General features: G+C 44.2%; 1 protein-coding gene and 1 long non-coding RNA gene across 2 annotated transcripts; both read left to right on the forward strand.

Annotated features, from left to right (window-relative positions):
- The first annotated feature begins 10,242 nt into the window (after nucleotides 1-10,242).
- Nucleotides 10,243-16,840, forward strand: LOC115131779 (uncharacterized). The gene is made up of 3 exons (XR_003864002.2): nucleotides 10,243-10,704; nucleotides 15,324-15,533; nucleotides 16,134-16,840. It is a non-coding gene; the product is annotated as an uncharacterized LOC115131779 (long non-coding RNA).
- Nucleotides 16,841-17,070: 230 nt separating this feature from the next.
- LOC115131781 (tripartite motif-containing protein 46-like) lies at nucleotides 17,071-39,557 on the forward strand. The gene is made up of 12 exons (XM_065020547.1): nucleotides 17,071-17,511; nucleotides 23,116-23,380; nucleotides 23,547-23,700; nucleotides 24,934-25,132; nucleotides 25,223-25,369; nucleotides 25,761-25,856; nucleotides 26,382-26,635; nucleotides 31,191-31,312; nucleotides 33,127-33,465; nucleotides 34,533-34,762; nucleotides 37,225-37,292; nucleotides 37,580-39,557. The coding sequence occupies exons 1-12, from the start codon at nucleotides 17,485-17,487 to the stop codon at nucleotides 38,043-38,045; spliced, it is 2,367 nt and encodes a 788-aa protein (XP_064876619.1). The 5' UTR covers nucleotides 17,071-17,484; the 3' UTR covers nucleotides 38,046-39,557.
- The last annotated feature ends 21,391 nt before the right edge of the window (nucleotides 39,558-60,948 follow it).

Consider the following 60,948-nt stretch of genomic DNA (forward strand, 5'->3'; position numbering starts at 1 on the left):
TGTTGACCATACCACTATGTGAAGTGCTTATGCAAGGAGAATTAGGGCTCCTGAAGTGCAGACACAGATAGCAATAGAGACATAGGCACATTTCAAAGCCAAGGGGTAATATATGTTTGATGTAACAGAGAGTTTGCAGTGGGTCTTTGAGATTGTAATCTATAGTCTATACTACCTAGCCCAAAACAAGTGACAGATGGGCATCTGCACTATATCCAGGTGATGAGGATGATAGACATTCTCTGTATAAAGATTTCCCAATATGTTTAAATAATCATCTTATTTCTATATTGATTGATACCAGGGTTGGGATGTCGTGGAAATTTCCTCTATTTACCAAATCATGGGAGCAAACCACACACACACACGTCAGAGTTAGTTATAAAAGTCCATCTTTAATTATATGAGCTCTTATCACAATCCTGTGACTCTCAGATAAATTCAGTGTCTCCCCAGTGAATTTTCTGAGAGTCCCCTTACAATGCAACTGAGTTCCTTTAATAGCAAAAACACACATAGTCAGACAGCATAGACATAATTCATCGTTCAGCTTTGTCTCCTTCCCCAAACCCCAGAACCATAAACCAAATCCTCCATATCAACAGGCATATATCAAATTGTCATTTATATACAACCCACTCTAAATACAAACTCCTGGACAAACTCACGGATAGGAGGTGAGGCTATAGGTTAAGATAGAAACAACAATAAGAGGGAGCATAGAATGATTCCAGACACTGCAACCCCTCCTTTCCCCACTGGGAAAGGTAGGGAGTATAAGATATGTTTACACATGATGACACTTTGACCTCTCCCCTCTCATGTGGCCCATGCAACTTAGTCCTGACATAGAACAGATAACTGCCAATGGCCACCACTATAGTACAACCAAATACATTCTTATGAGAAGTAACTTACACACATTTGATGAATATTAAACATCTTACAAATGTTACCAACAAATTCTGATAATTCCACGACAGGGGTCAATTCCATTTCAGCTCAGTCAATTCAGGAAGATTGTAAGGAGTAGGTCTGTTGGTGATGTAGTAGTAGTACTATTGTAGCAATTGAGTTATGAACTTTATTAGACCAACTATTGTTGACTATTATTTTTATGTCATTTCACAATTTAGATACTTATGTTTCACCTAAATGGCCTAAGAGTCACTTCGAGATTAGGGACATTTGGCTCCTTGTCGACAAATAGTTTTTCTAATTACACAGTTAGAGTACAGAAGGGGGAAAAATAACAAGTAAAGAAGGAAAACGATATTTGCCTTTTTGTCTCGTCATATTGGATGACATCCACTGATGCAAATGCACCACACATTCTCAAGCCTTCTCTCCATAGGCTAGACGTGTCTTCATAGTCTTCACAAAATCCCTTCTTCTTTAAAAGTTCAAAGTTTGTCTAAGAATTACATACATATTTTTCTAAACAAAAACAACACAAGATATGACTGATAAATTACAAACGCGTGCATTACAAACAAAATATCTCCTCTTGAGATGTTGCCTGTTGGCAAGGTTTTCGGTTCTTGGGACAGGAACGCGGTTGCATGCACTCTCATTCATGAGCATGCTGTTCTAAAGACACATGCAAAGAATCAGTTTTGTCCAGGTCTCGAAACAAAGAGGCGACCCAGCTAGCACATTTGGTTCCTTGAATGTTGTGGTTATGTTACAGTGCCTTGCAAAAGTATTCATGCCCCTTGGATTTCTTCACATTGTGTTACAAAGTGGGATGAAAATGGATTTAATTGTAATTTCATTGTAAATATTATTTAAAGATTGATAGAAATTAAATAACTAAAATATAGTCAATACATGTAATAAAAGCCTTTGGCAGTGATTACAGCTGACCTGTGCGTCTTCTTGGGTAAGTCCCTAAGAGCTTTACACACCTGGATTGAAAAATATTATCTACATTATTATCTTCATCATTCTTCAACCTGTTGGGGATCATCACTAGACAGCAATTTTCAAGTCTTGCCATAGATTTTCAAGCAGATTTAGGTCAAAACTGTGACCTGGCCACTCAGGAACATTCACTGTGGTAAGCAACTCCAGTGTAGATTTGGCCTTGTATAGTAGGTTATTGTCCTGCTGAAAGGTGAATTTCTCTCCCAGTGTCTGGTGTGAAGCAGACTGAAGCAGGTTTTCCTCTAGGATTTTGCCTACACTTTGCTACATCCAGTTTCTTTTTATCCATGAAAACTCCCCAGTATTAGCCGATGTCAATCATACCCGTGATGCAGCCACCCCCATGCTTGAAAATAAGGAGGCATTTACTCAGTGACGTGTTGTGTTGGATTTGCCCCAAACATAATGCTTTGAATTTAGGCCCAAAAGTGTATTCCTTTGCCATGGTTTTTAATGCATTTATTTTAGTGCCTTGTTGCATAGGCCTCTGCTCCCGAGTGGCGCAGCGGTCTAAAGCACTGCATTTCAGTGCTAGAGGTGTCACTACAGATTCTGATTCTATTCCAGGCTGTATCACAACCGGCCATGATTGGGAGTCCCCTAGGGCGGCGCACAATTGGCCCAGCGTTGTCAAGGTTGGGGTTTGGCCAGGGTAGGCTGTCATTGTAAATAAGAATTTGTTCTTAACTGACTTGCCTACTTAAATAAATAAAAAATTACTCTGTCATTTAAGTCATTATTGTCGAGTCACTACAATGTTGTTGATCCCATCCTCAGTTTTATCCCATCATAGCCATTGAACTCTGTAACTGTTTTAAAATCACCAATGGCTTCATGGTAACAGCCCTGAGCAGTTTCATTCCTGTCCTGCAGCTCAGTATATAAGGATGACTGTATCTTTTGTGTGTCTGGGTGGTTTAATACATAATCTACAGCATAATTGTTAACTAGACCATGCTTAAAGAGATATTTAACGTCTTATTTGTTATTGTTACCCATCTACCAATCACTACCTTTCTTTATGATGTCAACCCCTATTATTTCACACAGTGTGAGTCCATGTAACTTGTTATGTGATTTATTAATTAAGCCAAATTTTACTCCTGAACTAATTTAGGCTGAATAATTATGCAACAACTATATTTTAGTGATCTAGTTTGTATTATTATTTTTTTTAAATGTTTCTTGCAGAGTATTTTGAGTAGATTGTTGACAACAAAAAAGACAATTAAATACATTTTGCAGCACAATAAAATGTGAAGAAATCCAAGGGCTATGAATAGTTTCCAAGGCACTGTATATTTTTGGTTTAACATTGATTTTGGGAACGAAGCCATAGGTTTCCTGATCAGTAAACCCAAACATTTTTTAAACCTTCTGAGAAAAGAAGTGAAAATGTTGCCTGTTCTGGGAATGTTTCATTTTAGATTGCAGGGAGGTTCTGAGAATGTTATACTCTGCTTCCTTTAAAGTTTCCTGGGAGTATGATGATGCTGAGAATGGAACGTATATGTTTTTAGATAACTTTGGTAATGTTCAGAGAACGTTCTAAGAATGTTTTCTTGTGATTTTTTTATGTAGTTTTCTTAACTTTCTTGGAAAATTTGAGAGCATGAATTTAAATAGAACCATGTGGAAACCTGTAGGAAACGTTATGCTGAAGTACTGACATTTCCACAGTAGAATGTTGTTTCTTAACGTTCTTTGAACTATACTGAACAATAAAGTGTTGGTGCCATGTTTCATGAGCTGTAATAAAAGATCCAAGAAATGTTCCATACACATAAAATGCTTACTTCTCTCATTTTCTCTCCCAATTTTGTGCACACATTTTGTTTACATCCCTGTTTGTGAGCATTCTCCTTTGCCAAGATAATCCATCCACCTGACAGGGGTGGCATATCAATTAAACAGCATGATCATTACACAGGTGCACCTTGTGCTGGAGATAATAACAGGCCACTCTAAAATGTGCAGTTTTGTCACAAAACACAATGCCACGGATGTCTCAAGTTTTGAAGGAGTGTGCACTTGGCTTGCTGACTGCAGGAATGTACACCAGAGCTGTTGACAGACAGAGAATGTAATGTTCATTTCTGTACCATAAGCCACTTCCAATGTCGTTTTAGAGAATTTGGCAGTACGTCCAACCAGCCTCACAACCACAGACCACGTGTAACCATGCCAGCCCAGACCACGTGTAAACATGCCAGCCTGTAATAAGCCCTTTTATTCCAGAAAAACATGACCATGACCATGACCAGGAGAGTGGAGGCAGCAGGAAAAGGGAGCCAGCGATTTGAGGGAACACGGCTGGCAAGGAAGCCCGAGAGGCAGCCCCAAAACTTTCTTGGGAGGGGGCACACAGGCAGATTGGCGGAGTCAGGTAGGAGACCTGAGCCAACTCCCTGTGCTTACTGGGTGGGGTGTCGTAATGGTCAGGCACCGTGTTATGCGGTGGAGCGCACGGTGTCTCCAGTGCACGTTCACAGCCCGGTATGTTACATCGCAACACCTCGAATCGGCCGGGCTAGAGTGGGCATCGAGCCAGGAGGGATGAAGCCGGCTCAGCGCATCTGGTCTCCAGTACATCTCCTCGGCCCGCTGCAAGGGTCCCCAGGTCGAGGTCGGCGGCAAGGGTCGCCGCTCCAAAGGCGCCACTTAAGTGGGACAAGACTATATGTGGAGTGGGGTCCACATCCCGCCACCGCGGACAGATACCCACCCAGACCCTCCCCTATGGGTTTAGGTTTTGCGGCCGGAGTCCGCACCTTTACTGTCACGCCCTGACCGTAGATTGCTTTGTAGGTTTCTATTTTTAGTTTGGTCAGGGTATGATGTAGGTGGGTATTCGATGTTGTAGGTCTTGGTTTTCTTTTTCTATGTGTTTGGCCTGGTATGGTTCTCAATCAGAGGCTGTCTATCGTTGTCTCTGATTGAGAGCCATACTTAGGTAGCCTGTTTTTCCATTTTGAGTTGTGGGTGATTATTTTCTGGCCCCTGTCAGAACTGTTCGGTTATCGTTTTGTTGTTTTTATTGTGTATTCATTCTTGATTAAAAGTATTATGGATACGTACCACGCTGCACTTTGGTCCTCCTCTCCTTCCACCAACGAAAATCGTTACACCCTGCTTTAGCCCACTGCTGTAAAAGGCTAACCAGCCAAGTTTGAACCTCCGACTGTGCCCTTGGGCATATGGTTTCACAATGAAAATGAAGGATACTCACGAGTGCTGTCCTGTTTGCCTGGAGTGGAAACATGCTCAGGAGGCATTTGGCTCTGACCAATTTGTATGACCATTGTCTTTGGCTGGGATCAACTTTCATTGGGTGTCAGGCTGACTTTGTGATTGGGCCTGCTGGCAAAGGGTCTTCCGGTGAAGCGACCTCTGGAATGGGGTTGTCTGAGGCCGGGAGAGAGCAGCAGCCGTGGTTGAAGTTGATAGCGGTGTCGTCCCAGCCGATGATGTACTATCCCTGGTTGGCTCTGGAAGGTTTTCAGAGTATGAATCGGATGACAGTCTGGGGCAGCTTAAAGCCCTGGCTTTGGATTCGCTGGGGAGAGTGAGCCATTGGTGGTTAATGCGCTTTTGATGGAAATGTGTCGTATGGTGGCAGATCATCTGAGGGTTGGAATGGCCGTCTTCTCCCTCTCATTGGAGTTCCTTCAGGTTGGGGAAGGTATTTACCTCCTGTTTCTGCAGTGGTGAAGTGTTGCTTATGTAACAGTATAACTTTAGACCGTCCCCTCGCCCATACCCGGGCGCGAACCAGGGACCCTCTGCACACATCAACAACAGTCACCCACGAAGGATCGTTACCCATCGCTCCACAAAAGCCACGGCCCTTGCAGAGCAAGGGAACCACTACTTCACGGTCTCAGCGCAAGTGATGTCACCGATTGAAACGCTATTTAGTGCACACCACCACTAAGCTAGTCGTTTCACATCCTTTACACTCACCCCCCTTTTGACCTTTTGACACTGCCTGCCTTCCAGGACAGCACCTGATGTCACAGGGAGGCCAAAAAGATCATCAACCACCCGAACCACAGCATGGTCACCATCATCCAGAAGGCGAGGTCAGTATAGGTGCATCAAAGCTGGGACCGAGAGACTGAAAAACAGCTTCTATCTCAAGGCCATCAGACTGTTAAATAGCCGTCACTAGCCGGCTACCACCCGGTTACTCCACCCTGCACCTTAGAGGCTGCTGCCCTAATATACATAGACATGGAATCACTGGCCACTTTAATAATGGAACACTAGTCACTTTAATAATGTGTACATATTGCTTTACTCATCTCATATGTAAATACTCTATTCTACTTGTATTTTAGTCAATGCCATTGCTCGTCCTAATATTTATATATTTTTAAAATCCATTCTTTTACTTTTAGATTTGTGTATTGTTGTGAATTGTTAGATACTACTGCACTTTTGAAGCTAGGAACACAAGCATTACGCTACACCCGCAATAACATCTGCTAATAATGTGTATGTGACCAATACAATTTGATTTGATTTGACATAGCGCACAATTGTGCAACATTTTTGGGGACCATTTTGTCTAGTGAGCACTATTTTCAAAACTACTGGCTGAAATTATACAAAAGCTCTGTAGCATCAATGTAGCCCTTTCCCGCAGTCAAATGGCTAGTGGCTTCATGGGTGCAATGTTATTAATATTTTGCATAATTTCCTAATTAATAAACTTTACTTTTTTTAAACAGACAAGAATAGTGTTTCTATGGCAAATGGTTTTGGTATATAAAGTGTAATATTGGGATGCAAACTCAAAATAATACATTTCAACTCTATATCAGACATGCTACAGGTGAGTTATTTTTTTTAAGCCCATAACCATGTGTGTGAGGTGTATACTTTGGTAGATTTGTTTAAGACTACCAAGAAAGACTCTGTATGACCCTGCTTTAGCCCACTGCAGTAAAAGCTTTTAAGTGTCATGATTTTAATCAAAAATACACTCGAAAAAAGTTTTATTGAACTTTGACTGACTTGCTATATTGCATGGTGTCTCAGCCATTCAGTGCGAATAACAATTAAATACAGAAATCCTAATGTATTGTGTCTTCCTTGTGATCTTATATCCAATGCCTGTCACGCCCTGACCTTAAGTTATCTCTGTTTTCGTTATTATTTTGGTTAGGTCAGGGTATGACGAGGGTGGGTATGCTTGTTTGGCTTGTCTAGGGTTTTTGTATATCTATTTTTTTTGTATTTCTAGTTTTTTTTGTAAGTCTAGGTAATTGTATGTCTATGGTGGCCTGAATTGGTTCCCAATCAGAGGCAGCTATTTATCGTTGTCTCTTATTGGGGATCCTATTTAGGTTACCATTTTCCCTTTTGGTTTCGTGGGTTCTTGTCTATGTGTAGTTGCCTTTCAGCACTCGTTTTATATAGCGGCACGTTTGTGTTGTTAGTTTGTTCAGTGTTCTTTCTTCATTAAAAGAAGAATGTATGCATATCATGCTGCGCCTTGGTCTCCTCATTACAACGATCGTGACAATGCCCACATTCTCTTGACATGAGCAGAAGGGTGTTTGACTGTTTTGGTTGTATGTTGTGTGGAGTGTCAGTCATTAAGTGTGAATGACAACTAAATACAGAAATCCTAATGTTTTGTCTTCCTATATTATATTGATATAAGCAGAATGATGACAATGCTGGACCAGAACACTGACGGTTCTGTGGACTTCAAGGAGTACATCACCCTGATTGGATCCCTTGCATGTGCAACTGTGTTCTATAGTGGAAAATGCCTGCTTCCATATTCTTTGTACAGTGTATTACATTACACTAGTGCACCCTGCCCTTCTGAGCGGTAAATCATTTGAAATTAATAATTTGATTCAATGCAATTCTCCCCTCCTGTAAATCAAATATGAATCTGTTCAGATTTTTGGTATCTGGATAGGCTACCAATGTTATCATCTCTGGAGGAATGTAAAAAAAATGGCACTGGCTTTCATGACCGTTACTTAAGTCAGCAAGATGTGCGAAATGGCAGCTTGCTGCCTCGTGTGTCACTGACTTGGTGGAATGTGTTTTGATAGGCCTACCATGAACCCATGTTATCCATATCTATTAAAAAACGTATTCTACAATAGAAATAGAGTTAGGCCTACTATTGTGATGCATGATTGCAATGCAATTCCCCCATTTTGCGATTCAAAATGTGTCTGGATATACTGGTAGTATTTTCAACTCCAGTGCATTAAAAAAAACTCCCATTGGCCTATTTCCTGTCGGATCATGGAGCATGCTTTCTCTTTAAAATTCTATGTTTTGATAGGCCCATTATGAACCCATGTTATCTATATCTATTGTAGAAACAGTAGGCCTGTAGGTTAGGGCTGGCCCAGCATGTCTGATGCGCAGGACGCACATCCAAACTAGGAGTGGGATGTACATTGATTCTACAGAATCAATATTGGGCTACAAGTGCTTACATAATTTATATTGTGACAGCATGATATCCCAGGGATACCGGATATTCCAAAACACAAAAACCAGGAAAATAAATTAAAAATACAAAACACAAGAGGACGGGCTTCCTTTCAGCCTAAAATGAACAAAATCAATTACCAAATAAACCGCAGTTGAGAGGCTTACAGTATTATAATATACTGTAGATTCTACATTAATAAATGGCTGTTTCATTTTCATTTCTTTGTTTTCTTTGTGAATAGGTTTTGTGGATTAAGGAATTTATAAGGAATGAAATGTTTTATGAATAAAATAAAAACTAACTAGTAGGCTAATCCTGTACTCCCTGTTCACCCACAACTGCATGGCCAAACACGACTCCAACACAACAGTGGTATGCCTGATCACCGACAACGATTAGACAGCCCATAGGGAGGGGGTCAGAGAACTGGCAGTGTGGTGCCAGGACAACGACCTCTCCCTCAATGTGAGTAAGACAAAGGAGCTGATCGTGGACTACAGGAAAAGGCGGGCCGAACAGGCCTCCATTAACATCAACGAGGCTATAGTGGAGCGGGTCGAGAGTTTCAAGTTCCTTGGAGTCCACATCACCAACGAACTATCATGGTCCAAACACACCAAGACAGTTGTGCCCTCTTTTCAGTCTCGCCCTCAGGAGACAAAAGATTTGGCATGGGTCCCCAGATCCTCAAAATATTATACAGCTGCACCATCGAGAGCATCCTGACTGGTTGCATCACCACCTGGTATGGCAACTGCTCGGCATCTGACCATAAGGCGCTGCAGAGGGTAGTGAGTACGGGCCAGTACATCACTGGGGCAAAGCTTCCTGCAATCCAGGACCTATATAATAGGTGGTGTCAGAGGAAAGCCCATAAAATTGTCAGAGACTCCAGTCCCCCAAGTCATAGACTGTTTTCTCTGCTACCGCATGGCAAGTGGTACCAGAGCGCCAAGTCTAGGACCAAAAGGCTCCTTAACAGCTTCGACCCCCAAGCCATAAGACTGCTGTGCAATTAATCAAATAATTACATTTTTGTACCCTGCAGTGAGTACACTGTTTATTATCTATGCATAATCGGTTCACCCATACCTACATGTACCTATTACCTCGCTATTGTTATGTTATTGTGTTACTTTTTATTATTTTGTATTTTTTACTTTAATTTATTTGGTAAATATTTTCTTAACTCTTCTTGAACTGCACTGTTGGTTAAGGGATTGTATAAGTAAGCATTTCATGGTAAGGTCTACACTTGTTGTATTCGGCGCATGTGACAAATAAAGTTTGATTTGATGCTAAAATTGACTTTTGGGCATTAGAGTCCTCTATACATCTCTATGGGTTAACCCACTTGATGGGATTGTAAAGTGGCTCATATAGCAAGAATCGCGACACTGCCCCCTCTGAATGCACCTTCCAGTTTTTTACTTCTCTGCCTCTTCACACGTCGGTGGGGCAGGGAAGAGAACCTGGGTCGCTGGATTGAAAGGCAAACACCATCGCGCTAATAGGGTTAACTCACCCGGTGGGAATTGTGAAAATGACTCATATAGTGATGATCACTACAAAATATGTTATCTTTGCTGTTAATAAATGGGCCAAAGACCCAAGTACGTTTTGTAAAGCATTTACGAACATTTGCAATCCCACCTGACAGTGGTAAACAGGCATGTCCTGTAAATACCATTTTTTTACAGCAGTAATTTATTATGTAAAATATACATTTAATGGAGGCCACTTTAACATGGTTTATTAGGCTACACATTCTCTGACTACTGTAGCCCTTACCCCCGCCCCATTATATTGCAGTGTACCAGCAAGAGACCGAAATCCCTGAAGCGTGACACGGTGTCCAAGGTTGATGCGATTCCGTAAAGGAGGGCGGGAGAAATCTATCAAGAGGGCAGGAGTAGCCTATCAAGCGCATAATCTGGCAAACACTCTGAAAGGGGTGTGTGCATTTTCATGATCTGATTATCGTTTAGACCTAAATTTAATTTCGTTACAAATTGAATTTCTCTCTTCCATTTGGATTGATTGTTCTATTGCGTTGAATAATGTAGGCTATAGCCTTACGCGCGTGCGTCCATTTCCAATTTTATTGCGCAAAACATATGCCATATTAAAGCAAGGCCTTCTCCATCTAAATAACGTGATCATCCAGGAGTTATGAATATCTATTTTGCAATATTTGCCTTCATGGCACCTGTTGTTATTGTTATGATAACGGTAGGGGTATCATGTGTAATTCATCGAAGGAGGCACAGTCGGATTGAACGCTCACTTCAATGATGGACGCTCTGGTTCGTGAGTAGCCTGTGTCTGTGATCGTGTCAGTGTGTGATTTGTCTGTGTTTACACGTGTTGTTGTTGTTTTCCCATTGTAGTTATAGCCTATGACATTTTATAGGCTAATGATGATGCATGCAGACAAATCTTCCTTTCACCCCTCCTTGTGGCGGGCAGAAATACCCCCCCCCCCCTTCTATCCACTCCGGGAGCATCGCTCCGATTACCATGGAAGAAACCTTCCTATCATGGCGGCTAGATTCCAGGTGAAGGTAAGAAATGCGCTGTTCTGGTAACCAAGCCGGTAACAGACAGACATCGCATTGCACAGCAATTTGCGCTGTAATAGGCTATTTGGACAAATTGCTTGTGAGGACCAGTGGTATGTGGAGGATCCTGCCTGCACTCTAAAAAAAAATGTTGTTTTTATGGTGATTAACTGTCTGCCAGTAAATTAGGGAGACCAGGGTTGTTTGTAACATAGGATAGTTGTAACACTCTCAATATCTCCAAACAACATAGGATAGTTGTAACACTCTCAATATCTCCAATCAGGAACAAGCTAGAATTATGTGACTGGCTGTGCACATGCTCAGTTTAGTCCTCAACCCTCATGTGAAGAAACATGGACCTGTGATAGACAGCAGATTTCATTGACAAGAATCTGATTTGGAGGTAAGAAATACTTTTTTTTACCAAAATTGTTTTTGTGATGGCATTACCTGCATTCTAGTTAGATTCACCAAACTTGTATCAGGTTCATAACCAGTGTGTGTAGATTGATGTAAGATAACAATGCAAGGATCAGGGTTAGTTGAAACAAGCCTTCATGGGTATGGGTTCAGTGCTGGGAATGCAAATTATGGGCCTGTCATGCCAAATAGTGTCCGCCCCCCGCATCGCAATACGATTTGATGTGATTGTCTAACAAGTTGGCAGACAAGGGTTGTTGAAATACTAGTCTAAGTAAATTTGCTCTGTTTTCTTTCTCTCTGTTTCTCCCTCTCTCTCCCTTCTCACTTTCATCCTTTCTCACTTTCTTCCTCTCTGTCTGTCTGTCTGTCTGTCTGTCTGTCTGTCTGTCTGTCCCTCTCTCTCTCTCTCTCTCTCTCTCTCTCTCTCTCTCTGTCTAGCGAAGAAACCTAGCTAAGGGCAGTTGGAGCTACCATAATTGCGCACACCTATCCATTTGATTGATCAAGGTTAACTTGTAGCTAGATCCCTCAATATGACAGACAGATAACTAAATGTATAGCTAGCAACACGTAGATGACCAACCAGATGGCTAAGTGTTGAAAAACGGTTGTTCAATAAATCCTTCCAGTGATCTAATTGAAGTTAATTATTAAACTTTACCCTGTGAATTTCTCTGCCCTACGAATGTTGCGACTCTTGTTCGAGATCAGCGATGCCTTCATAGTATTCCACCTGATTGGAAAGATAAAACAAAATCTCTTCGAGGGATGCCATTAAAGTGCAAGCTACATACATTCAGAAAGCTACAAAAACAGTTAGCTAGCTATCGTTAGCTAAATAAAACTGTCTGGCTAGCTAGCTGACAAATCAGGCTGAAGTACAGTGCATTCGTAAAGTATTAAGACCCCCCACCCTTTTTCCACATTTTGTTATGTTACAGCCTTATTCTAAAATTGATTAAATAAAAAAAAAATCCACATCACTCTACACACAATACCCCATGATGACAAAGTGGAAACAGGTTTTTAGGCATTTTTTGCTAATTTATTGCAAATAAAAAACAGAAATACCTTATTTACATAAGTGTTCATAAGTGTTATTTTCTATGAGACTCTAATTGAGCTCAGTGCATCCTGTTTCCATTGACCATCCTTGAGATGTTTCTACATCTTGATTGGAGTCCACCTGTGGTAAATTAAATTGTTTGGACATGATTTGGAAATGCACACATGTATAAGGTCCCACAGTTGAAAGAGAATGTCAGAGCAAAAACCAAACCATGAAGTCGAAGGAATTGTCCGTAGAGCTCAGAGACAGGATTGTGTCATTGAAGGTCCCCAAGAACACAGTAGCCTCCATCATTTTTAAATGGAAAAAGTTTGGAACCATCAAGATTCTTCCTAGAGCTGGGCGCCCGGCCAATCAGGGTAATTGGGGGAGAAGGGCCTTGGTCAGGGAGGTGACCAAAAACCTGAAGGTCACTCTGGCAGAGCTCCAAAGTTCCTCTGTGGTGATGAGAGAACCTTCTAGAAGGACAACCATCTCTGCGGTACTCCACCAACCAGGCCTTTATGGTAGAGTGGCCAGATGGAAGCCACTTCTCAGTAAAAGGCACATGGCAGCCTGCTTGGTGTTTGCCAAAAGGCACCTAATGGACTCTTAGACCATAAGAAAGAATATTCTCTGGTCTGATAAAACCAAGATTGAACTTTTTGGGCATGAATTCCAAGAGACACTTCTGGAGGAATCCTTGCACTATCCCTATGGTGAAGCATGGTGGTGGCAGCATAATGTTGTGGGGATGTTTTTCAGCGGCAGGGACTGGGAGACTAGTCAGGATTGAGGGAAAGATGAACAGAGCAAAGTACAGAGAAATCCTTGATGAAAACCTGCTCCAGAGTGCACCCGACCTAAGACTGGGGCGAAGGTTCATCTTCCAACTGGACAATGCAGGAGTGGTTTCGGGACAAGTCTCTGAATGTCTTTGAGTGGCCCAGCCAGAGCTCGGACTTGAACCCGATCAAACATCTCTGGAGAGACCTGAAAATCGCTGTGCAGTAACGCTCCCCATCCACCTTGACAGAGTTTGAGAGGATCTGAAGAGAAGAATGGGAGAAACTCCCAAAATATAGGTGTGCCAAGCATGTAGCATCATCATACCCAAGTACTCAGTAAAGGGTCTGAATACTTAAATGTAATATTTCTTTTTATTTTATTTCTTTTTGCAAAAAATTCTAAAAACACACTTTGGAATTGTCCTTATGGGGTATTGTGTGTAGATTGATGATTCAATATTTTTTTTAATCCATTTTAGAATAAGGCTGTAACGTAACAAAATGTGGAAAAAGTCAAGAGGTCTGAATACTTTCCGAATGCACTGTAAATACATATCTAGCGATGTCCATCTAAAATCAATCTAAAAACAGCTTCAATTATTTCTTCCTGTTTGACAATATTTTCTTATATAAAGACAAATATCAAAGAAAGAGTTTTTTTCCTTTTCAGTATTTTCGGTCTTCTGAAGCAGTAGGTAGTCAGCAGGTATTCACCGTAAAAACAACGTCCTTGTAGAGCGATTCTGAAGTAATATATTTGCGCGGACCGAGGTGAAATATATCTAGAACGTCGTCCCTCTTCCGCGACGCTACAAGGTCAAATAGAGCCAAGCAACCAGCATAGCAAAGGACTCTTTGTTTCATTACGTAGACCAGTCAGAATTTTGAAGTTCAAGCAACAGCCCTATCAATGGAACCTAGAGGTCATTGAATCCCATTGCGACGCAGGCGGAAGGGACACTTTTTGGCATGACAGGTCCCACCAAGCCTGTACCCCAGGAATACCCTACCACTGTCACAACTGTGACTCTGATTCAGTGCAGTGAGCATGTCCAAGATTCAGTCACACACACACACACACACACACACACACACACACAGCACCCCTCTGTCTCTCTCAAACTCACTCACACACACACGCAAACACACATGTGCACACACACCACAAACATTCAGCTGTTTTGTTCAGTTGTTGTTTAGTTGTCAGCTGTTTTTGTTTAGTTGAGAAGGGACAGTTAATGGAGTGTAAAAATAATAAACATTTTATGATTTGTATTATTTTATTATTTCTGCCACACAAAAATAAATGTTAAACATGGCAATGTTGTTCTCATGGTCTGAATAAAGGATTTCAATATTTTGTTGCTTGTCATGATTTATGCAATTTTGCAAAATGTTACGTTTCACCCCAAGCCCTGTTACATGGTGGTGGTGTAAAATTGTAATTTCACTCCTTGTATTTAAGGAAAAAGTCACACTTTGTCAGTTTGATTAAGATAAATAACACCTATACCAATTTGTAGCAGATGTAAGTTGTTCGTATCAAATTTTGAATTTAGTACCTCAAACAATCTCTGAGAAATTGACAAAAATGCAAAAAGTGTTACAGCCATCCCTGGTCTTCCCTACATACCATTTTTTGGGGGGGATTTTTTTTAATCGGCTGATTAGACTGAAGAACAAAATAGTACATTGATCATTAGGATAGAATGCAGGAAGTAAATACTTTTAAACATTTTTGAGAAATTATTCTTCTGTTAATGATTTTTTCCCTTAAAGTGTACTATTCATATCTGTTTAGTTCTTTACCTACACACGCTACTTTGTCATAAAAATACTTAGAATGTCTCAAACATGAACATTCATTTACTGCTCATGCATTCACAAGAGTTCAAATGTCAGTTACTTGTGTGATATCATGGTCTGAGTACATGTATCAATTTAACATGTATATTCTGCATGTGGTAAACTCCTACTTACATTACTGTATGTAGTTTCACTTACTTACTGACTTAGTCCTCTTTATTCCGATGCAAAACATAAGGCATTCCACAAGTAAGCTGCTTGCCTAGTAGCCTACTTATAATAGTTTCCACCCCCAGGATCTCCATGACCCTCAGACACCATGGCACAGCCCACACCCCCAGGATCACCATCACCCCCAGACACCATGGCACAGCCCACACTCCTGGAAGCCTCCCTGGGAGCCATCATCATGACATTTCACAAGCATGCTGGCAGTGGAGATGCCAAGACCCTCAGCAAGAAAGCTAACCAACCTCATCAAGGCAGAGCTGTCCATCATCGCTGTGGTGAGTCATTGCAAGACCTCAGGCCAGTTTCCCGGACACAGATTAAGCCTATAGCCCTGAACTAAAAAGCACTTTCAATTAAGATTATCAGTTGAGCATGCCTTTTTTTGTGAAGATGGGATCCGCAGTGAGGACACGGCCGGACCAACCGCTGTTATTTGTTTTGCTTTGTTGCCAATGCATTGGTGAGGAGCGTCGTGCAATGTGATAAAAGGAAATGCAGTACGTATTGTGCTGTTCTATAGCGCGTGCAAGGATATCCGAGTGAAAAGTATAAATTGTTTGCAGTAACGTTTTTTGTTGTAATATCGCAAACGGTCGTGCCAGTTTTAAAGTCCAGTACTAGGCTTAATCTGTGTCTGGGAAACTAGTCCTTCACAAACTAGCAAATGCTATGTTTTATTGTTATGTGTTGTGATTTTAATAAAACATTTACATGAAATAAAGTTGAATTGAGATTGACTGATTATAATGCATGGAGTCTCATTCATTTAGTAGCCTACTAATGACAGCAAAGTATAGATATCCTAATGTATTGTATTGTCTTCCTTGTGATCCAATCCCCCCCCCCCCCCTCACGTTTTCTTGACATGTGCGAAGTGTCAGCCATTCAGTGCGATTGACAACAAAATACTGAAATCCTAATGTATTGTCATGAGCAGAAGGGTGGTCCTGAAGGGGATGACCTGATGACGATGCTGGACGGCGACGGCGCCCTGAACTTCATGGAGTACCTTACCCTGATTGGATCCCTTGCCTGCATGTGCAACTGCGTCCTGGAAGAGAAAATGTGTTTGCATTTCATGAAAAAACCTGCCTGCTTCCATCTGCTTTCTACAGTGTATTGCATTAGGCCTACATGTCACACTAATGTCTCATATCTCATTGAGTACATTGGGTAAATGCCATCCTCCCTGTGTCCACACGCATGCACGCACGCCCGCACAGACACAAAGGCTTGCATAACTCGGCAATAATTATGAGACTGATCCTCAAATACATTTACCCCCATGGATGCGTTGTCAGAAAGTAGCTCAGTTGGTAGTGCATGGCGCTTTCGATAACAGGATAGTGGGTTTGATTCCTGGGCACACCCGTTGTAAAATGTAGGCGCGCATGACTAAATCGCTTTGGATAAAAGCCTCTGCTATAAATGGCGTATGTTGTTAGATTATATTATTATATTAAGATCTCAAGAATGCTGCTAAACAGAGCATAGCATGTGAGGTAGTAAACAGTGTGTGTAGGCCTAAGTATTTACCGTGATATGTTTTATCTTTGCTGCTAATAAATGGGCAAAATCCCCAACCAAAGATCCACGTTTGGAAAGTGGTTTGTTTTGCACACGTTTATGAACATTTGCAATCCCGCATGTGCTATAGACTCTAGTGTACTTTTTAAAATTCTGTTTATAAAGCTGTAGCAATTTTGTAAGTAAAACAAATAAATAAATTGAGGTCACTCTTTTTAGTAACAGGCCGTGTTTATTACGCATGCTCCGACTACTGTAGTCCTCACCCCGACAGAGACAGAAAAACTGAATCGTGGCAGAATTTCCGAGGCTGATGTGATTCGGTAAATGAAGGTTGAGAGACGACTAGGTGGGGAGTAGCCTACCAAGCGCATAATCTGGCAGGATTTGGAATGGTGTGTGTATTTTCATGTTCGCTTTCATTTCATTTGGTTACAAATTCCATTTCTCTCTTCCATTTGGCTTCATTTTTTATTTTAAGGTTTTTTTGGAGGTTGTAGGCTCATGCGCATGCGTCCATTTCTAATAATGCGCAAATGTCTATTATGGCTAAATACGCTATATTGATCCAGGAGTTATGAATATCTATTTTGCCGTTTTTGCCTTCATGGCACCTGTTGTTATTGTTATGATAACGGCAGGCCTATCATGTCTAATTCATCGAAGGAGGCACAATCGGATTGAACGCTCACTTCTTCAATGATGGACGCTCTGGTTCGTATTAGTGTGAGTAACATGTATCTGGTCATGTCAGTGTTTTGTATATGTTTACATGGTTTGTTGTTTCCCCGTTGTAGTCTACTAATAGCCTATTACATTTTATAGGCTAATGATGCAGGCAATAGCCTAAAGCCTTGGCTACCAGAAACAGATCACCATTTATTTTCAGGTGTATGATTCGCCCCCATATGCATCTGTCGGACCCCTCTTATTAGTCTACGACATAATTTCCAACATTTAACACGACTCAATGTAACACATTGGTATCTTTAAAAAAAAAGTGATATAGGCCTGTCTATACACTGTTTTCTAGAAAATCTATTCCCCTTCCACCCCATTCCTCTACCTTGAATGTGGTCATGAATTCGTTATGATGGCCTAAATATTCTTCAACCTAGACCAAAAGGAAACATATATTTATGTTTTAAATAACACTATCATTTACCATACTATTCCCATTAGGCAATATTCCAATTTCCATTGAATTCACCTGCAAATATGTGGATGCCTACCAAATGTATTGAACCACTTATAGGCCTTTTATAGGCGTTACCCTTCTTGGGCAACATTTTTGAGAACTAGGCTATAAGGTGCTCTATCATGTATATATATTTTTTGAGTGGACAACAAAAATGCTAAAGAAATGTAGACCATATGCCTACTCAAATGCAACATTAGACACACTGGAAACAAATAAAGAAGCCGTGCACCTAAAATGCTAGGCGTTCTGTGCATGCTCCGGGGATGCGCAGGGACCACGGATGCTCGTTACCATGGAGACGGGATGCAGGAAAGCGGCGCCGTCTTGCGCAGCAGAGGGGGAGATAAAAAAAAAACTAGGGTACCGAATATTGCACAGCGCAATAAGCTAACCTAGTTTTGAAAAATAAGAACAACGAGAGACTGAAAATAACTATTTTCTTACGCACTATATTAACAGGAATGAAAAGGTAGTCCTTAAATATTTGCATCTCACAACTCTCCCATGCCACACCTTGTGGCGGGGCAGAAATACCCCCGGCTTTCAGTTTCTACTATCCCCTCTGGGTGCGTCGCTCAGATTACTATGGAAGAAACCTTCATATCATGGCGCCTCGATTCCAGTTGAAGGTAAGAAATACACTGTATCACAACGCGTGTTCTGGAAATCAAACCGGTGACAGACAGACATCGCATTGCAAATCAATTTTCGCTGTAATATGGAATATAGGTCCTATTTGGAAAACTAATTTGTGGGCGTCAATAGATTGTAGCCAGTGTAGCATAGCCTGTCTAGCCTATTGCTAATTTAGTCGCCGGCTGTTTTGAACAGAACAAGAAAGGACAGGACGGATTTGACATTGGTGAATGACAGCGAGACATGATCTCTAACCATGTCCTGCTGGTAAATTATAAATGATCTTTCTTTAACCTCCAGGTCTGCATGTTTTTTATGATGTGACATGTGTGTGGATTGTTTGGTATTGCTTCATATAATACAAAAAAAATCGCTTTGGTGCAATTTCAACAAGTGGGCTGGCTATGTGGTACATTTTCACAACTGTAAGCACAAAAATCCAAACGAAAATGGCTCATGTTTCAAAACTCTAAGCACATTTTAAATTGACTGAGTACAACAAATTCATTCACAGTCACTTGTTAATTGCATCAAATCTCTCTTTCAAGTTGGATACATATTCAATCGATGTATCTGCTTTTCAAAATGCAATAAGCCTACTTTTGATATGATGTTCTTGTCATTTGTTAACAATACAATTAACTATCATTTAATCAAACTGCTTAAAACTGTTAACTGCTGGACCAAACGTAGTGTATAGTTAACGTGTATACTGTACACTGAACAAAAAAATTAACAACATGCAACAATAAAAAATATTTAACTTACATACAAGGAAATCAGTCAATTGAAATACATTCATTAGGCGCTAATCTATGGATTTCACATGACTGAGAATACAGATATGCATATGTTGTCATGGATACCTTTTAAAAAAAAGTAAGGGTGTGGATCAGAAAACCAGACAGTATCTGGTGTGACCACCATTTGCCTCATGCAGCGCGACACATCTACTTCGCATAGAGTTGGTCAGGCTGTTGATTGTGAGCTGTGGTATATTGTCCCACTACTCTTCAATGGCTGTGTGAAGTTGCTGGGTATTGGCAGGAGCTGGAACACGCTGTCGTACACATCGATCCAGAGCATCCCAAACATGCTCAATGGGTGGCATGTCTGGTGAATATGCAGGCCATGGAAGAACTGGAACATTTTCAGCTTCCAGGAATTGTGCACAGATCCTTGAGACACTGACTGGGCCGTGCATTATCATGCTGTAACATGAGGTGATGAATGACAAGACAATGGGCCTCAGGATTTCTTCAAGGTATCTCTGTGCATAAAAATTGCCAATCGATAAAATGCAATTGTGTTTGTTGTCCGTAGCTTATGCCTGCCCATACCATAACCCCACTACCACCATGGGCCACTCTGTTCACAACGTTGAAGCCACTCACCCACACTGCGCCATACTGCCCGGCAATCTGCCCGGCATAGTTTAAACCGGGATTCATCTGTGAAGTGCACACTTCTCCAGCTTGCCAGTGGTCATCGAAGGCGAGCATCTGCCCACAAGTAGGTTATGACACCGAACTGCAGTCTGGTCAAGACCCTTGTGAGGACGATGAGCACGCAAATGAGCTTCCCTGGGACGGTTTCTGACAGTTTGTGCAGAAATTCTTCGGTCGTGCAAACCGAAGAACCAAAAAGGGTTCTTCAAAGGGTTATCCTATGGGGACAGCCGAAGAACCCTTTAAGGTTCTGGATAGCACCTTTTTTTCTAAGAGTTTTTTTCTAAGAGATCATTGACAAGATCCTCCCGTGTAGTTCTGGGCTGATTCCTCACCGTTCTCATGATCATTGCAACTCCACGAGGTGAGATCTTGCATGGAGCCCCAGGCCGAGGGAGATTGACAGTTCTTTTGTGTTTCTTCCATTTGCGAATAATCGCACCAACTGTTGTCACCTTCTCACCAAGCTGCTTGGCGATGGTCTTGAAGCCCATTCCAGCCTTGTGTAGGTCTACAATCTCTACAATCTCCCTTTAAGAGTGTGCTCCTAATCTCAGCTCGTTACCTGTATGAAAGACACCTGGGAGCCAGAAATCTTTCTGATTGAGAGGGTCTCAAATAGTTATTTCCCTCATTAAAATGCAAATCAATTTATAACATTTTTAACATGCGTTTTTTAAATATATTTTTCATTCTGTCTCTCACTGTTCAAATAAACACCATTAAAATTATAGATGGATCATTTCTTTGTCAGTGGGCAAACGTACAAAATCAGCAGGGGATCAAATACTTTTTTCCCTCACTGTAAGTGCTGTTCTTAAGCACGACACAACGCAGAGTGCCTGGATACAGCCCTTAGCTGTGGTATATACCACACAACCCTGAGGTGCCTTATTACTATTATAAACTGGTTATCAATGTAATTAGAGCAGTAAAAATAAATGTTTTGTCATACCAGTGGTATATGGTCTGATATACCACAGCTGTCAGCCAATCAGCATTCAGGGCTTGAACCACCCAGTTTATATGGTTGCTTAAATTAGATTAGTTTAGAAAATTCAAAGGGAGGTTGTTATCCTCTTCCTCTCCCCTCTCCCCTCTGCAATCAATATAATGGATATGTTAGGTTAAGTGGGTATCAATGTAATCTGTCTGATTAAATTGTGGCAGTGTGTGTGTGTGTGTGTGTGTGTGTGTGTGTGTGTGTGTGTGTGTGTGTGTTTGTGTGTGCGCTATCAGTGTTAATGCATTCCTGCAGCAGTTACACTCTCATAAAAAAAAGGGTTCCAAAAGGGTTCTTTGGCTGTCCCCATAGGAGAAAAGGGTTCTACCTGCAACCAAAAATGGTTCTCCTATGGGGACAGCCGAAGAACCCTTTTAGGTTCTGGATAGCACCTTCACTGCTACAGTTTACAGGGGGATTTCCTTCATTCATTCACTCACTCATTCACTCATTAATTAATTCATTTCCTTCACTCAGAGTAGGAATGCTGATATAGGATCAGGTCCTCCCTGTCCATGTAATCTTACTCATTATGATCTAAAAAGTTAACAGTTAACAGAATCTAGCCGCTAGCTGTTTTAGCCAAAGATTTATGTCTCAGACCTCTGTCAAGGGCAACCACAGAAGCAACACACCTAGTCTTGGACCTATCAGTGCCCACTGTCTAGCCCACTGTCTAGCTCTAAGGGACACGCTATCTTCAGCATTACAAATGCATTTCCTCCATTCATCCTTCCGATCTAGGTCTGTATTCATAAAACGTCTCAGAGTAGGAGTGCTGATCTTGGATCAGATCCCACTGTCTATATAGATCTTATTATTATGCTCAAAAAGGCTCAACTGATTCTAGATCAGCACTTCTGCAGGAAACTTTATGAATACACTCAGGTATGGTGTGTGTGACAGCAGGGAGTACCCGTCTATAAAGCAGAGGTGTGTGGAATGAACTCATCGGGACCAGGGGTCACACACACACACACACACACACACACACACACACACACACACACACACACAAACTCACATACACACACACACTCCGGATCAGGCGTGTGCAGGAATTACAAAACGTCTGGTCCTCCTTCCTTATTGATATTTAACGCGTCTCACACTGTTTTGACAGCCCATTGAGGACAGCTATTTATAAAGCCCACCGTCATAATGTCACATGTTAACACTTAGCTAGAGAAATCTCTGCCCTCTCTCACGCTACGGCTGCATCCCAAATGGCACTCTATTATCTATATCAGGGGTATTCAACTCTTACCCTACGAAGTCCGGAACCTCCTGGTTTTCTGTTTTACCTGATAATTAATTACACTCACCTGGTGTCCCGGTCTAAATCAGTCCCTGATTATAGGGGAACAATGAAAAAATGCAGTGGAATTGGCTTCGAGGCCCATAGTTCAGTTCGATGGCCCTATATAGTGCAATCTTTTTTTACCAAGGCCATAAGGCTCTGGTCAAAGTTAGTGCACTATATAAGGACTAGGGTGTAATTTGGGATGCCAGCCTATCTCTCCTCCTTCAACCTCTCAGCCTCTCTGTATCTCACTCAGTTTCCGAGACCGCTCATCTCCGGTGCTCTGTGTTCTCGTGACTTGCATGTTTATGGATCTTGAGTGCTGCGGTTAATTGTAGTTGGTGGTGCAGCTATTTGTTTTATTTCTATAACTCTCTTAAATTTTCTTCATGTCATTCCTCTGTTTCTGTCCCGTACATACTTCGGTCTCTTTAAAAAAAAAAGTATTATAAATTCATCCCTGGACCCCCTCCTTTTTTGTTGTTGTCTTGGTGGGTTCATTTTAGTTCAATTAATTACAGTAATTCCCTTGAATATCAATGTAGTAGAGACTCCCCATTTACATTACATTTAGGTCATTTAGCAAACACTCTAACCAGAGCGACGTACAGTAGTGGCCCACAACCCTGACCTTGCAAGTGCCATGCTCTACCAACTGAGTGACATGGGACAGCCTTAGCTCTGTCTATCTGCTGTACCTGTGTGATTCATTGACTCTCTCCATCTCCCTCCTCCCCAGTCTAACATGAAGAGCATGGAGCGCGAGCTGCATTGCCCGGTGTGTAAGGAGATCGTCAAGCAGCCCGTGGTCCTGCCGTGTCAGCACAGCGTCTGTCTGATGTGTGCCTCCGAGGTTCTGGTTCAAAATGGCTACCCTCCTCCGGAGTTGCCGCCCGAGCCCAACTCTCCTGCCTCCACCCCCAACACCCGCTCTCCCCACCAGGCACGCAGGCCCATGCCCAGCAAGGCCGACCATCGACCCATTGACCGCGTGCTACGTTCAGGTAATGTTTGTGTGTGTGAGTGTGTGCACATGAGAGAGAGTGTGTGTGTCTTTAGATTCAATGTCGAATGTGACGATCAATAGGACTAGTCTGGGGATGCGATGGGAATACACACATCCTCCTCTGATTCTTGTTTTTACTCTATTCTCCTCCACCCTTTACCCAGGATTTGGGACCTATCTGTCGCCGGGGCGACGGCGTAAGGAACCACCCCATGCAATGTTATTTCCATGCCCGCCCTGTGGGAGGGAGGTAGAGCTGGGAGAGAAGGGTCTGACTGACTGCCTGCGTAACCTCACCTTGGAGCGCATTGTAGAGAGGTAACACACACTTATACACACTTACACTTGTACATGCACGCACACACACATGCGCGTATGCACAATCATATGGAGTGGAGGTGTCAGTTCATGGTCTTGTGAGCCCTTGCGTGACAAATTGAGAATTTCACGTGATCCCATGTGATCTTATGTGAAGTTAATGTGATAACATGCAAAACACATGATCACATTTGGTGTTCCGAAATGCCGTTTTCACGTGATTTTCTGAATTTTCCGTGAAATCGTGGTTCTTCTGTAAGGGAGGATGTAGTCCTCCCTGCACCTTGACAGTTTTTTTCACCTAGTCGGGGATATGAACCAGCGACCTTTCGGTTATTGGCCTAACCTCTTAACCGCTAGGCTACCTGCTGCCCCTGACACACACACACGCGCACACACACACATGCACGTGCACAAACACACTCAGACAAAGATACATATAAAAACAGCATTCACACTGCGTGGTGGTTGGTTGTTACATGCCTCTATGCTGCAGGGTAGGCTATAGTGTAACATTTCAATTAGTAGCAGCTTTAGCCCCTTAAATAGTGAGTGAGAGAGCGTGTCCAAGGTCTGCGTCCCAAATGGCACCCTGCTAAAAAGTAGTGCGGACCCTGGTCAAAAGTAGTACACTACATAGTGGGAATAGGGTGCCAAGTGCTGACTCTTGTTAATCAGCGTGAAGCTGCGCTAGAGAGGAAGCTAGCAGAGCTCCTGCAACCTACTGCAGCAGGACATACACTGCACTTCCACTGGACTACTGCAGCAGGACATGCACTGCACTTCCACTGGACTACTGCAGCAGGACATACACTGCACTTCCACTGGACTACTGCAGCAGGACATACACTGCACTTCCACTGGACTACTGCAGCAGGACATACACTGCACTTCCACTGGACTACTGCAGCAGGACATACACTGCACTTCCACTGGACTACTGCAGTGTAGCTGCAAGCAACTTATTTCCCCCTGTACAGTAATCTCTTTATGATATGTAGTATCACCATGTCTTACCCATCCACTCTCTCTCTGTCTTGGCACCATTTTCTCCTTCCACCGTATTCTTTTTTGTCTCTCTTTTTTTCCACTTCTTTTCGCCCTCACTCACCCCCTTTCCACTACGATCCAGCCCTAATTCGCCCAATGCTCTCTCTTTCTCTCCCCTATCCTCCTCCCTTTAATCGTTCCCCTCTCCTCCCCCCCACTCCCTCTCTCCCCTCCTCCTATCAGGTACAGACACACAGTGAGCCTAGGCAGTGTGGCTGTGATGTGTCAGTTCTGCAAGCCTCCCCAGTCCCTGGAGGCCACTAAGGGCTGCGCCGACTGCCGAGCCAGCTTCTGTAACGAGTGTTTCAAGCTCTACCACCCCTGGGGGACACCGCGCGCCCAGCACGAACACGTCCAGCCCACCCTCAACTTCAGGCCCAAGGTGAGGCCTGCCTCTCTCTCATCCCTCTCTGTCCTCTCTCATCCCTCTCTTCTCTCCTCTCTCTCATCCCTCTTGCCTCTACTCCTCCAGGTTCTGTCGTGTCCTGAGCATGACCAGGAGCGTCTGCACTTCTACTGTAGGACGTGCCAGCGGTTGCTGTGCCCGCTCTGCAAGCTGCGCCGCGTACATGCCGGGCACAAAGTGGCGCCAGTCGCCCAGGCCTACCAGACTCTCAAGGTGGGCATCTGGGTGCAATAGCTTAATTGGTTATAGCATGGTTCCTGCATTGGCCTTATACTGTACAATATACTGAATAATGTATGTAATACCTTTTAGCTGCTTTGCATAAAAGTATCTGCTAAATGGCAATAGTTGTTATACTCAGTGGCATTAGTGGATATCACATGCAATGGAGATTGGCCCTCAACGGTTGGTGGTTAGTCTAGTAGTACAGTGCATGACAGGAAAGGGGTAAGAGTAGCCATTGAACTGTGGGTTTAGATCGTCCAGTGTGTAAGAGATGAGTACAGTTAAAATGTAGTGTAATACAGAGCTACTGTTGTGCATTAGGATTTAAGTCTGGTCTGGGTGTTAAACTCTTTGTTTGTTGTCACTGTTTATTTGTCAGGACAAGATTACCAAGGAGATGAACTACGTTCTGGCCAACCAAGAGACGGTGCTGGGCCAGATCACACAGCTGGAGAGTGCCATCACTCAGACAGAGGTGACTAAATAATACTGCAGTCTGCAGAGCTCCAGAAATACCCCACCAGAGGAGTATACTACAAAGCAGGATCAATGAGTTAGCCAGCTAACTTTGATAAAGAACCAGCAATAACTATAGATTTTCTGGTTTGTGAAGAAAGTTCAACTTAGACATGTGTTTTTGGTTGTTCAGTCAATTAGACCATGGCCATTTCAAGTTATTTCAAAATATTTAGGCAAATTAGGATCATTGATCCTACTGACCACACCACGATGGACAACATTGTTTACCACAGTAAACATCATATGCTACTGTATACTGTATATACAATATCTTGCTCTATGGTCCTAACCTGTGTGTTGCTGTGTAATACATAATCTCTGTGGTCCACCTAACCTCTCTGTGTGTTGCTGTCTGACTGTTGAACTGCGTAGCCAGTGTTAATCACAGAATGAAATAGAACACAACTCTAGAATAATATAGATTCATATACAGTATATCTCTATGGTCCTAACCTCCCTGTGCGTTGCTGTCTGTCCCCAGGCCAACAGTGTAGCGGCACGGGAGCAGCTGTCTCAGAGCGTGAAGGACCTGACTGCCCTCCTCGCTGAGCGCCACGCCTCATTGACCGAGGCCCTGGAGAGGGCGAGGCAGAAGCGGGGCGAGGCGTTGGCGGGCCAGGTGGCGGAGAGGCGGAGCCTGCTGGAGCATGCAGGCCTCATGGCGTTGTCCCAGGAGCTGCTGAAGGAGACAGACCCGCCCTGCTTCGTCCAGGCAGCACGCCAGACACACAGCAGGTACACACAATAGGTCTGACTGGCTGGACAGCAGACAGCGTGGCAACTTAAACAAATAGCACCCTATTGTTATACAAATAACACCCTATTCCACATAGGGTTCTGGTCAAAAGCACTGTAGGGAATAGTGTGCTATTAGGGACGCATACCCAGGACTCTTTAACTCCCTAGTTTTGTTGTTTGTTCATTTCTCTGTTCCTTTGTTTGTTTGTTTCTCTGTTATTGTTCCGTTTCTACTCCCACTCCTTCTATCAATGTCTATTGTCTATGCTTCTTTCCTTTTTCTGTGTGTTTTCGTTGCTCATTACACATCACCAGGAAAATAACAAATGGACACAAGAGGGAACCATTATACCTGTTAGATCAAAATAACAAGGCGTTGTTTTAGTGATGTTGTTCTTTGTTAAACTCAGCAAAAAAAAAGAAACGTCCTCTCACTGTCAACTGCGTATATATTTTCAGCAAACTTAACATGTGTAAATATTTGTATGAACATAACAAGGTTCAACACCTGAGACATACACTTAACAAGTTCCACAGACATGTGACTAACAGAAATGGAATAATGTGTACCTGAACAAAAGGGGGGTCAATATCAAAAGTAACAGTCAATATCTGGTGTGGCCACCAGCTGCATTAAGTACTGCAGTGCATCTCCTCCTCATGGACTGTACCAAATTTGCCAGTTCTTGCTGTGAGATGTTACCCCACTCTTCCACCAAGGTACTTGCAAGTTCACAGACATTTCTGGTGGGAATGGCCCTAGTCCTCACCCTCCAATCCAACAGGTCCGAGACGTGCTCAATCGGATTGAGATCTGGGCTCTTCGCTGGCCATGGCAGAACACTGACATTCCTGTCTTGCAGGAAATCACTCATAGAACAAGCAGCATTGTCATGCTGGAGGGTCATGTCAGGATGAGCCTGCAAGAAGGGTACCACATGAGGGAGGAGGATGTCTTCCCTGTAACGCACAACGTTGATATTGCCTGCGATGACAACAAGCTCAGTCCGATGATGCTGTGACACACCGCCCCAGACCATAATGGTCCCTCCACCTCCAAATCGATCCCCCTCCAGAGTACAGGCCTCAGTGTAACACTCATTCCTTCGACGATAAACGCGAATCCGATCATCACCGCTAGTGAAACAAAACCGTGACTCGTCAGTGAAGAGCACTTTTTGCCAGTCCTGTCTGGCCCAGCGACGTTGTTGCCGGTGATGTCTGGTGAAGACCTGCCTTATAACAGGCCTACAAGCCCTCAGTCCAGTCTCTCTCAGCCTATTGCGGACAGTCTGAGCACTGATGGAGGGATTGTGTGTTCCTGGTGTAACTCGTGCAGTTGTTGATGCCATCCTGTACCTGTCCCGCAGGTGTGATGTTCTGATGTACCGATCAAGGGGCAGATGTTGTTACAAGTGGTCTGCCACTGCAAGGGAGGTCAGCTGTCTGTCTTGTCTCCCTGTAGCGCTGTCTTAGGCGTCTCACAGTACAGACATTGCAATTCATTGCCTTGGCCACATCTGCAGTCCTCATGCCCCCTTGCAGCATGCCTAAGGCACGTTCACGCTGTCACGAACGTCGTAGTGAGGAGACCAAAGAGCAGCGTGATGTGAATACACCCTTTTAATGATAGATGAAAACAAACACGAAGTACACTAAACAAACAAACAAACAAACAAACAAACAAACAAACAAAATATCAAAACGAACGTGAAGCTATACTACAAACGTTCAGACACAGGCATCTAGACATCGACAATAACCACGAAATACCCAAAGAAGATGGCTGCCTAAATATGGTTCCCAATCAGAGACAACGATAAACAGCTGCCTCTAATTGAGAACCAATCTAGGCAACCATAGACACACATAAACACCTAGATGATAAACAACCCCATAAACCTACAAAAACCCTAGACTGTACAAAAACACATACATCACCCATGTCACACCCTGACCTAACCAAAATATATAAAGAAAACAAAGAATACTCAGGTCCCGGCGTGACACACGCAGATGAGCAGGGACCCTGGGCATCTTTCTTTTGGTGTTTTTCAGAGTCAGTAGAAAGACCTCTTTAGTGTCCTAACTTTTCATAACTGTGACCTTAATTGAAAAGCTGTTAGTGTCTTAACAACCGTTCCACAGGTGCATGTTCATTAATTGTTTATGGTTCATTGAACAGGCATGGGAAACAGTGTTGAAACCCTTTACAATGAAGATCTGTGAAGTTATTTGGATTTTTATGAATTATCTTTGAAAGACAGGCTCCTGAAAAAGCAATGTTTCTTTTTTTGCTGAGTTTAGTTGTGCTCCAACCGGTGTTCACTGTTTCCAATGATAGTTTGTCTGACTGACACTGGATCCATGGCATGAAACATGTACAGTCCCTTCCGATCTACACACAAATACCCCATGATTTCACAGTGGAATTATGTTTTTAGAAATTCATAAAAAATGAAAAGCTGAAATGTCTTCAGTCAATAAGTATTCAACCCCTAAGTTCAGAAGTAAAAATGTGCTTAACAATTTGCATAATAAGTTGCATGGACTCATTCCATGTTCAATAATAGTGGTTAACCTGGTTTTTTAATAACTACCCCCATCTCTGTACCCCAAACATACAGTTAGTTTCAAACCTGTAAGGACCCTCAATCGAGTAGTGAATTTCAAACACTGATTCAACCACAAAGACCAGGGAGGTTTTTCAAAGCTTCGCAAAGAAGGAGACTGATTGCTAGATGTGTAAAAAAAATATATCCCTTTGAGCATGGTGAAGTTGTTAATTAGACTTTGGATGGTGTATCAATAAACCCAGTCACTACAAAGATAGAGGCGTCCTTCCTATCTCAGTTGCCAAAGAGGAAGGAAACTGCTCAGGGATTTTACCATGAGGCCAAAGGTGATATTAAAAGAGTTACAGAGTTTAATGGTTGTGATATGAGAAAACTTAGGATGGATCAACAACATTGTATTTACTCCAAACTGAAAAGAAGGAAGCCTGTACAGAATAAAAATACAAAAACATGCATCCTGTTTGCAACAAGGCACTTAAATAATACTGCAAAAAATGTGGCAAAGAAATGAACTTTTTGTCCTGAATACAAAGTGTTGGGGCAAATTCAACAACGCATAACTGAGTACCACTCTTCATATTTTTTGAAGAATGGTGGTGACTGCATCATGTTATGGTATGCTTGTAATCTGCAAGGACTAGGGAGGTTTTTAGGATAGAAAATAAATAGAATAGAGGCACACACAGGCAAAATCCTAGAAGAAAACCTGGTTCAGTCTGCTTTCCTACAGGCACTGGAAGACAAATTCACCTTTATTCAGGACAATAACCTGAAACACAAGGCCAAATCTACACTGAGTTGCTTACCAAGATGACACTGAATGTTTCTGAGTGGCCAAGTTACAGTTTTGACTAAAATCGGTTTGAGAATCTATCGCAAGACTTGGAAATGGCTGTCTAACAATGGTCAACAATCAACTTGACAGAGATTGAAGAATGTGAAAAAGAATAATGGTCAAATATTGTACAATCCAGGTGTGCAAAGCTCTTAGAGACTTACCCATAAAGATTCACTGCTGTAATCACTGCCAAAAGTGATTGTAACATGTATTGATTCAGGGGTGTGAATACTTATGTACATTTAAAAATATTTCTGTATTTAATTTTCAATAAATTTGCCCCCAAAAATGTGAACATATTTTCATTTTGTCGTTATGGGGTATTGTGTGTAGCTGGGTGAGAAAATGTTTTATTTAATCTATTTTGAATGTGAAATAAGTCACTGTATGTGAAAATGAACATGCAAAGCACACTGGGTATTATTATTGGCCTTTTTTTGGGATCATGTCTTGATGGGATACAGCTTAGCCTAATTCTCCTAACCTGCTACGTTAATTTGCCTAACCCTCTGCATATGTACTTGTCACGCCCTGACCTCAGAGAGACGTTTTATTTCTCGATTTGGTGAGGTCAGGGTGTGATGTGGGGTGGGCATTCTATGTTTTGTATTTCTTTGGTTTTGGCCGAGTGTGGTTCCCAATCAGAGGCAGCTGTCTATCGTTGTCTCTGATTGGGAATCAAACTTAGATAGCCTGTTTTCCCACCTATGTTGTGGGATCTTGTTTTTTTTGTTAGCTCTGTGAAGCCGGCAGAACGTGACGGTCGTTATTCCGTTTGTTGTTTTTGGTTGGTGTTCTGAGTATTAAACAAGTCAAAATATATTTCATATTTGACATTCTTCCAATAGCCACCCTTTGCCTTGATGACAGCTTTGCAAACTCTTCTACAATGTAGAAAATAGTAGAAATAAAGAAAAACCCTTGAATGAGTAGGTGTTCTAAAACTTTTGACTGGTAGTGTACATGTTACAGAAATACTGCCTATCTCTGTGTGTATTACCCTAATGATAAAATTGTCTCCCTCCCCCGACTTGTTGTATGTCTCGTCTACTCCCAAACAATTAATCTAAATATATCTCCCTTTCTCTCTCCCTCCCCTCTCTCCATCTCGCCCCCGCCCCCCCACGCTCTCTCCAAGGTTATCCACGTCCATCGAGGGGCTGCAGTGTTTCTCTCTGGCCGCTGATCCCTCCTTCAGACACTTCCAGCTGGACGTCTCCAAAGAGCTCAAACTCCTCACAGACCTGCAGTTCATCCAGGGTGAGACAGAGGAGGAGAAAAAGATAAAGGAGGGGACCGGGGGCTAGGGAGGGGTAGCGGGATAGAGTCCACCAGAGAGAGAGGATACGAGGAGGTGGCTGGGGAGGGATAGTCAGCCAGAGAGAGAGGAGAGGAAGATGAAGGTGGAGTCTAGGGGGGCATGGAGGGATAGAGTCAGCCAGAGAGAGAGGAGGATAAACGGAGGGGGATATGAAGGTGAAGGAGGATAGAGTTAGCCAGAGAGAGAGGAGGATAACGGAGGGGGATATGGAGGTGAAGGAGGATAGAGTCAGCCAGAGAGAGAGGAGGATAACGGAGGGGGATATGAAGGTGAAGGAGGATAGAGTCAGCCAGAGAGAGAGGAGGATAACGGAGGGGGATATGAAGGTGAAGGAGGATAGTCAGCCAGAGAGAGAGGAGGATAACGGAGGGGGATATGAAGGTGAAGGAGGATAGAGTCAGCCAGAGAGAGAGGAGGATAACGGAGGGGGATATGAAGGTGAAGGAGGATAGAGTCAGCCAGAGAGAGAGGAGATGAAGATGAAGGTGGGGTCTAGGGGGGCATGGAGGGATAGAGAGCCAGAGAGAGAGGAGGATAACGGAGGGGGATATGAAGGTGAAGGAGGATAGAGTCAGCCAGAGAGAGAGGAGGATAACGGAGGGGGATATGAAGGTGAAGGAGGATAGAGTCAGCCAGAGAGAGAGGAGGATAACGGAGGGGGATAGGACGGGGAAAGAGGATAGAGTCAGCCAGAGAGAGAGGAGGCTAACGGAGGGGGATATGAAGGTGAAGGAGGATAGTCAGCCAGAGAGAGAGGAGGATAACGGAGGGGGATATGAAGGTAAAGGAGGATAGAGTCAGCCAGAGATAGAGGAGGATAACGGAGGGGGATATGAAGGTGAAGGAGGATAGTCAGCCAGAGAGAGAGGAGGATAACGGAGGGGGATATGAAGGTAAAGGAGGATAGAGTTAGCCAGAGAGAGAGGAGGATAACGGAGGGGGATATGAAGGTGAAGGAGGATAGAGTCAGCCAGAGAGAGAGGAGGATAACGGAGGGGGATATGAAGGTGAAGGAGGATAGAGTCAGCCAGAGAGAGAGGAGGATAGCGGAGGGGGATATGAAGGTGCAGGAGGATAGTCAGCCAGAGAGAGAGGAGGATAACGGAGGGGGATATGAAGGTGAAGGAGGATAGAGTCAGCCAGAGAGAGAGGAGGATAACGTAGGGGGATATGAAGGTGAAGGAGGATAGTCAGCCAGAGAGAGAGGAGGATAACGGAGGGGGATATGAAGGTGAAAGAGGATAGACTCAGCCAGAGAGAGAGGAGGATATGAAGGTGAAGGAGGATAGAGTCAGCCAGAGAGGGTTAAGGTAACGTCATCTCACTGAGTCTACCTTTAATTATGTCATATTACTGCGTCTTCAACTATGTATTTCACGGTAAGGTCTACGCATTCGGGTGCATGTGACAAATAAAGTTTGATTTGATTTGTTTACAAACTGTTTATTTATTTATTTTACCTTTATTTAGCTAGGCGAGTCGGTTAAGAACAATTTTTTTTTTTCAATGACGGCCTAGGAACAGTGGGTTAACTGCCTGTTCAGGGGCAGAACGACAGATTTGTACCTTGTCAGCTCGGGGGTTTGAACTTGCAACCTTCCTGTTACTAGTCCAACGCTCTAACCACTAGGCTTCCCTACAAACTGTAATGAACATCTGGTAGTATTGCATATACAGTATAATCAAGCCAGAGAGAATTGTATGTTTGTGAATCTAACATCTGACTGACAGCTGTAATGTTTTCTCCCATCAGCCCCTCTGGCCCCTGTCATTGACACCCAAAAGACCCTGGCCTATGACCAGCTTTTTCTGTGTTGGCGGCTGCCTCAGGAATCCGCTCCCGCCTGGCACTTCTCTGTGGAGTTCCGTCGCCGTGGGGTGGTGCCAGGAGGTGGGGCCAGAGGTGGTATCCAAGGACGATTGGCTGCGGCCCGCTGGGGCTGGCAGCGGCTGGAGGAAGTGGGCGGGACCAGTGCTGTGATTGACAGGTTGGAGATGGACAGTGTGTATGTGTTGAGGGTGAGAGGCTGCAACAAGGCCGGCTTCGGGGAGTACAGTGAGGAGGTGTACCTACACACCCCGCCAGCACCAGGTGAGGTCTATACACTGTTCTAAAGGTGCACACACACTATACACGCACACACACGAACACACACACTTGGCCTCATTATAAGTCTTGGTATAGCTGGTATGCATCAGAACAGTATCCATGGAGATCATCTTAATGACAAATGTCTCTCTTTTTCTTCCCATTCCCATACTTCTTTCTGCCCATACCATCCATCTCTCCTCCCATCCCTCTCTTTACCCATCCCATCTCTCTATCCAACCCAGCTTCTTTCCTCTTTACACTTTGTCTTCACATATCTCTCCTCATCTCACTCATTCCGCTCCTAGATCCAATCTCCCAATCCACATTTCTACCTATGCCTGTTAGTGTGAGCATCTACACCCTTTCTCCTTTTTCCTCTCGTTGCTTTGCATATATCTCTACCTCTTTTACATGTATACCATGCATCTCTTGTTCTCCCAGCCACCCTCTTTCTCCCTCTCTCCCATAATGAAATCTCAGTGTGTTGATGAGGTTTGCTGTTTGTTAAGACCTGAGGCTTGACAAATCAATTTGGTTGGTTGAGATCCATGCTTATGGGTCTGAGAAGTGGTCAATGTATCCCTTGTCTCCCCTGGTAAAGTATTATATCCTGTGATATTTCCCTCAGGAATAGTAATCCCCAAAATTATCCCAGTTTAGGAAAGATGCATCCCCTCTTTTGATTGACCTTTGGCTTTGAATGTTTTCTATCCGTTTCCAGTTTGTTGATGGACAGTTTGACTCCCTTTCTATTAGTCCTTGTCTCCTCTCCGCATTCCAGAGGACTTGCATGTTGTCCATACCTCTCCTCCTCTCTTAACGCTCTCAGTTCTTTCCTTGCCCTGATTCTAAGTCTGTCTATCCCTGTATTTACCTCCTCTGTACCCTTATCTTCTACCTCTCTCCTATTTCACTTCTTTACTCCATCCCATCAAAACCCTCCCCTTCCCGCTTCTCTCTTTCCTAAAAATGCACTCCTCCTTCCACCCTCCCTCCCTCTCTCCCTCCATCTCCCTCTCCTCCTGCCTCCCTCCATCTCACTCTCCTCCCCTGCCTTCCTCTCTCAGTGTTAAATTTTTACCTGGACTCTCGCTGGGGTCTCCATGCCGACCGGCTGGTGGTGAGTAAGGAGCAGCGCTGCGCCCGGAGCGTCCCCGGTCTGTCCCTGCTGCAGGCCGCCGACCTAGCGCTCACTTCCTGTCACCTGACTGCAGACCTGCTGGTGGGCGACGTGGCCATCACCCAGGGCAGGCACTACTGGGCATGCTCAGTGGAGCCCGGCTCCTATCTGGTCAAGGCAAGTGGAATGGCTGGGAAGAGAGTTTTGCCCAATCCCATATCGTCCCCACAGCCCCGTGCCCTATTCACCTGTGGAGATCTGAGAGGATTTGACAGGTGAAATCCATTTGGTAATAACTCCACCTTGCCCTCTGATAGGCTAGGTGGACGTTTACTCATATTTCTTATACCAATCAAATCCTCTCAGATCTCCGCTACTGCATAGGGCTTAACCTCACTAGGGAACGTGGGATGGTAGCATCCCACCTGGCCAACATCCAGTGAAATTGCAGAGCACCAAATTCAAAAACAGAAATACTTATTATAAAAATTCATAAAACATACAAGTGTTATATATTGGTTTAAAGATTAACTTCTTGTTAATCCAACCACGGTGTCAGATTACAAAAAGGCTTTACAGCGAAAGCATACCATGCGATTATCTGAGAACAGCGCCCAGCAGACAAATCATTACAAACAGTTACCAGCCAAGTAGAGGAGTTACACAAGTCAGGAAGAGCAATAAAATTAATAACTTACCTTTGATGATCTTCATATGGTTGCACTAACAAGACTCCCATTTACTCAATAAATGTTTGTTTTGTTCGATAAAGTCCCTCTTTTATATCCCAAAACCTCAGTTTTGTTTGCGCGGTTTGTTCAGTAATCAACAGGCTCAAATGCAGTCACAACAGGCAGATGAAAAATCCAAATAGTATCCGTAAAGTTCGTAGAAACATGTCAAGCAATGTTTATAATAAATTCTCAGGTTGCTTTTAGCCTAAATAATCGATAATATTTCAACCGGACAATAACGTCGTCAATATTAAAGGTCAACAAGAAAGGTGTGGTCTCGGTCACACGCTTGAAAAAGCTCTGGGACACTGCAGTGCCCACTCATTCAGAGTGGTCTTACTCCCTCATTTTTCAGAATACAAGCCTGAAACAATTTCTAAAGACTGTTGACATCTAGTGGAAGCCATAGGAAGTGCAATTTGAGTCCTAAGTCAATGGATACTGTAATGGCATTCAATAGAAAACTGCAAACATAAAAAGTCCCACTTCACGGATGAGGTTTTTGCCTGCCAAATCAGTTCTGTTATACTTACAGGCATTATTTGAACAGTTTTGGAAACTTTAGAGTGTTTTCTATCCTAGCTGCTGGGCCTGAGTAGCAGGCGGTTTACTTTGGGCACACTTTTCATCCGGAGGTGAAAATAGTGCCCCTACCCTAGTGAAGTTAAAGAGCTATTTGGGATTGGCCCTTACTGTACTGTAGATGGTGTGGTGTATTTTGTATGGTTTTGTAGGCTATTTACAAAAATGTGTATGAAAATGAATGTGTGATCATATGTGTTTTTGCATGTTGACCTCTTGGGTAATAATGTACCCTTGATAAAGATGAGCAAAAAATGAATAATACAAAATACTGGGCTATATTGTACGCAAAACAAATGTGAAAATAATCATATTGCATGATAATATTATTGCTCAGAGAAAGAGTTATAGTTAACAACTCATATTTTTCTCAAAAGGACAGGGGTCAAAATTATTGGCACCTCATTTTCAATACCTTTCAATAACTCACCTTGCAAGTTATTTAAAAATATATATTTTATGAGATTGGAGAACACACTGGGAGGGATTCTAAACCATACCTCCGTACAGGATTCTTGATATCCTTCGTCTGTGCTTATGGACTGCCCTATTCAATTCAAACCACAGGTTTTCAATGGGGTTCAAGTCCGAAGATATGGCCATTGAAAAATGTTGAGTTTGTGGAAATGTACCAGTTGTGGATATCGATGTGTGCTTGGGGTTATTGTCTTTCTGGAAGATCTACTTGCAGCCAAGCTTCAGCCTCATGGCAGAAGCAACCAGTTTTTTTCCCTAAAATGTCCTGGTATTGGGTAAAGTTCATGATGCCGTTGATCTTAACAAGGGCCCCAGGACCAGTGGAAGCCAAATAACCCCATAACATCAAAGATCCTCCACCATATTTTACAGTATATATGTGGTTCTTTTCTGATTATGCGTTACTTATTTTTCGACGACAAACCTACCGCTGGTATGCATGGCCAAAGATCTCTATTTTCACGTCATCCAACAAATGTAAATGCCTGGAGTTTGCTAAATGGCATTGGCACTTCGATTGGAACCGGTGCTATGGTCAGATTAAATGAAAATAGAGCTGTTTTATCACACACACCAGTTTTGGGTTTGCCGTCAAAATAATGATGACAAAAACAACTATTTAAACTGAGAATTTTTTTTTTATTGTTAAACAAAATCTATTTCTCTGAGCAATTGTATTAGTATAAAATAATGTAATTTAAATATATTCTGGAGCATACAATATAGCTCAGTATTTGTTTTATTATTTTATACTGTCTTTTTTGCTAATCTTTATCAAGGGTGCCAATAATTTTAGACCCCGTTGTATGCTGCTGCGCCTTTTCAGTGCCTCTATCTGTTCCGCAGGTGGGGGTGGGCCTAGAGGCCAAACTACAGGAGTGGTTTCATCTTCCCCAAGACATGGCCAGTCCCCGGTGAGTGGTGCTGGAGGTTAAGGCTGTAAAGTGCATGGAATTACAGGAAGTAGTCAATGGAAAATATGTGGAGGAGAGACTGACCTACATCAGGGCTTGTATTCAAAAAACGTGTCTAAGTAGGAGTGCTGGTCTAGGATCAGTTTTGCCTTTTACAGCGTAATGAATAGAATTACATGGACAGGGGGACATGAAGATCAGCCTTCCTACTCTGAGATGCTTTATGAATACAGGCCCTAGTTGTGTGTGTGTGTATGTGTGACTCATCTCTCTCTCTCTCTCTCTAGCTATGACCCAGACAGTGGTCATGACAGTGGGGCGGAGGATTCTCTGGACTCCCCTCCCCCCTTCTCCTTCCTCACCATGGGGATGGGTAAGATCTTCCTGCCCCACGGTCCCAACCATCATAACAACCATGGTTGCCCCGCCAATGGCACCAGCCCTCGCCGCAGCCCCACCATCTCCAACGGGAACATCCCCGCCTCCTCGCCTACGGGCCTCACCTACCCCCTGCCTCCCAGGCTCGGGGTGTGCCTTGACTTCGAGAAGGGTCGCGTCACTTTCTACGATGCCCACTCGCTCCGTCCACTGTGGGAAGGGCCTGTCGATTGCTCCGGCCCCGTTTGCCCGGCTTTCTGTTTTATTGGCGGAGGGGCGCTGCAGTTACAGGAGCTTGTGGCCAATCGGATGGCAGACCAGACTCCGGTCAGGAGGGTCACCATCCAACCACGTGTCACTAATCTGAATAACTAGGCCAGATTCAATCCGAAACCACGGTGTAGCGCGCTTGACATTTAAAGGTAATTTCCAATTGTGACAACATCTGCAGCGTTTACCTTGAATGTGATCTCTGCAAATGCAGTTACATTGCCTTTAAAACGCGCATCAATCATCTGAGGTGATTGATTGGACATAGAATGTAAAGTTAATTGTAAGCTATTTACTTGGCCGGAGCAAAAAGTTAGTAACCTCAGAGATTGTTGTTTTGTATTTCATTTGTATGAGAAAAATAGTTTTTATTGCAACCAATATGCAAATGTCTAACTTTACTGCATTATTTTGGGGGTTTGCACATTTTATTTAGTCAGAAATACTAAATTGCTTAAGTAGGAGCTGTCAAATTACACACACAGCAATTATGTAAAGTCTCATTATATCTCTGACACTTGCACTATTAACCACACTATACTGTATATATTTACAGTATATATGTTTATATATATGCAAGAACAAATATAGTTTAGAAACACTCTTTCTCAGTCATGTTATGTCTGGGTGTTCATCTAGGTCAGGGGTATTCAAATCTTACCCTACAAGGTCCGGGCTACTGCTGGTTTCCGTTCGACCTGATAATTAATTGCACCTACCCGGTGTCCCTGGTGGAACTGGCTTTGAGGTCCAGATTTGAATTTGACGGATCTATGTTTTTTGATACTTCATGTAACAGGTTCCCCTTCACTGTGTACTAACACTTTTTACACGTCTACGTCTGTGTATCTCCAATGGTAAAAAGTCCTGACTGTTAGTGAAATCTTCCCACTCACTCCATCACAACCCCAACCAAAGTGATTTCTCGGGACTAAATACTGTTGTAATTGAGTAGACAGTAGATTTAGTTAGGTGGATACCATGAACATGAGGCAATACTGTAATTAGGAACTGAATGATACTGCTTCGGCTTCAGCCACCTTTATCACTTGCTTCTTGATTAGTACGTTTGTGCATTGATTGTTTTTTCCAATGTTTAACTTCTGCAGTGTGTGCGTGAATGTGTGTGTGTAGGAGAAGGAGCGCGAGAATGCAGTAATTCACTTGTCTGATAATTATATTGATCACCATTGGCTAATGATCATTTTGGCTTTTAGGGAATATTTTGGATTATTTCAAAGTGGGCTTGATTGTAAATAATGAGCAGTGCTTCTTATGAATGACAAGCTTTCTAGAAATGTAGGTTGTCTCTGAAATGGCACCCTATTCCCTATATCGTGCACTACTTTCGACCAACTCGATTCTTGGTCAAAAGTGGGACGCAGACGAAATGTAGACTTCTCCTGCTGGCAGAATGTTTGTAAAAATAAAAATAAAAACATAGACCAACAATTAACTCTAAATAAATACAAATTCTGAAAATAAGAAAAATCTGTCCTCCTTATTGTTATGGGTGGTAGTAGTAGTAGTAGTCAAACCAGCTTCAGTTCATTGTCCTTTGCATTGTCCTTTGCAAAATGTGTCACATTTTCTGAGTACTTTCATGTCAAAACAGACTCTTGCCATTCACTTTTTATTTAATAGTTAATTTAACCTATTTAGTGAGGGGAACCTAAAAACTGCATAGGGGTGACAACTGCAAGTGTTTTGACCAATGATGTACAGTACCAGTCAAAAGTTTGGAAACACCTACTCATTCCATGGTTTTTCTTTATTTGTAATATTTTATAGACTGTAGAATAAGAGGGAAGACATCAAACTATGAAATAACACATGGAATCATGTAGTAACCAAAGTGTTAAACAAATAAAAACAGATTTTATATTTGAGATTCTTCAAAGTAGCCACACTTTGCCTTTATGAAAGATTTGCACACTCTTGGCATTCTCTCAACCAGCTTCACCTGGAATGCCCTTCCAGCAGTCTTGAAGGAGTTCCCACATATGCTGAGCACTTGTTGGCTGCTTTTCCTTCACTCTGCGGTCCAACTCATCCCAAACCATCTCAATTTGGTTGAGGTCAGGGGATTGTAGAGCCTGGAGGTGTGTTGGGTCATTGTCCTGTTGAAAAACAAAGATAGTCCCACTAAGCCCAAACAAGATGGGATGGCGTATCGCTGCAAAATGCTGTGGTAAACATTCTGGTTAAGTGTGCCTTGAATTCTAAATAAATCACAGACAGTGTCACCAGGATAGGCCCCCCACACCATAACACCTCCTCTTCCATGTTGTACGGTGGGAAATTTAGTATCCAAAAAAGCGTTAAAAACAGCTCGGTACATTCAGCTTGTCAACACTTCTTACAAAAACAAGTAGTAATGAAGTCAATCTCTGTTCCACTTTGAGCCATGAGAGATTGACATGCATATAATTAATGTTAGCTCCCTGTGTACTTTTAAGGGCCAGCTGTGCTGCCCTCTTCTGAGCCAATAATCATTTTTCTAAGTCCTTCTTTGTGGCACCTGACCCCAATACTGAACAGTAGTCCAGGTGTGACAAAAATAGGGCCTGTAGGACCTGCCTTGTTGATAGTCTTCTTAAGAAGGCAGAGCAGCACTTTATTATGGACAGACTTCTTCCCATTTTAGCTACTGTTGTATCAATATGTTTTGACCATGACAGTTTCATGGTCAACTCCAGGGTTACTCCAAGCAGTTTAATCACCTCAACTTGCTCAATTTCCACATTATTTATTACAAGTTTTAGTTGAGGTTTAGGGTTTAGTGAATGATTTGTCCCAATCACAATGCTTTAAGTTTTTGAAATATTTAGGACTAACTTATTCCTTGCCACCCATTCCAAAACTAACTGCAGCTGTTTTTTAAGTGTTGCAGTCATTTCAGTCGCTGTAGTAGCTGTCGTGTATAGTGTTGAGTCATCCACATACATAGACACACTGGCTTTACTCAAAGCAGTGGCATGTCATTAGTAAAGATTGAAAAGTAAGGGGCCTAAACAACTACCCTAGGGAATTCTTGATTCTACCAGGATTATGTTGGAGAGGTTTCTATTAAAGAACACTCTCTGTGATCTGTTAGACAGGTAACTATTTTTCCACAAAATAGCAGGAGGTGTAAAGCCAGAACACATATTGTATGTTTTTCCAGCAGCAGACTATGATCGATAATGTCAAAGGCCTCACTGAAGTCTAACAAAACAGCCCCCACAATATTTTTTATCAGCAATTTCTCTCAGCCAATCATCAGTCATTTGTGTACCAGGTGCACCTGTGTAATGATAAGGGTTACAAAAGGTCTGAAACGTTCTGTTAAATTTTCCATGGGAGGATAACCCTGGGAATTTGGGGAATTTTGCTTAAAATCATCAAAAAAGTTATCTTATAACCGTAAACCTTTTTTTGGGATACACGTAAGGCAACTCTACGTCTTCTCTATATTTTGGTTAAACTATCCCCAATTCAATGGGATTGCAACCCTCTGCATGCACAGTGCATTCTTCCATCCCATGTGCAGTGTACTCTTCCATCACATGTACAGTTGATTCTCAAGATCTTGCGCACTAATGGGATGCTATTGAGTCCACACTACTACACTGTCTGAGCCAAGGACTACATGCTTTCTGGTAAGTTTTGATTATAATACTGGGTGAGTGAATATATTTTACGTGACATACATGATTTTTTGTTAACTAATAAATAGTAGCCTACAGCAAAAGTGTGTTTAAAACATTTCTAACTTGTTAACAATTTCTGCTAGTTAGTTTTTACTACCATGTGGGTTTTAGCTTGTACATTTGCAAATACTGTGCCAAATCATATGTGAAGAATGCAACAAGATGCAGAATAATTTGGTCAAGTGCATAAAGTTCCCTCAGTGCTCACAACAAGCAACCTCTGACAAAAGTCCCTCTACTTATATTCAAGGTGAAAATGATGAATTTAGACACCTTATAGCAACAGCTCACGGTCCTCCTGGAATCAGAAGTTGTTTTTGACTCAATGGAGGAACGTAGTCAGAGAAATGCTGATGAATGTCTTGCTCGAGCTGTGTATGCAACTGGTTCACCTCTGATGCTCACAGGCATTGTGTATTGGAAGAGATTTCTGAATGTTCTTCGCCCAGCATATACCCCTCCAACCAGAACAGAGCGGCACGTTTGCTCTTAATTGTAACCAGAGGGCTGATATAAATACTATGCATGCCAGTCTCTCTTGGCTAAGAGTTGAGGAGAGACTGACTGCATCACTTCATCTTTTTTTAAGAAACACTAATGTGGTGAAAATCCCAAATTGTTTACATAGTCAACTTACACATAGCTCTGACACACACACTTATTCCACCAGACATGCCACCAGGGGTCTTTTCATAGTCCCCCCCCCAAAAAAATCCAAGTCAAATTCAAGAAAACATAGGATATTATATAGAGCCCTTATTGCATGGAACTTCCATCCATCTCATATTGCTCAAATAAACAGCAAACCTGGTTTAAAAAAACAGATAAAGCAACACCTCGTGGCACAACACCTCTCCCCTATTTGACCTAGATAGTTTGTGTGTATGCATTGATATGTAGGCTTCGTGTGCCTTTTTAAAAATGTATGTAGTTCTGTCCTTGAGCTGTTCTTGTCTTATGATGTTCTGTATTATGTCATTCTGTATTATGTTTCATGTTTTGTGTGGACCCCAGGAAGAGTAGCTGCTGCTTTTGCAACAGCTAATGGGGATCCTAATAAAATACCAAGTACCAAACCAGACATGCTTTATGTACTAATTTGCTGGATGCAGAGTTCAAAAGAGTTAAAGTGAAGGTCAAGCAAATCATAGAGAAAGCAGACTGTATTGCAATCATCTCTGATGGGTGGTCGAATGTTCGTGGGCAAGGAATAATTAACTACATAATCTCCACCCCTCAACCAGTACTCTACAAGAGCACAGACACAAGTCTCGGTCTCTACATTGCAGATGAGCTGAAGGCAGTCATCATTGACCTTGGACCACAGAAGGTATTTGCACTGGTGACAGACAATGCTGCGAACATGAAGGCTGCTTGGTCTAAAGTGGAGACCATCCCTCGTATCACACCCATGGACTGTGCTGCTCATGCATTGAATCTGCTCCTCAAGGACATCATGGCACTGAAAACAATGGATACACTCTACAAGAGAGCCAAGGAAATAGTTATGTACAGTTGAAGTCGGAAGTTTACATACACCTTAGCCAAAAAGATTTAAACTCAGTTTTTCACAGTTCCTGACATTTAATCAAAGTAAACATGTCCTGTCTTAGGTCAGTTAGGATCACCACTTTATTTTAAGAATGTGAAATGTCAGAATAATAGTAGAGATAATTATTTATTTAAGCTTTTATTTCTTCCATCACATTCCCAGTGGGTCAGAAGGTTACATACACTCAATTAATATTTGGTAACATTGCCTTTAAATTGTTTAACTTGGGTCAAACGTTTCAGGTAGCCTTCCACAAGCTTCACACAATAAGTTGGGGGAATTTTGGCCCATTCTTCCTGACAGAGCTGGTGTAACTGAGTCAGGTTTCTAGGCTTCCTTGCTTGCACATGCTTATTCAGTTCTGTCCACACATTTTCTATAGGATTGAGTTCAGGGCTTTGTGATGGCCACTCCAATACCTTGACTTTGTTGTCCTAAGTCATTTTGCCACAACTTTGGAAGTATGCATGGGGTCAATGTCCATTTGGAAGACCCATTTGCGACCAAGCTTTAACTTCCTGACTGATGTCTTGAGATGTTGCGTCAATATATCCACATAATTTTCCTCCTCATGACGCCATCTATTTCGTGAAGTGCACCAGTCCCTCCTGCAGCAAAGCACCCCCACAACATGATGCTGCCACCCCCACAACATGATGCTGCCACCCTCGTGCTTCACGGTTGGTATGGTGTTCTTCGGCTTGCAAGCCTCCCCCTTTTTCCTCCAAACATAATGGTCATTATGGCCAAACAGTTCTATTTTTGTTTAATCAGACCAGAGGATATTTCTCCAAAATGTACAAACCTTTTCCCCATATGCAGTTGCAAACCGTAGTCTGGCTTTTTTTATGGCGGTTTGGTTAGGTGAGAGGCTTAGCAGGTGAAACGCCGGGGGGTCCGTTTAATGCCCATCTTTCGACATTTGAAGATAGCAGTTGTTTGACTTTAATCTTTTAATGCACTTATGAGCCATTCTTTTTTTCATTTGATGATTTTTTTGACTAAATAAGGCCTCGAGGAACATGCCATTTTTCTTACAAGATGACGGATCAGCCTGACCTATTAAAAAAAAAATCAACATTTAACATTTTTACATTTAAGTCATTTAGCAGACGCTCTTATCCAGAGCGACTTACAAATTGGTGCATTCACCTTATGACATCCAGTGGAACAGTAGTGCATCTAAATCTTTTAAGGGGGTGAGAGGGATTACTTTATCCTATCCTAGGTATTCCTTAAAGAGGTGGGGTTTCAGGTGTCTCCGGAAGGTGGTGATTGACTCCGCTGTCCTGGCGTCGTGAGGGAGTTTGTTCCACCATTGGGGGGCCAGAGCAGCGAACAGTTTTGACTGGGCTGAGCGGGAACTGTACTTCCTCAGTGGTAGGGAGGCGAGCAGGCCAGAGGTGGATGAACGCAGTGCCCTTGTTTGGGTGTAGGGCCTGATCAGAGCCTGGAGGTACTGAGGTGCCGTTCCCCTCACAGCTCCGTAGGCAAGCACCATGGTCTTGTAGCGGATGCGAGCTTCAACTGGAAGCCAGTGGAGAGAGCGGAGGACCGGGGTGACGTGAGAGAACTTGGGAAGGTTGAACACCAGACGGGCTGCGGCGTTCTGGATGAGTTGTAGGGGTTTAATGGCACAGGCAGGGAGCCCAGCCAACAGCGAGTTGCAGTAATCCAGACGGGAGATGACGAGTGCCTGGATTAGGACCTGCGCCGCTTCCTGTGTGAGGCAGGGTCGTACTCTGCGGATGTTGTAGAGCATGAACCTACAGGAACGGGCCACCGCCTTGATGTTAGTTGAGAACGACAGGGTGTTGTCCAGGATCACGCCAAGGTTCTTAGCGCTCTGGGAGGAGGACACAATGGAGTTGTCAACCGTGATGGCGAGATCATGGAACGGGCAGTCCTTCCCCGGGAGGAAGAGCAGCTCCGTCTTGCCGAGGTTCAGCTTGAGGTGGTGATCCGTCATCCACACTGATATGTCTGCCAGACATGCAGAGATGCGATTCGCCACCTGATCATCAGAAGGGGGAAAGGAGAAGATTAATTGTGTGTCGTCTGCATAGCAATGATAGGAGAGACCATGTGAGGTTATGACAGAGCCAAGTGACTTGGTGTATAGCGAGAATAGGAGAGGGCCTAGAACAGAGCCCTGGGGGACACCAGTGGTGAGAGCACGTGGTGTGGAGACGGATTCTCGCCACGCCACCTGGTAGGAGCGACCTGTCAGGTAGGACGCAATCCAAGCGTGGGCCGCGCCGGAGATGCCCAACTCGGAGAGGGTGGAGAGGAGGATCTGATGGTTCACAGTATCGAAGGCAGCCGATAGGTCTAGAAGGATGAGAGCAGAGGAGAGAGAGTTAGCTTTAGCAGTGCGGAGGGCCTCCGTGATACAGAGAAGAGCAGTCTCAGTTGAATGACTAGTCTTGAAACCTGACTGATTTGGATCAAGAAGGTCATTCTGAGAGAGATAGCGGAGAGCTGGCCAAGGACGGCACGTTCAAGAGTTTTGGAGAGAAAAGAAAGAAGGGATACTGGTCTGTAGTTGTTGACATCGGAGGGATCGAGTGTAGGTTTTTTCAGAAGGGGTGCAACTCTCGCTCTCTTGAAGACGGAAGGGACGTAGCCAGCGGTCAGGGATGAGTTGATGAGCGAGGTGAGGTAAGGGAGAAGGTCTCCGGAAATGGTCTGGAGAAGAGAGGAGGGGATAGGGTCAAGCGGGCAGGTTGTTGGGCGGCCGGCCGTCACAAGACGCGAGATTTCATCTGGAGAGAGGGGGAGAAAGAGGTCAGAGCATAGGGTAGGGCAGTGTGAGCAGAACCAGCGGTGTCGTTTGACTTAGCAAACGAGGATCGGATGTCGTCGACCTTCTTTTCAAAATGGTTGACGAAGTCATCTGCAGAGAGGGAGGAGGGGGGAGGAGGATTCAGGAGGGAGGAGAAGGTTGCAAAGAGCTTCCTAGGGTTAGAGGCAGATGCTTGGAATTTAGAGTGGTAGAAAGTGGCTTTAGCAGCAGAGAGAGAAGAGGAAAATGTAGAGAGGAGGGAGTGAAAGGATGTCAGGTCCGCAGGGAGGCGAGTTTTCCTCCATTTCCGCTCGGCTGCCCGGAGCCCTGTTCTGTGAGCTCGCAATGAGTCGTTGAGCCACGGAGCGGGAGGGGAGGACCGAGCCGGCCTGGAGGATAGGGACATAGAGAGTCAAAGGATGCAGAAAGGGAGGAGAGGAGGGTTGAGGAGGCAGAATCAGGAGATAGGTTGGAGAAGGTTTGAGCAGAGGGAAGAGATGATAGGATGGAAGAGGAGAGAGTAGCGGGGGAGAGAGAGCGAAGGTTGGGACGGCGCGATACCATCCGAGTAGGGGCAGTGTGGGGAAGTGTTGGATGAGAGCGAGAGGGAGAAGGATACAAGGTAGTGGTCGGAGACTTGGAGGAGTTGCAATGAGGTTAGTGGAAGAACAGCATCTAGTAAAGATGAGGTTGAGCGTATTTCCTGCCTTGTGAGTAGGGGGAAGGTGAGAGGGTGAGGTCAAAAGAGGAGAGGAGTGGAAAGAAGGAGGCAGAGAGGAATGAGTCAAAGGTAGACGTGGGGAGGTTAAAGTCGCCCAGAACTGTGAGAGGTGAGCCGTCCTCAGGAAAGGAGCTTATCAAGGCATCAAGCTCATTGATGAACTCTCCGAGGGAACCTGGAGGGCGATAAATGATAAGGATGTTAAGCTTGAAAGGGCTGGTAACTGTGACAGCATGGAATTCAAAGGAGGCGATAGACAGATGGGTAAGGGAGAAAGAGAGAATGACCACTTGGGAGAGATGAGGATCCCGGTGCCACCACCCCGCTGACCAGAAGCTCTCGGGTGTGCGAGAACACGTGGGCAGACGAAGAGAGAGCAGTAGGAGTAGCAGTGTTGTCTGTGGTGATCCATGTTTCCGTCAGTGCCAAGAAGTCGAGGGACTGGAGGGAGGCATAGGCTGAGATGAACTCTGCCTTGTTGGCCGCAGATCGGCAGTTCCAGAGGCTACCGGAGACCTGGAACTCCACGTGGGTCGTGCGCGCTGGGACCACCAGATTAGGGTGGCCGCGGCCACGCGGTGTGGAGCGTTTGTATGGTCTGTGCAGAGAGGAGAGAACAGGGATAGACAGACACATAGTTGACAGGCTACACAAGAGGCTACGCTAATGCAAAGGAGATTGGAATAACAAGTGGACTACACGTCTCGAGTGTTCAGAAAGTTAAGCTTACGTAGCAAGAATCTTATTGACTAAAATGATTAGAATGATACAGTACTGCTGAAGTAGGCTATGTAGGCTAGCTGGCAGTGTCTGCCAGCTAGTCAACATTTCAAGATAGCAGTTTGTTTGGTTTGATCATCTCATGTACTGCTGCAACTTTATTTTATTCATTTTCACATATATTGTTTTTCTACAAAAAAATGACTAAGTCCAGAGTCTCTGTCATTGCACTATATTGAGCTGTGCACCTGGGGAATGAACGGGTTACCAGGTGCATTTTTCATTGTGGTTCTTAATGGCTTCATAGGGTTACTTGGGTCCTTTGCTTGGCAAGGAGGCCCCCCCACCCGGGTTCTGCCAACAGGGGGTGACCCCCCTCTATGAAAACTGAATGTTGATATGCTGGTAACCTCATCTCCGGAGATGATTCACTCAGCCTTTCAACTATTTTCAAATGATAGGATGTCTATTTAACACAACTTTTTCAACATTTGAAGATAACATTTTGTTAAATCTTATCCTGTCATGTACCGCTGCATTGTTATTTAATTCATTTTCAAAAAAATCTATCTACAAAAAAATGGTCTAGTCTCTGTCATTGCACTACCTGGGTAAAGGAAGACCGCCATAAAATTGACAAAAATGAATGGCGACTTATTGCCATTGGGCGAACGATGTACACAATCACAAATACCACTCAAATGGATGGCAGTTCTTTCAAACCTTATGGCAAGTGTAACATGGCAAATGCCAAGTGAGTGTCATACCCCAAAAATCCCAAAGATGATGAGCACGCGCCACCATTGATTGTCATATGGCAAATGGTCACAAAGTCAAGACACAAGGGTCAAATGTTGAAGATCTCCCCCCCCCCAAAAAAACAAAATACATTTCATCACCTCTAAAAAAAGTGCTTTCTGGACCTTTTTTTGTCAATTATACATACGTAATACCCGTATGAACATACATTTGTCTTATTTTATTGAGTTTGTCCATAAGGCCTATGTTTTGTCCATTTGCAATATATGATCATAGGGGGTCAAACGTCAGTGAACCATGGCCGAATGGCATAAGAAATGTCCAAATGCCATAGATAAGTATTGAACATACCAAATCAGGATGTTATGTCCATTTTTCATATATGATCATAGGAAGTCGGCTTCCGAACCCAAAAGTCAGTAAACTATGTCCAAATGCATAAGAAATGTCCAAATGGAATTTAAACTGACCAAACTATATATATATATATATCGCTATGTTAAGGCCTGAATCAAACTAGAAGGACTATTTTTCATATTTGATCATAGGAAGTCATAGGAAGTAAGAATTTGCAGCAATGAGAGCATTTAGCGTTAGCATCAGCAGGAAACATTTTCACAAAAACCAGCAAAAACATTCAAATAAATAATTTACCTTTGAAGAACTTCGGATGTTTTCAATGAGGAGACTCTCAGTTAAATAGCAAATGTTCAGTTTTTCCTGAAAGATTATTTGTTTAGGAGAAATCGCTCCATTTTGTGCGTCATGTTTAGCTAAGAAAAAAAAATGTATCCAGGATTGTGTAAATCTATCAGCAAGCTCATTAGCATAACACAACGTTAACTATTCATGAAAATCGCAAATGAAATTAAATCAATATGCTAGCTCTCAAGCTTAGCATTTTGTTAACAACACTGTCATCTCAGATTTTCAAAAATATGCTTCTCAACCATAGCAGAACAAGCATTTGTGTAACATTATTGATAGCTAGCGTTAGCATTTAGCGTTAGCATTTAGAGTTAGCATTTAGCATTAGCATTTAGCGTTAGCATTTAGCGTTAGCATTTAGCGTTAGCATTCAGCAGGCAACATTTTCACAAAAACCAGAAAACCATTCAAATAAAAAAAAATACCTTTGAAGAACTTCGGATGTTTTCAATGAGGAGACTCAGTTAGATAGCAAATGTTCAGTTTTTCCTGAAAGATTATTTGTGCAGGAGAAATCGGTCCATTTTCTGCGTCATGTTTGGCTACCAAATCCAAACGCCAAACTTTCTTCCACATTAACTCCATAATATCGACTGAAACATGGTAAACGTTGTTTAGAATCAATCCTCAAGGTGTTTTTCACATATCTCTTCATGATATATCATTCCTGGAAGTCTCCTCTCTGTCTCAATCACATGGATGAATGCGAGCAGCTTGGAGATTACGCAACAATTTCAACAAAGGACACCGGGCGGTAAAGGACACCCTGGTAAATGTAGTCTCTTATGGCCAATCTTCCAATGATATGCCTACAAATACGTCACAATGCTGCAGACAACTTGGAGAAACGATAGAAAGGGCAGGCTAATTCGTGGCGCTTCCACAGCCATATAAGGAGACAATGAAAAACAGAGCGTCAAAAATCCTGCTCATTTCCTGTTTGAAGTTTCATCTTGGTTTCGCCTGTAGCATCAGTTCTGGGGCACTCACAGATAATTTCTTTGCAGTTTTGGAAACGTAAGAGTGTTTTTGCACAAAATTGCACACATAGATGAACATCTCGACTAATCAAAACCGTTTTTCAATAACATTTTATAATAGAAAATCGTGTTTTAAGTTGGTGAAGAAATGTATAGGTGGGCGGGGCCTATAGCTTCCTATAGGTTCTACATTTTTTAACCGAGGGTAATTGTTGCCCATTACCAGAGAGGGCCAAAATGTGGGACCTCTAGCCCCTCGGGACGTATTTTTAATAATTTCTTGAAAAAGTCAGAAATTTATCGAAAAAGTGACAGTGCCCACTTTTTCCTTTCGCTCCAGAGACTATGTCCAGCTGTGCGCCTGGTGATTAAATGGGTTACCAGGCGTATATTTTCAAAACGCTTTTGTATCCATTTAGGGGGATCCAGAGTTCCATGCCCGGCTAGGGAGCACCGCACTACCTGGCCAAGTCGCTGGAGGGCGCCATTGGTCTATTTATGAGGTTTTGAGAAAATGTTCAAAAATCACTGTCCAAACTTCTCAGAAATCAGGACGTTAGCGTCCCACATATCCAAGAGAGGTTAATGACCGGGCCCGGCTGGCGTTACGAGGCCAATTATGGTACCGGTAGTACCGTGCCTGCGTTTCCAGAGAATGACACATATGGTCAGCCACGGTTTCCCGGTCTGTAACCGACCCTTGATTAACCTCTCTGGGATATAGCCAGGGAAAATGCAGAGCGCCAAATTCAAATAAATTACTATAAAAATCAAACTTTCATTAAATCACACATGCAAGATAGCAAATTAAAGCTACACTTGTTGTGAATCCAGCCAACATGTCAGATTTCAAAAAGGCTTTTCGGAGCTAACTCTCTACCCCAGACCACTTGACCTCTAGATGACATGGACATCCCATGCAGGCCACTACAGGTACTGCGATCTGATTGGATGAAACAGCCATACCCCTCACATGCACAATGCATGCTCTCATCATGCTCCAATGAGCATCCTCGACACCTGGTGGACCACACCTCCTTTCTCTATAAAAGAAGGGCATCATCTCAGACTCAGTACCATTTGGTTGAAGCTCTTCAAGGAGACAACTTCATCCAGATACCAGCAAAGAGCAGGAGACCCACTGTCGACACTCTGAGACCAACTCTACCAGACCCAGCACCCACAGAGGGACCAGGCCTACACCAATCTCCCACTCCGTTCAACACACCACCCAGCAGAGGACACACACCCGTCCAACAGAACACCACCGCTCTCCACGAGACCAACCCAGCCCAGACACCTCCCGTCGGAGACACCACAACTACTACACGGGCCGTAGTAGTCATCGGTCCCCCCTTGGTACAGGAAGATACCACATCAAGGCATCCTACAGCAGACACTCCCACTATACAGGGAGGCAGAGCAGACCAACAGAACAGGACCGAACAGCTCCTGCACCCCTACGTAGCACCTCCAACCCAGAGGACCACTACCACACAGAGAAGATTGAACGCCGCTACGCCCTGGGACCTCCTCCACACTACACAACAGCTTCCAGACACTCCAGGGAATCAAGAAACCGAACTACCTCCAGAGAAACACCTCCCAGCGGTGAACTGATCCACCTCTGACTCAAAACCACCACAGCGACACCTCTGGAACAGAGACTATGTCCCACACCGGCAGAGGCTTCAGCCAAGCCACAGAGGCCACCACTACTACTATGGGTACCATGGACTACTCACCAGTCCCCAGCCCTTCTCCTCCCCTAAGACAAGACAGCAGGAGCACCTACACAGAGGACTCCACACCAGCAGCACCGAGACCCCTCTCACGACACTAGAGGACATCTCCTCCTCCTCTTCCCTACCATCATTCCAGCGGCCCATCTCCCCTCTCCACACCCGTAGAACTACAGAACAGCAACCGAGAGAGATCTTCACCCTGTTCCACCCTAGGGTCAAGAAATCAACTAAGCTGATCTCCAGACTCCTCAGAGTGATACACCACCTGGAAGCAACCAACGAGCACTTCTCCGGAGGCCCTCTACCACCTGGCTACCAGACCAAGACAAAGACAAAGGAACTAATAGCCCTTTTCATCCCATCTAGAGCATCAAACGACACCCTCAATGAACTAACCATCGCCACCACGCAATGGCTCAGAAGGAACCATGAGATCCTGGAGAGACACTACAGGAACGAGACAGAATACACCCACCACATCCTCTCCGATTACACCAACTGCAGAGGTCGGGTACCTCGGCAGCAGATGGGCAGAAGAACTCCTTCAAAGACCCCCACTACTACCGACAGAGATGGCTGCCTCGCTTCGCGTTCCTAGGAAACTATGCAGTTTTTTGTTTTTTTACGTGTTATTTCTTACATTAGTACCCCAGGTCATCTTAGGTTTCATTACATACAGTCGAGAAGAACTACTGAATATACGATCAGCGTCAACTCACCATCAGTACAACCAAGAATATGATTTTCGCGAAGCGGATCCTGTGTTCTGCCTTTCAACCAGGACAACGGAATGGATCCCAGCCGGCGACCCAAAAAAACAACTCCGTAAAAGAGGGAAACGAGGCGGTCTTCTGGTCAGACTCCGGAGACGGGCACATCGTGCACCACTCCCTAGCATTCTTCTCGCCAATGTCCAGTCTCTTGACAACAAGGTTGATGAAATCCGAGCAAGGGTAGCATTCCAGAGGGACATCAGAGACTGTAACGTTCTTTGCTTCACGGAAACATGGCTCACTGGAGAGACGCTATCGGAGGCGGTGCAGCCAGCGGGTTTCTCCACGCATCGCGCCGACAGAAACAAACATCTTTCTGGTAAGAAGAGGGGCGGGGGCGTATGCCTTATGACTAACGAGACGTGGTGTGATCACAGAAACATACAGGAACTCAAATCCTTCTGTTCACCTGATTTAGAATTCCTCACAATCAAATGTCGACCGCATTATCTACCAAGAGAATTCTCTTCGATTATAATCACAGCCGTATATATTCCCCCCCAAGCAGACACATCGATGGCTCTGAACGAACTTTATTTGACTCTTTGCAAACTGGAATCCATACATCCTGAGGCTGCATTCATTGTAGCTGGGGATTTTAACAAGGCTAATCTGAAAACAAGACTCCCTAAATTGTATCAGCATATCGATTGCGCAACCAGGGCGGGAAAAACCTTGGATCATTGTTATTCTAACTTCCGCGACGCATATAAGGCCCTGCCCCGACCTCCTTTCGGAAAAGCTGACCACAACTCCATTTTGCTGATCCCTGCCTACAGACAGAAACTAAAACAAGAAGCTCCCACGCTGAGGTCTGTCCAACGCTGGTCCGACCAAGCTGATTCCACACTCCAAGACTGCTTCCATCACGTGGACTGGGATATGTTTCGTATTGCGTCAGATAACAACATTGACGAATACGCTGATTCGGTGTGCGAGTTCATTAGAACGTGCGTTGAAGATGTCGTTCCCATAGCAACGATTAAAACATTCCCTAACCAGAAACCGTGGATTGATGGCAGCATTCGCGTGAAACTGAAAAAAAAAGCGAACCACTGCTTTTAATCAGGGCAAGGTGACTGGTAACATGACCGAATACAAACAGTGCAGCTATTCCCTCCGCAAGGCTATCAAACAAGCTAAGCGTCAGTATAGAGACAAAGTAGAATCTCAATTCAACGGCTCAGACACAAGAGGTATGTGGCAGGGTCTACAGTCAATCACGGACTACAAGAAGAAAACCAGCCCAGTCACGGACCAGGATGTCTCGCTCCCAGGCAGACTAAATAACTTTTTTGCCCTCTTTGAGGACAATACAGTGCCACTGACACGGCCTGCAACGAAAACATGCGGACTCTCCTTCACTGCAGCCGAGGTGAGTAAAACATTTAAACGTGTTAACCCTCGCAAGGCTGCAGGCCCAGACGGCATCCCCAGCCGCGCCCTCAGAGCATGCGCAGACCAGCGGGCCGGTGTGTTTACGGACATATTCAATCAATCCCTATACCAGTCTGCTGTTCCCACATGCTTCAAGAGGGCCACCATTGTTCCTGTTCCCAAGAAAGCTAAGGTAACTGAGCTAAACGACTACCGCCCCGTAGCACTCACTTCCGTCATCATGAAGTGCTTTGAGAGACTAGTCAAGGACCATATCACCTCCACCCTACCTGACACCCTAGACCCACTCCAATTTGCTTACCGCCCAAATAGGTCCACAGACGATGCAATCTCAACCACACTGCCCTAACCCATCTGGACAAGAGGAATACCTATGTGAGAATGCTGTTCATCGACTACAGCTCGGCATTCAACACCATAGTACCCTCCAAGCTCGTCATCAAGCTCGAGACCCTGGGTCTCGACCCCACCCTGTGCAATTGGGTACTGGACTTCCTGACGGGCCGCCCCCAGGTGGTGAGGGTAGGCAACAACATCTCCACCCCGCTGATCCTCAACATTGGGGCCCCACAAGGGTGCGTTCTGAGCCCTCTCCTGTACTCCCTGTTCACCCACGACTGCGTGGCCACGCACGCCTCCAACTCAATCATCAAGTTTGCGGACGACACAATAGTGGTAGGCTTGATTACCAACAACGACGAGACGGCCTACAGGGAGGAGGTGAGGGCCCTCGGAGTGTGGTGTCAGGAAAATAACCTCACACTCAACGTCAACAAAACTAAGGAGATGATTGTGGACTTCAGGAAACAGCAGAGGGAACACCCCCCTATCCACATCGATGGAACAGTAGTGGAGAGGGTAGTAAGTTTTAAGTTCCTCGGCATACACATCACAGACAAACTGAATTGGTCCACTCACACAGACAGCATTGTGAAGAAGGCGCAGCAGCGCCTCTTCAACCTCAGGAGGCTGATGAAATTCGGCTTGTCACCAAAAGCACTCACAAACTTCTACAGATGCACAATCGAGAGCATCCTGGCGGGCTGTATCACCGCCTGGTACGGCAACTGCTCCACCCACAACCGTAAGGCTCTCCAGAGGGTAGTGAGGTCTGTACAACGCATCACCGAGGGCTACCTGCCCTCCAGGACACCTACACCACCCGATGTTACAGGAAGGCCATAAAGACCATCAAGGACAACAACCACCCGAGCCACTGCCTGTTCACCCCGCTATCATCCAGAAGGCGAGGTCAGTACAGGTGCATCAAAGCTGGGACCGAGAGACTGAAAAACAGCTTCTATCTCAAGGCTATCAGACTGTTAAACAGCCATCACTAACATTGAGTGGCTGCTGCCAACACACTGACTCAACTCCAGCCACTTTAATAATGGGAATTGATGGGAAATGATGTAAAATATATCACTAGCCACTATAAACAATGCTACCTAATATAATGTTTACATACCCTACATTATTCATCTCATATGTATATGTATATACTGTACTCTATATCATCTACTGCATCCTTATGTAATACATGTATCACTAGCCACTTTAACTATGCCACTTTGTTTACATACTCATCTCATATGTATATACTGTACTCGATACCATCTACTGTATTGCCTATGCTGCTCTGTACCATCACTCATTCATATATCTTTATGTACATATTCTTTATCCCCTTACACTGTGTATAAGACAGTAGTTTTGGAATTGTTAGTTAGATTACTTGTTGGTTATTACTGCATTGTCGGAACTAGAAGCACAAGCATTTCGCTACACTCGCATTAACATCTGCTAACCATGTGTATGTGACAAATAAAATTTGCTTTGATTTGATTTGATTTGGAGAGCCTCCGGAACTCCCTCCCTCATCTTCAAGGAGACTGGCCAACCAGAGACAATGGCCAATTCATCCCCCACTCACCCACACCCACCCAGGCAGTAAAGCAGACTCACCTCTCCAGACCTCTCTACACATCACCCCAACTGAGGAGAGACCTCCTTCGCCACGCCAAGACCTGAAACGGCCCCTCTCAATAGAAGAAGAACCGGCAGGACCGAACTTCGACCCTCCGGACAAAGCCACTACCTCCCACACCAAGGAAGAAACCTACAAGACAAGATACCCACAGACCGCTACTAGAGGACGCAAAAGAACCCACAAGACCTACAGGGCCTCTACATCCTCTCCAGATCCTAACAGAACCAGCCACCTACAGATCAAGACTTCCCCCAACCCACCGCCCGACCACTAGTACGGCCCAACCCAACCCCAGCACGGACCCCACCCAGACCAGGGAGACCGCACCTGAGGAAACCAAGGCTCGACCTACTACCTCTGAGCCCACAACACTCCACTCCACCCTGGACAGAGACCACCACCTACCAGAACCTACAGACCCGCCAGCACCAACTACCTACAGAAAGACCAAGATACAACTCAACCATTACTCCAAGATACGCATGGTACTTCTCCAAAAGACCAAGCCCCTCCACCCTCCAACCTATCCACCCGGCATTGCAGAGACCATCAACCAACTCACCGCACAAGAAGAGGGGCTCCCCAACTTTCTGGACCTCTCCACCAGACCTCCAGTCCTCTCCGGACCCCCACTATCACCTCTTCACTCCACCGGACTACCATCTGCACTGGCTCCAGAGGATCAAGATATCCTAGACGATGCCCTCCTCATGCATGCTGTGGCAGAACTCTCCCAGAAGGCTAGAAGAGAGAACACAACAGCCACCAGACGCCACTCAACCCAGACACAAGAGGCACCACTACCCTCCACAAGGAAGAAGACCACCACTACAACACTACCGTGGCACCTCTTCTTCTACCTTCTCCACGATCCTCCACCACAATGACGAACACCAGACAACATCGAAAGGGACACAACACCCCCAGGATCAACCAACCACCGCCCAACAGCAAGACCATCACACCAGCACAGACCAAGAGCAGCTCCTCCACACCTCAACCCTCCACCAGCAATGACTCCTCTACACACTCGTCTAGAAACATCGCCACCACCACCTCCTCCACCGCCGCCGACTCCTCATCATCATCATCCCTCTCCTCCTCCACCTTCTCATCCTCGATGTGCTCCCATCACCACCCAAAACCTCTGCCATTGCGGACCAACCCAACACCTTCACCTACCACATCCCATCATAAAAAATGACACAACAGACTCCAATCAACACTCTACTCAACAAGATACAAAGCCAAGTGTGGACTCAGCAACGGGCCCCCAGGGCACTAGCCATCAAGGGAGCAACAAAAACACACGGAGGCAACAGCCTTCCGGTGTTTCAACACATCCACTCTCCAATCAAGCCTCTCATCAACCTCAACTACAATCAACCCACTACAACCCACCAACAAACCATATGACAGAGAGGACCTAAACACTCCTCCAACCTTCAGTCCCTTGGCTCCCCCAACGGGCCGTCTGTGTGCTGAGCCTCCCTTGCAAATCAGGCCCGTCCAAATCCTAACACCAAAGGGTGAAAAGTATGGTAAAAAGGTAACCATCTAAATACGCCTGTGGGACTAGATGGAGGGTCTTCCCCTTCAAATCTACCCTTCAACCACATCTTTAAGACATTCACGTGACCCTCGAACCCCACTGCTCCGAGGGGCTTAGAGATGGAGTGCACCTTGGATTCATGCCCGGCATAAGACGCTCTAACAAACCAATGCTGCCCTACGCACATCCGTTCCATCTCTTTAAAAAAAAATGCCAGACACTCTCACCGAAGAGTATGCGGGGCTTTACTAACGGCCAACGACATGCCTTCGCTCCTGGCAGAGCTACCCTGTAAGTCACTGGCCTGCTGATTCAGTACCTTGACAGAATGAGTCGGGAAGTTCAGCCTCTGACCGGCTGGTGGCCATCGATGTCTCCAATGGAGTGTTGGTGAAATGGGCTTGGGATCACTTGGCACGCGGGAACCTGTTTGGGGCCTTGGAACCTGGAAGGGGGACCAGGTACAGTTTGACGGGGAAGAGGATCCATCAGATATGAAAACCAGCTTCGGACACTCTGCGGACACCTAGCCCAGTCTCGCTCATACTGATCCGACCACTACAAGACTTGAACAACATAATGACAATAACTCACTGGCTAAGAATGACACCCTATGGGGACCCACGACCCTGGAAGGGAGTGGCCTCACTAGTTCTTGCCATCTGAACCACTGAGTACAAGGGACTGACACTTGGGGTGGATGCCTGACAACCGTAGAGGAGGTTATACTTCCTGGGTTTTTGTCTGCTCAATCTCTCAAGGCCGACTGATTGACATGCTTGGGATGGACACATGGTAACCGACTGAGAAGCTGGGTTCCTGGAAGGGAGTAGCCCTCTATGTGTTTTGCCTGACCCTTAACCAAGTATGTATCTACGAGGACGATGGACGGAGCTCAAAGGGTGGATGCATGACAACCGGCGCAGGCGGGGGTTCAATGTCTCCCCTCACCATCGCCCTGGCGATGACAGGGGAGAACCCAGATGCTCTCATTTCAACCTCAAACCTTTTTGTGAAATATGTCATCTTGCTCTGGCGAAAGTCGGGCGTGGAAAAGAAGGGCAACCTCCCCAACCCCACCTAGCCACCAACCTCTGCGAAACAAAATCATGTCTACTGACAGAATTATCAACCAACCCGGGTTATCAAAACTGGCATCACCTTTCGGCAAGGCAGAGCCGTAAGACAGACATTGCTCTTTCAACCCCTACTCTGTGTCACCTATTTTGGGGAGTCACTCCAACGACTGGGAAAAAATCACTTCTAGCAGGATAGTATGAGGAGGTAAGGAAGGTGCCCTCTAGTAGGGCCTCTCTAATCCCTTCTTGTATGACACCTGGTGGGGTTGAGTAGATCTATCTCTGACAGGGTAGTGCGAGGAGGTAGGGAGGGGGCCCTCTAGTAGGACCCCTCTGGTCCCTTCTTGTATGACACCTGGTAGGGGCAGGTCGAACTGTCTCTGCAGGGAGGTAAGGGAGGCAGCCTTCCAGTAGGGCTCTTTCAACCCTTCCTTGTAGGTCACCTGTTCTCAGGTGTCGATAACGATGCAAACAAGAGTAGCCAACCAGTGGTGGCTCGGCTAGGAGGGGGAACTATGTTCTGGGAGACGGCTGATGGAACTTCGGCACCATCAGTCTGATCACAGAGCCTCTGTGGTGAAACGTTTAAACGCGCATCCCTATATTTAGGTAACGCGAAACCGCGAAGGTTTGAATCGAACGCCAAAGAATGAGCATTAAAGGGAGACGGTCGGTGCGACGGTCGGTGCGACGGTCGGTGCTTAGCGGTTAGGTACTACCAGGTCTCAGTTTTGCCTGAGTAAGGGACTCTACACATTAAAGTGGGAGCTCCCTTTCACGCTTCTCAGAGCATGAAGTGGGATGGCATGTGACTAACCCTTAGCAAAAACATACCGTCTACAGATGGGTCTTAGGTTCCAAGGACCCGGGGGTAATAACTGCCCCCATGGTGAATAGAGAGGATAAAAATGCTGGCCGAAAGGGAGGTACACTACATGCATACGTGCACATGGTAAGGTGCGCAGGGGCGGAACGGTAACATGTATCACTCACACCGGCAAAACCCACACATAGTGTTACAGTTCCATACAATGCAGAGGCCGCTACCATCCGACGCACGTTCGAATAATCCCACTCTTTTGTCACCCTCAAGTATCTTATGGTGACGTACAGAGTCAAGCAATAGGAATCGGATGCCCTCTCCAGCTGGAGGATGCCAGATACAGTAGCGCTGGTCCTTGGTGACCTCGTTTCCAGGTAAGTAGTACGCAGCACAAGATGGCTGGTAGGCGACTGACGGCCAGTCGGTAAACCGGCAAAGAGTCCACCCCGCCATGCGGATCAACCGAGGGTCAAATGGCTGACGTTCAAAAGAGACCGAGCCCCACTTTGAGCTGTCAAAGTGAAGAAATTCAATGAATTCCGGGTAAAGGGCGGGAGTGATTGTGACTCTGTTAAGGTAGCCAAATGCCTCGTCATCTAATTAGTGACTCGCATGAATGGATGAACGAGATTCCCACGGTTCCTACCTACTATCTAGCGAAACCATAGCCAAGGGTTTGGCAGAATCAGTGGGGAAAGAAGACCCTGTTGAGAATGATGTTCAACAGGTGGACATTGAGGAGGTCCATGGAGAAGACATGGAAGCCTGAGAGGAAGAGAACCAAAGCTTTAGTTTCTAGACTATCATTTTACAGATGTATGTTGAAAACGTTTTTGGGAGATGCGATGGATCATTGGGATCATTCAATATTCCCTTTATTTAGTTGTTCAGTGAAATCATCCCATGTGAAGAGTCAACTCATTTATTTAAAGTTCAATTCGTAACTAAATGGGTTTTTTCTACTGGAAGAATTTAATCATTTGCAATTATGTCTACTGATGATAAGGTAAAATGTTTATGTTTCTGTCTCCATATGATATGATATGGTAAATATATCCAATGCAAAAAACATCTACATTTAAATGGTATTAATATTAATTTGCATATATTTCCATTAATTCCCATATATTCCTGTTAATTCCCACAGACAGTTCCCACCTCTGAATATTCCCCAAATTGTTCAAGCCTAGTAATGATCATGTTGTTTAGTCAACTTCATGATATGCCACACCAGTTAGGTGAATGGATTATCTTGGCAAAGGAGAAATGCTCACTAACAGGGATGTAAAATTTGAGAGAAACATTTTGTTGTCCATAGACAATTTCTGGGATCTTTTATTTCAGCTCATGAAACACAGGACCAACACATGTTGCATTTCTATTTCTAGTGTATACAGGGCATTCGGAAAGTATTCAAACCCCTTGACTTTTTCCACATTTCTGACCAATATCTGAGCAGTGTTTCACCTTGACCACTGGGAGGCAGTAGAACATTAACTATTCTAACAGTAAGCCTAATTCATACCTTGAGAGAATCTAAATTGTATTGCTGTGATACCTCATGTCCTCTCTCCTTGCCTCCTCAAAACCCATTGGATGAGACAGTGAAAAGGGAGGGACCACTGACCTTCTCATTGAAAGGGGTTTTAAGAAGAAGGTAAGGAGAAAGGATGCGAGGAATCAAGGAAATGCAATTGAGATTCTCCCCGTACGATATTATATTATATGTAA

The sequence above is a fragment of the Oncorhynchus nerka genome, linkage group LG7 (assembly GCF_034236695.1).
Source record: "Oncorhynchus nerka isolate Pitt River linkage group LG7, Oner_Uvic_2.0, whole genome shotgun sequence".
NCBI lineage: Eukaryota > Metazoa > Chordata > Actinopteri > Salmoniformes > Salmonidae > Oncorhynchus > Oncorhynchus nerka.

What these genes read in the sequence shown, in the direction of transcription:
- LOC115131781 (XM_065020547.1), top strand. Translation starts at nt 17,485, where the DNA reads ATGATGGACGCTCTGGTTCGTATTAGT. An exon ending in AGACCTGCAGTTCATCCAGG is followed by an intron (nt 31,313 to 33,126) that starts GTGAGACAGAGG and finishes TTCTCCCATCAG; the next exon opens with CCCCTCTGGCCCCTGTCATT. An exon ending in CAAGACATGGCCAGTCCCCG is followed by an intron (nt 37,293 to 37,579) that starts GTGAGTGGTGCT and finishes CTCTCTCTCTAG; the next exon opens with CTATGACCCAGACAGTGGTC.